The sequence below is a fragment of the Anomaloglossus baeobatrachus genome, chromosome 1 (genome assembly GCF_048569485.1).
Source record: "Anomaloglossus baeobatrachus isolate aAnoBae1 chromosome 1, aAnoBae1.hap1, whole genome shotgun sequence".
Classification (NCBI taxonomy): domain Eukaryota; kingdom Metazoa; phylum Chordata; class Amphibia; order Anura; family Aromobatidae; genus Anomaloglossus; species Anomaloglossus baeobatrachus.
Window position 1 is genome coordinate 308,419,089 of NC_134353.1, and position 71,742 is coordinate 308,490,830.

The following is a 71,742-nucleotide window of genomic DNA, read 5'->3' on the forward strand; positions in this document are numbered from 1 at the left end:
TCAAGAATTGTTGTGGTGGTTGTGTCTGTGAGGTGGTGTGGCCTGGAGTTTTGGGGACTCAGCTTTGCAGCATGGGTGTTGTGAAGCATCAGGTCACCTGCCCTGCTAATGCAATAGTGGTTGGCGCACAGCTCCGAACCTTTAAAGCTTAATAAAGTAGGAGACCCAATGAGAGGTTTGCTGTAACATCACAGTCTCTTTCTGACTGGGCACTCCGCCCTAAGACCTGGCTGTTCATAATCATAACCATTATAGCAGGAGCCTAGCTGCCCATACATGGAGGTTTGCAGTCCAAATGGTGGCATTTTTTCCCAGCTATGGATGTTTTTAACCTAGATAGTGGCATTTAAGTTAGGTTCCCGGATTACAGAGATATACCTTGCTGTTTGGTTTCCGGGCTTACATGCATTGGCCAATACATAAACTAAATATCTCTCTTTTGCAGTAATGCAGTGCCATATTTTCCCTAGTACATTTATGGCTTTTTCAGTGTGCAACTGTTTGCATTTATAGTTACTATGTTTTTTCAGTTAGCACCTGTTCACATTTGTTGGATGTGCGGGTCAGTTTTTTGATATTTCTAGTGAACTTCATACGGTCTGATCAGAATGTTTAACTAAGAGCTTTATGTCCTGTTGCATACATTTTTGCCGGGTGGCATTAGATCACCCTATGATTTTTGGATGTGCGGTTCATGTCTATAGCTACGGTATATTGCATGGCCTGTCCCCTCTTTCTAGGGTTTGTTTATTACTATCATAAATCTATTAAGAATTTTTGCAAGATTGCCAAACCATTATAGGGGTGGCCGAATATCAAACTAAATTTCCATCTAAATCCCTATCTATTTAGGGCCATAATATAAATTATTTTCTAACATACTTGTATTAAAAATGCCCTACCATTCCCTACACTGGCCTTAGGACTAGGGGGGCCCTAGCTGCACCTGTTCCCAAAGATACATCTAATGGGGACAAATGATGTTTGTGCCGCCTTCCTAACCCTAGCTCATGAATAGCCCTGGTCTGTACCCCCTCTCCCCTGATCCCAGGGACGGCCGGGACAGAAGTGGTTAATCCAAAACAAATAGACAGACAGGGAAAAAACAGAACTCAAACTGACTGCATACACACACACACACAGACACACACACACATAGACACACACGTAAGACTATAAGAGCTAAGGAGGAAATAATCAAGGAAGAAATAACAAACAACGAGGATATTTCCACAAAACAACACAGACACACCCACACACACAGACACACCCACGTAATACTATGAGTGCTGAGGAGGAAATAATCAAGGAAGAAATAACAAACCGAGGATATTTCCACAACACACCAAATAACGCACAGGAGATCACCACAACAGGTTCACCACAGCACAAGGATTGGTATTCACACATGAAGCTATAATTGGTGTGACGCCCTGGACCCCAGGGGTCACAGGTAATTACATCAGCCATATACACACACCCCCATCCCCTGTGAGGTCACACACATGTCACCCGAAAGGGAGACCTGATGCCTCCCTCAGGGCGAGTAGAGCACACCAGGTGGGCGGAGTCAGGTGGAAAGGCACGCCATCCGAGGAGACTACTGTCCTGGGGCAGGAAGTTCAAACAGTGAAGTTTTGAGTTGACAGTGAGAGGTAGTGGAGCAGCTGTCAGGGACCCGTGTAGGAGCCTGGGCCCCTTGTAAACGTCAGGCAGGCAGACGGTGGTGGCCGTCTGCAGGAGTACCGGTAAAGCATTCGGCGGAACTGTACGGACCGGGCCTGGGTTGGAGCCCGCCGGTCCCGAACTGGGGAGTCAACAGTGTACCGGAGCACCAGAAACCGGGTACTCAGACCCCGTCCTAGCTTAGAAGCCACTGAGCATAGGCAAATTGACTGATTGCTGGCTGGACCTCACAGGTTCGTGCACACCCAAAGTCCCGAAAGAAGGCAAAAGCCCACCGAGACCGGGTGAGCGCCACCGCCAAGGGCCAAACACCCGATGGGCCAGCGCCTGCGGGCAACTGAGGGCTCCTCTGGCAGCTCAATGCCGGGGACGGGGCTACCACTGCTCAGGCAGGGGAGCCGAAACACAACATCCAGAGGTGCATGGGAAAAGGGGCCACCATCAACCCCACAGGGGACATCAGCAACCGACCACATCCGAACTATGGTTTACCAATGACTCTCAGTGTGAATCAATCATGAGTGCATCAGTGCCATCCGGGCACGACACTACACCGCGGCACGGCACCCTGCACCCCGACAACATCAGCGCTTCAGTCCCCCTCCAACCAACCGGGGCCCCGGGACATAGCCGCCCCTACCCACGGAGGGGCCAACATCTAGGCTGCGGCCGCAACACCGATCCTGGACGAGCACGCCTTCACTCCAGCCGCAGCGGTGGTGCATCCCCGTCACCAACCGCGCGGCCCTCCCCGGCTGTGTGCCTCGTCCCACACCACCACCACCACCCCGCTACCTCTCCCCGCTAACAGAGCGAGGTGGCCCCCCGGTCTGGAGGCGCTAGTGCCACCGACAACCAGAGCCCGGACCTCGAGCGGCTCGGCCCGAGCAAGCGGAGGAAGTGGCCGGGCCCCTCTCAGGGCGGTACACATCGACTCTTCTGGCGTCACGAACAGGATACGGACAGTCCACTTACCTGTGGAAAGTGCGCCTTAGAAGTTTCCATCAGCGGCATTCTGCCGAAAAAGTTGAAGTCCCGCCATCTTGGCGCGAAAGTTTCCCGCTCGAGTTGTCTTCCCCGAGCAGTGAAGGCGCGAAAGTGAAGCCCCGCCCCCGAAGGAGGAGTGCGAAGAGAAAACCAAGGGGGGAGGCGGGCAAGAAGGCTGCCTGATGTAACCGAGAAGATAAAAAGGCAGGGACTCCAGGACCCTGCATCCGTTCCGTTCCTGGACCCTGACTGTGCAGAATTGCGACTCCTTCCCAGCGTCCCGATACCCCTGAGCCCGCAGAAGGAACTGCCGCGTGGGTGAAGGCCTGGACGGAGGAGATGTGTCGCCGCCTCCAGCACCAGGTAACCTTCCTGGTGGAGCACTGGGCGGCGGAGATGGGGGAGATAGTGGCTGCCGTGCGGGCCCGTGAGAGGCTGACGGTGTTGGCGGGGTGGGGAGGCGACCCACATCCCTATGCCCTTGAGGGGTCGGCCGACGCGGCTGAGGGGCTTGGTCTGCTGCTGCCCGCCATACCGCCTCCTCCATTGCCCGCAGCGGTGGTCGCTGCTCCTCCACCCATATCCCCACCCCCGACACCGGTGGCAGAGTACGCCCCGGGCGCTCATGGGAAGCTGCTTGAGGAGGCTGGCCTGGACTTACATTGGGACCCGGCCGCGCTGTGCCCGTTGCTCGAAGGGACCCGTTACCAGCTGGCACCGGAACCAGAGGTGATGCCGGAGGCCCCGGAAGTGGCCGCACCCAAAAGTACCCAGGCTCCATCAACCCACCCGTCCAAGAAGGCCCAGAAGGCAAGACAAGCCGCTGCAGGGTCGCGGGCCTTGGCTGAGTTTCCGCGGGGAGGCAGCTGCAAGGCAGCAGAGCCGGCCGCGACACAGCGGCGCTCCCCTCTGAGAGTGTCGATCGTGGTCGACACTGGGGAGCGTCGGCTGGGCCAGATCCCCACCGATATAGACCCCGGGCATGCAAACCCGCCGTATTGGGAGCGGCAGCCCAGCCAGCTGAGCCGGGAAATTGCAGCCGGAGAAAGGAAGAGGAAGGAGGTCCTAGCCCACACCATTGAGGGAAAGGAGCACCTGAGGAGTGCTGGATATTTGGTGCGGGGCCTGACCTACCAGGGCCAGGTACAGCGATTCAACATCAGCACTTCAGTCCCCCTCCAACCAACCGGGGCCCCGGGACATCGCCGCCCCTACTCACGAAGGGGCTAACATCTAGGCTGCGGCCGCAACACCGATCCCGGACGAGCCTGCCTTCACTCCAGCCGCAGCGGTGGTGCATCCCCGTCACCCCGACCCGTGGGTGGCGTCACGACCCGTTAGATGACCGTGTGGCCCTCCCCGGCTGCGCGCCTTGTCCAACACCACCACCACCATCCCGCTACCTCTCCCCGCTAACAGAGCGACGTGGCCCCCGGTCCAGAGGCGCTCGTGCCAACCCGAACCCGGACCTCGAGTGGCTCGGCCTGAGCAAGCGGAGGAAGCGACCGGGCCCCTCTCAGGGTGGTACATTGGCATGGAAGGAACAGGCTCCACCACCTCACCAGAGGCAGCTATAATAGGTCTCTAGTAACCTGTGACCCTAGCAGCAATACATGGGCCAGCTGAAATTAACTCCTGCTAGACTGATCACTAGTAAGCACACAACTGGTGACACCCGAGTCTGACTGTAAAACTCAAAAGCACCAGATGACGTGTCAGACTCTGCAGTGTGAACAGGGTAAAAAATCGCCATCACACCTGGTGAGTTTAGAGCTGAACACCATGTGACAAAGAGTGGTGTTAATAATTGCAACTTTTGGCCATTTTGAGGCAAAATTGTTCCTTTGGGGGGGTATTGCAACTTTTTTCCATTTTGACTAGAATTTGTTCCTTTGGGGGGGTATTGCAACTTTTGGCCATTTTGAGGCAAAATTGTTCCTTTGGGGGGTATTGCAACTTTTGGCCATTTTGAGGCAAAATGGTTCCTTTGGGGGGGTATTGCAACTTTTTTTCCATTTTGACTAGAATTTGTTCCTTTGGGGGGGTATTGCAACTTTTGGGCATTTTGACTCGAATTTGTTCCTTTGGGGGGGGTATTGCAACTTTTCGCCATTTTGAGGCAAAATTGTTCCTTTGGGGGGGTATTGCAACTTTTGGCCATTTTGAGGCAAAATGGTTCCTTTGGGGGGTATTGCAACTTTTGGCCATTTTGAGGCAAATTTGTTCCTTTGGGGGGGTATTGCAACTTTTGGCCATTTTAAGGCAAAATGGTTCCTTTGGGGGGGTATTGCAACTTTTTTCCATTTTGACTCGAATTTGTTCCTTTGGGGGGGTATTGCAACTTTTGGGCATTTTGACTCGAATTTGTTCCTTTGGGGGGGTATTGCAACTTTTGGCCATTTTGAGGCAAAATGGTTCCTTTGGGGGGTATTGCAACTTTTTTCCATTTTGACTCGAATTTGTTTCTTTCGGGGGGTATTGCAACTTTTGGCTATTTTGAGGCAAAATGGTTCCTTTGGGGGGGTATTGCAACTTTTTTCCATTTAGACTAGAATTTGTTCCTTTGGGGGGGTATTGCAACTTTTGGGCATTTTGAGGCAAAATGGTTCCTTTGGGGGGGTATTGCAACTTTTGGCCATTTTGACTAGAATTTGTTCCTTTGGGGGGGTATTGCAACTTTTGGCCATTTTGAGGCAAAATTGTTCCTTTTGGGGGGGTATTGCAACTTTTGGCCATTTTGAGGCAAAATGGTTCCTTTGGGGGGTATTGCAACTTTTGGCCATTTTGACTCGAATTTGTTCCTTTGGGGGGTATTGCAACTTTTTTCCATTTTGACTCGAATTTGTTCCTTTGGGGGGGTATTGCAACTTTTGGCCATTTTGAGGCAAAATGGTTCCTTTGGGGGGGTATTGCAACTGTTGGCCATTTTGAGGCAAAATGGTTCCTTTGGGGGGGTATTGCAACTTTTTTCCATTTTGACTAGAATTTGTTCCTTTGGGGGTATTGCAACTTTTGGCCATTTTGAGGCAAAATTGTTCCTTTTGGGGGTTATTGCAACTTTTGGCCATTTGGAGGCAAAATGGTTCCTTTGGGGGGGTATTGCAACTTTTGGCCATTTTGACTCGAATTTGTTCCTTTGGGGGGTATTGCAACTTTTTTCCATTTTGACTCGAATTTGTTCCTTTGGGGGGGTATTGCAACTTTTGGCCATTTTGAGGCAAAATGCTTCCTTTGGGGGGGTATTGCAACTTTTTTCCATTTTGACTAGAATTTGTTCCTTTGGGGGGGTATTGCAACTTTTTTCCATTTTGACTCGAATTTGTTCCTTTGGGGGGGTATTGCAACTTTTGGCCATTTTGAGGCAAATTTGTTCCTTTGGGGGGGTATTGCAACTTTTGGCCATTTTGAGGCAAAATGCTTCCTTTGGGGGGGTATTGCAACTTTTTTCCATTTTGACTAGAATTTGTTCCTTTGGGGGGGTATTGCAACTTTTTTCCATTTTGACTCGAATTTGTTCCTTTGGGGGGGTATTGCAACTTTTGGCCATTTTGAGGCAAAATGGTTCCTTTGGGGGGATATTGCAACTTTTTTCCATTTTGACTCGAATTTGTTCCTTTGGGGGGGTATTGCAACTTTTGGGCATTTTGACTCGAATTTGTTCCTTTGGGGGGGTATTGCAAATTTTGGCCATTTTGAGGCAAAATGGTTCCTTTGGGGGGGTATTGCAACTTTTTTCCATTTTGACTCGAATTTGTTCCTTTGGGGGGGTATTGCACCTTTTGGCTATTTTGAGGCAAAATGGTTCCTTTGGGGGGGTATTGCAACTTTTTTCCATTTTGACTAGAATTTGTTCCTTTGGGGGGGTATTGCAACTTTTGGGCATTTTGACTCGAATTTGTTCCTTTGGGGGGGTATTGCAAATTTTGGCCATTTTGAGGCAAAATGGTTCCTTTGGGGGGGTATTGCAACTTTTTTCCATTTTGACTCGAATTTGTTCCTTTGGGGGGGTATTGCACCTTTTGGCTATTTTGAGGCAAAATGGTTCCTTTGGGGGGGTATTGCAACTTTTTTCCATTTTGACTAGAATTTGTTCCTTTGGGGGGGTATTGCAACTTTTGGGCATTTTGACTCGAATTTGTTCCTTTGGGGGGGTATTGCAAATTTTGGCCATTTTGAGGCAAAATGGTTCCTTTGGGGGGGTATTGCAACTTTTTTCCATTTTGACTCGAATTTGTTCCTTTGGGGGGGTATTGCACCTTTTGGCTATTTTGAGGCAAAATGGTTCCTTTGGGGGGGTATTGCAACTTTTTTCCATTTTGACTAGAATTTGTTCCTTTGGGGGGGTATTGCAACTTTTGGGCATTTTGACTCGAATTTGTTCCTTTGGGGGGGTATTGAAAATTTTGGCCATTTTGAGGCAAAATGGTTCCTTTGGGGGGGTATTGCAACTTTTTTCCATTTTGACTCGAATTTGTTCCTTTGGGGGGGTATTGCAACTTTTTTCCATTTTGACTCGAATTTGTTCCTTTGGGGGGGTATTGCAACTTTTGGCTATTTTGAGGCAAAATGGTTCCTTTGCGGGGGTATTGCAACTTTTTTCCATTTTGACTAGAATTTGTTCCTTTGGGGGGGTATTGCAACTTTTGGCCATTTTGAGGCAAAATTGTTCCTTTGGGGGGGTATTGCAACTTTTGGCCATTTTGAGGCAAAATGGTTCCTTTGGGGGGTATTGCAACTTTTGGCCATTTTGAGTCAAAATGGTTCCTTTGGGGGTGTATTGCAACTTTTTTCCATTTTGACTAGAATTTGTTCCTTTGGGGGGTATTGCAACTTTTGGCCATTTTGAGGCAAAATTGTTCCTTTGGGGGGGTATTGCAACTTTTGGCCATTTTGAGGCAAAATGTTTCTTTTGGGGGGGTATTGCAACTTTTTTCCATTTTGACTAGAATTTGTTCCTTTGGGGGGGTATTGCAACTTTTGGGCATTTTGACTCGAATTTGTTCCTTTGGGGGGGTATTGCAAATTTTGGCCATTTTGAGGCAAAATGGTTCCTTTGGGGGGGTATTCCAACTTTTTTCCATTTTGACTAGAATTTGTTCCTTTGGGGGGTATTGCAACTTTTGGGAATTTTGACTCGAATTTGTTCCTTTGGGGGGGTATTGCAAATTTTGGCCATTTTGAGGCAAAATGGTTCCTTTGGGGGGGTATTGCAACTTTTTTCCATTTTGACTCGAATTTGTTCCTTTGGGGGGGTATTGCACCTTTTGGCTATTTTGAGGCAAAATGGTTCCTTTGGGGGGGTATTGCAACTTTTTTCCATTTTGACTAGAATTTGTTCCTTTTGGGGGGTATTGCAACTTTTGGGCATTTTGACTCGAATTTGTTCCTTTGGGGGGGTATTGCAAATTTTGGCCATTTTGAGGCAAAATGGTTCCTTTGGGGGGGTATTGCAACTTTTTTCCATTTTGACTCGAATTTGTTCCTTTGGGGGGGTATTGCACCTTTTGGCTATTTTGAGGCAAAATGGTTCCTTTGGGGGGGTATTGCAACTTTTTTCCATTTTGACTAGAATTTGTTCCTTTGGGGGGGTATTGCAACTTTTGGGCATTTTGACTCGAATTTGTTCCTTTGGGGGGGTATTGAAAATTTTGGCCATTTTGAGGCAAAATGGTTCCTTTGGGGGGGTATTGCAACTTTTTTCCATTTTGACTCGAATTTGTTCCTTTGGGGGGGTATTGCAACTTTTTTCCATTTTGACTCGAATTTGTTCCTTTGGGGGGGTATTGCAACTTTTGGCTATTTTGAGGCAAAATGGTTCCTTTGCGGGGGTATTGCAACTTTTTTCCATTTTGACTAGAATTTGTTCCTTTGGGGGGGTATTGCAACTTTTGGCCATTTTGAGGCAAAATTGTTCCTTTGGGGGGGTATTGCAACTTTTGGCCATTTTGAGGCAAAATGGTTCCTTTGGGGGGTATTGCAACTTTTGGCCATTTTGAGTCAAAATGGTTCCTTTGGGGGTGTATTGCAACTTTTTTCCATTTTGACTAGAATTTGTTCCTTTGGGGGGTATTGCAACTTTTGGCCATTTTGAGGCAAAATTGTTCCTTTGGGGGGGTATTGCAACTTTTGGCCATTTTGAGGCAAAATGTTTCTTTTGGGGGGGTATTGCAACTTTTTTCCATTTTGACTAGAATTTGTTCCTTTGGGGGGGTATTGCAACTTTTGGGCATTTTGACTCGAATTTGTTCCTTTGGGGGGGTATTGCAAATTTTGGCCATTTTGAGGCAAAATGGTTCCTTTGGGGGGGTATTCCAACTTTTTTCCATTTTGACTAGAATTTGTTCCTTTGGGGGGTATTGCAACTTTTGGGAATTTTGACTCGAATTTGTTCCTTTGGGGGGGTATTGCAAATTTTGGCCATTTTGAGGCAAAATGGTTCCTTTGGGGGGGTATTGCAACTTTTTTCCATTTTGACTAGATGTAATACTTATTCTATGTTCTGAGGATTTCGATAGCGTAGGGCAATGACAATCAGAGACGAGTTCCGGGTACAAGATGTTTTATAGTATGTCACCACGGTAGATACAGAACAAACACAACAACACAATAACACATACAATACTTTCCGGAATAGACGCGCAGGGGATTCCCGGGGCCACGCACCGGACTCCCCCAGGGAGACCACCAGAGCGAACCCCTATACAGGGACTGTCCGGCAATCTACCCCGGAAGGCCTAAATGCGCAGCAGCCGGGATAAGGAGCAAGCGGTAAAGTCAATGAGTGTCCGTACGGAAATGTTTGTCCAGAATGGTTACGAACCAAAAGAGAACCAGGCGGAGTGCTGACCGAAGATGGTAAACGGAATCCGGGCACAGCCTTGAAGAGCCGGGTACAGTCCAGAGTCAATCGGTAGGTAGTCTTTTAGGGGAATCCAGAGGCAATCAGGAATAAGCAGCAAACACAGCAGGAGCACACAGCAGGCAGTATACTCAGGCACTGGACTGGGCTGGGAGGCGGCCTTTTAAGCAGCTGGACAGGAAGTAGGGCAACAGAACGGTAACCTCCATGTTAACCGAGGGCAAGGGCAGTCAAAAGAGAACTGGAAAACCTGGAAACCTGACATTACTCCCCCCCCCCACAGACGGCCTCAGGACGGATCAGGGCCAGGTTTGTCCGGGTACCGTCGATGAAACTGAGCAATCTTCCGGGGTGCCCGAATGTTACCCACCGGTTCCCAGGAATCGTCCTCGGGGGCGTACCCCTGCCAACGTACCAGATACTGAAGCCGACGACGATGGAGCCGGGAGTCAATAATGTCCTCAACCACGAACTGCTCCTCGCCGTCGACCATCACAGGCGGAGGAGGAGGCACAATACGACCATGAAACGTATTAGGGGAAACGGGTTTGAGGAGAGACACATGAAAGACCGGGTGTACCTTTAGATGGTGCGGTAACCGTAGCCGACAGGCCACAGGGCTCACGATCCCGGTGATTTTAAACGGACCGATGAATTTTTGTCCTAGTTTTTGCGAAGGAACACCCAATCTCAGGTTTTTGGTGGATAACCATACAGAGTCCCCTACCTTATACATGGGTGCCGGTTTCCGGTGAGTGTCCGCCGACCTCTTGTAACGCTCCTGGGCCGTAGCCACGGTGTCCTTTAGAACCTCCAGATTTCGTCGTATTTCTGTCACTCTGTCCTCCACCGCTGGTACCGAAACCGCAACCGGTGACCTAGGCAAAATAGTCGGATGGTAACCCAGGTTAGCGAAAAAGGGCGTTACCTTAGTGGAGCTGCTCTGTGTGTTGTTGTAGGAGAACTCCGCCAACGGAAGCATCTTCAACCAATCGTCTTGGAGATGGCTGACATAACAGCGAAGGTATTGTTCCAGGGTTTGATTCGTCCGTTCGGTTTGTCCATTTGTCTGAGGATGGTATGCAGAAGACAAACAGACATCAATCTGGAGTGCCGTACAAAACCCCTTCCAGAATCTAGACGTGAACTGCACGCCCCGATCGGAGATGATCTCATCCGGTACCCCATGCAATCGGAATACGTTCTGGACAACCAAATCCACTGTCTCTGCGGCTGAGGGAAGACCGGTACACGGAATGAAGTGAGCAGCTTTAGTCAATCGATCCACCACCACTAAAATGGTATTATGCCCGCCTGAGACTGGCAACTCCACAATAAAATCCATGGAGATAGACCCCCAAGGGCGAGATGGCACGGGTAACGGTTGGAGGAGTCCCGTAGGAGCCACACGAGGGACCTTGCACCGGGCACAAACCACACATGAGTGGACATAGTCCTTCACGTCCTTTAAACAGGTAGGCCACCAGAAAAACCGGCTCAGAAATTCCTGCGTCTTCTGTACCCCCCTATGACCGGCCAACACGGAGTCATGAACCAACTTGAGAACCCGAAGTCTTACGGCCTCCGGGACATAAATGCGTCGTTCTCTTAACCACACACCATTCCGAAGAACAAGAGTTACATCATTCGGGGGGGCAGCAAGAAATACATCACCATCATAGGCCAGCTTGATGTCCTTCCACAAGTCCTGGTCCTGGATTACTCCAACGAAATTGGCATCTGATAACACGGTCTGCGACGGGGTTCCAGGCACGGAGTCCACGGCAGGGATTCTGGACAAGGCATCGGCTTTCCCATTACGTGAACCTGGACGGTATGTAACAACAAAATTGAATTGGTTAAGAAATAGGCTCCAACGGGCTTGCCGTGGAGACAGGCACCTGGCAGACTTAAGAAATTCCAGATTACGATGATCTGTGAGTACTATCACTTGCTGCGCGGCTCCCTGTAAGTGGTGTCTCCATTCCTTGAAGGCGGCAATAATCGCCAATAATTCCTTATCCGCAATGTCGTAGTTCCTTTCCGCAGGGGACAACCTGCGGGAGAAGAAGGCACACGGATGCAGGAGACTCTTGTCCCCGGTCCTTTGAGAAAGAATGGCCCCTAATGCGTAGTCGGAAGCGTCGACCTCCACGATGAAGGGAAGTGCGGGATTCGGATGCACTAGTATGGGTGCTGAGGTAAAACATCCCTTGAGACGATGGAACGCTTCCTGAGCCTGGGCGGACCATACAAACTTCTGTCCTTTCTTAGTCAACAGGGTGATGGGACGAACAATCTCTGAAAAGTTACGGATAAAGCGTCGGTAAAAGTTGGCAAAACCGACAAAGCGTTGTACCTCTTTGATGTTTCCCGGTTCCGGCCAGTCGAGAATGGCTTGTATCTTGCTAGATTCCATGTTCAGTCCCTGAGGAGAGATGACATAACCTAAGAATTGTATTTGTGAGCAGTGGAACTCACATTTCTCCAGTTTAATGTACAGGTGGTTGTCCCTCAGCCGGGTAAGTACGGTCTTGACGTGCTCCTGGTGTTCCTGGAGAGAATCAGAAAAGATTAGAATATCATCCAGATAGATCACCATGAATTGGTCCATGATATCCCTGAAAATATCATTAACTAGATGTTGAAATGCCGCAGGAGCGTTACAAAGTCCAAAAGGCATCACTAAATACTCAAAATGTCCGTACCGACATCGGAACGCGGTCTTCCACTCGTCTCCGGGACGTATACGAAGCAGATTATATGCCCCACGGAGGTCCAATTTGGTGAATATCTTTGCCTGTTGGACTCTCTCCAATAGCTCCGGAATCAACGGTAACGGATACCGGTTCCGGATGGTTATTTTATTCAGTTCCCGGTAGTCAATACAGGGTCTCAGAGTCCCCTCCTTCTTTTTCACAAAAAAGATGGGTGCCCCTGCGGGCGAGGTAGACGGGCGAATAAATCCCTTGGCCAGGCTTTCATCAATATACTCCTTTAGGGCTTCTAGCTCAGGTGCCGCCAACGGGTAAACATGACCAAACGGGATTTCTGCCCCTGGGAGTAAGTCTATGGGGCAATCATACGGTCTATGCGGAGGAAGCCGATCGGCCTTTCTTTTGTCGCATATGTCAGCGAAGTCACGATAAACCGAGGGTAAAACGGGTACCTGTACCGTGCCTTCTGCATGTGGTGTTACCGGAACCGGAACAGTTGGACAAATGGCCGGATCACTCTGCGGTGGGAAGGATATCTCCTTAGTTTCCCAATTGATGACCGGATTTGTAGACCGTAGCCACGGAATACCTAAAATAATCGGAAAATGTGGAGAAGTGATCATCATGAAAATAAGAGTCTCCTGCTGACCTGGTTTCATCACGCATTCTAGCGGTACTGTTTCCCGATCCACTGGTCCAGATGTTAACGGAGATCCGTCTACCGTCTCCATGGTAACCGGTGAGGATCTTTGCTGAGTCCGGATACCGTGTTTACTAGCAAAAGAAAAGTCCATGAAATTTCCCCCTGCCCCAGAGTCTATCATTGCAGAGGTAGGAATTAGCTGTCCCTCCCACCGGATCTGAATGGGGAGTGAACAATGGGTATATTTCCCTTCTGAGTCCTTCGGTGAGGTAGACATTACAGTCAAGGGAAATACCGCATCCAAGTGTCCACTTGCCTCAGAGATATCAGACTCTGCGTCCGTGTTATCACACTCTGCCATGGCTGCCAATACCTTATTTGGGCGATTCGGACGTTTCGGGCAGTCGATTAAGAAATGGTCCGATTGACCGCAGTAGAAACACAAACGCTCACGGAGCCGGTGTTCACGACGTTCGTTGGTCTCTCGCTTTTGTAGAGAGTCCACTTGCATAGGAACGTCCTCAGCCTCCCGTGGCGTCCTGAAAGCAGGTTCTCTGGAAGGAAACGTATTATTATTTATACGGTTTATAGCTGCCCATTTTTCCTGTCTACGTTCCGTCAAACGGGTATCTATGCGCACACAGTGCTGGAGAAACAGGTCAAAATCCCCTGGGGATTCGGAACGGGCTAACTCGTCCTTGATGGTACCGGACAAACCCTTTCTGAAAACGGACAATAATGCATTGTTTCCCCAGTCGGTGTCTACCACTAACCTCCTGAACTCAGTGGCGTATTCAATGACAGAGCGCTTTCCCTGACGTAAGGAAAGGAGAGCAGATTCAGCGGTAGCACGGCGATTCGGATCATCAAACATCTGCGCCATTGCGTTCAGAAAGTCATCTAGGTGATTTAAACGGATGTCCCGGTTCTCTATCATAGGATTAGCCCAAGCCAGTGCTCGTGAGGTTAATAACATGATGATACATAACACCTTTGACCGGTCAGAACGGTAATAATCAGCATGTACATCGAAAAACAGTATACATTGGTTAATAAATCCACGGAACTGACTACGATCACCATTGAAACGGAATGGGGGTAACCTAGGCATACCGGCAGCTGGTACGGACGTAGTGGGGACGGCTTCCTGAGCCTCCACTCTGACTTGCAAATCCTGTATAGCCGGACCCAGTACCTGGTGATCATGGCCCAGCTGCGCTTCCACATCTCTAAGCTTAGTCTGCACCACCTCCATCTCCTGCTGCAGGGAGTTAATCATGGAGAACAGCTGATCTACTCCTCGTGTCTCAGTCATTGCCCCAGCGAAATCCTCTAAAGGCCTGAGTATAATGTAATACTTATTCTATGTTCTGAGGATTTCGATAGCGTAGGGCAATGACAATCAGAGACGAGTTCCGGGTACAAGATGTTTTATAGTATGTCACCACGGTAGATACAGAACAAACACAACAACACAATAACACATACAATACTTTCCGGAATAGACGCGCAGGGGATTCCCGGGGCCACGCACCGGACTCCCCCAGGGAGACCACCAGAGCGAACCCCTATACAGGGACTGTCCGGCAATCTACCCCGGAAGGCCTAAATGCGCAGCAGCCGGGATAAGGAGCAAGCGGTAAAGTCAATGAGTGTCCGTACGGAAATGTTTGTCCAGAATGGTTACGAACCAAAAGAGAACCAGGCGGAGTGCTGACCGAAGATGGTAAACGGAATCCGGGCACAGCCTTGAAGAGCCGGGTACAGTCCAGAGTCAATCGGTAGGTAGTCTTTTAGGGGAATCCAGAGGCAATCAGGAATAAGCAGCAAACACAGCAGGAGCACACAGCAGGCAGTATACTCAGGCACTGGACTGGGCTGGGAGGCGGCCTTTTAAGCAGCTGGACAGGAAGTAGGGCAACAGAACGGTAACCTCCATGTTAACCGAGGGCAAGGGCAGTCAAAAGAGAACTGGAAAACCTGGAAACCTGACACTAGAATTTGTTATTTGTTATCTTGCTTTAATGCAAGTTGGGGGTGCAGCCCTCCTGATACTGAGGCTGAACAATTACCTGCTTCTCACTTTTTGCTGTGTATTTAATCTGGGACCCAGCTGACCACTTTACCATTCATATTGAAGTTTTGACATGACACAAGTCAGGTACAGAATATGTTTTTAACTTTAGTAGGTTAGGGACTGTCTCAGATGGGTACACCATGACGAGGTGAGACAGCTTCTTACCTTTTTGCAAAAATGTATATACTAAGTACCCTGTTATTAAGCACTTGCAATTTATTTATTTATAGTCAGGGTATTTTTCCTACAATTTTTCTCCTTGGTTTTTTTCTAGTCTTGAGGCTGCAATTCACATGCTTGTAATGTTGCATGTTTATTGAACATTTGTTACAGCTCAGTTTTTTGGTCTTTTTTGTCTGTTATCTTGCTTTAACCCCTTAAGGACGAAGCCAGTTTTGTACTTAATGCCCAGGCCATTTTTTGCAATTTTGACCAGTGTCACTTTATAAGGTTATAACTCTGGAATGCTTCAATGGATCCTGGTGATTCTGAGATCGTTTTTTCGTGACATATTGGGCTTCATGTTAGAGGTAAATTTAGGATGATATTTTTTTATTTTATTTGTGAAAAAATCTGAAAGTTGACAAAAAAATTAAAAATTTTGCAAGTTTCAAACTTTTAATTTTTATGCCCATAAACCGGAGAGTTATGTCACACAAAATAGTTAATAAATAACATTTCCCACATGTCTACTTTAGATCAGCGCAATTTTTGAAACAAAATTTTTTGGGGTTAGGAAGTTAGAAGGGTTCAAAGTTCATCAGCAATTTCCCATTTTTTCAACAAAATTTACAAAACCATTTTTTTAGGGACCACATCCCATTTGATGTGACTTTGAGAGGCCTGGGTGACAGAAAATACCCAAAAGTGACACCATTCTAAAACCTGCACCCCTCAAGGTACTCAAAACCACATTCAAGAAGTTTATTAACCCTTCAGGTGCTTCACAGGAACTAAAGTAATGTGGAATGAAAAAAAAATAAAAATTAACATTTTACCTAAAAATGTTACTTTAGCACTAATTTTCTTACTTTTTCAAGAGGTAACACCAAATTTGGACCTCACACTTTGTTACCCACTTTCTTATGAGTGCGCCGATACCCCACATGTGGTCAGAAACCTTTGTTTGGGTAAATGGGAGTGCTCGAAATGAAAGGAGCAATATTTGAATTTTGGAAAGCAAAGTTGGCTGAAACAGATTGCGGGCACCATGTTGCTTTTACAGATCCCCTAAGGTACCTAAACAGCAGGAACCCCCCTCAAGTGACCCTATTTTGGAAACTAGACCCCTTAAGGCTTCTATCGAGGGGTATACTGAGCATTTTGGACCCACAGGTACTTCACAGATTTTGATAACGTTACTTTGTCATATTGAAAATTGTAATTTTTTTCTCAAAAATGTTGCTTTAGCATCAATTCTCTCACTTTTTCAAGAGGTAATTCCAAAAATTTGACCCAAATGTTTGTTACCCACTTTTTTATGAGCGCGGTGATACCTCACATGTGGTCTGAAACCTTTGTTTGGACAAATGGGAGGGCTTGGAACGAAAGGAGCAATATTTGAATTTTGGAAAGGAAATTTGGCTGAAAAAGATTGCGGGCACCATGTTGCATTTGGAGGACCCCTAAGGTACGTAAACAGCAAAAAACCACCACAAGTGACCCCATATTGGAAACTAGGCCTCTCAAGGAATTTATTTAGATGTTTGGTGAGTACCCTGAACCCCCAGGTGCTTCACAGAAGTTTATAACGTTGAGCCATGAAAATAAAAAAATAAAATTTTACCACAAAATTGTTACTTCAACCAGGTAGCTTTTTTTTTTCTCAAGGGTAACAGGAAAAAAATCACCATGAAATGTATTCTGCACTTTCTCCTGAGTTTGGTGATATCTTATATGTGGTGGAAATCAACTGTTTGGGCACACAGCAGGTCTTGGAATGGAAGGAGTGCAATTTGACTGAACATTTGGCTGGAATAATTAGTGGACGCTATGTCGCATTTGGAAAGCCCCTAAAGTGCCTAAACAGTGGAGGCCCCCCACAAGTGACCCCATTCTGGAATCAAGAAACCTCAAGGCTTTTATCTAGGTGTATATTGAGCATTTTGAATCCACGAATACTTCACAGAATTTGATAAGCTTAGGTTGCCATATTGAAAATTTTCATTTTTTTCACAAAAATGTTTCTTTAGCATCACATTTCTCACTTTTTCAAGAGGCAACAACAAAATGTGGACCCCACAGGTTGTTATCCAATTTCTTGTGAGCGCAGGGATACCCCATATGTGGCCAAAAACCTCTGTTTGGATATATGGGAGGGCTTATAATGGAAGGAGCACCATTTGAATTTTGGAAAAGTTGAAATAAATTGCGCGCACCATGTCACATTAGCAGGGCCTCTTGGTTACCTATACATTAGAAACCCCCCACAAGTGACTCCATTGTGGAAACTGGACCCCTCAAGGATTTTATTCAGGAGTATAGTAAGCATTTTGAATCCACAGGTACTTCACAAAAATGTTGCTGTAGCAACAAATTTCTCACTTTTAGGCTATGTGGCCATGATCCAGCAACACGGAGTCCAGTACACAGTGTCAGCCTTCCTACAGAGATGTGAGTGTTGTCCACGGGAGAACGCAGCTGCCCATGCCCACGATTTGGGTTCAGGCTGCTGTGGACTTTAGTTCTATGCTACCTGCAGAGCACACTCATCTCCGCAGCATAAATTGACATGCTGAGGCTCGGGAAGCTGCGCCACAGGTCGGTTTATGCTGCGGAGAAAAGAAGCACAGTGGGCACGGGATTTCTAAAAATCCTTCCACTGTGCTTCTACTGCACAACGCAGTGTTATGGACGCAGGGAAAACACTCTGCGCCCAAAACGCTGCAAACCCTGATTGTGGGCACATAGCCTAAAATGCTACAATGGATGAATGGATAGATGTCAAACATATATAACGTCCCACCCCCCTGCATATTCTAAGCTGGCGCCCTTTAGTGCCTTTCATGTGGCACTAAAGGGTGCCTAGCCTTGTATTTAGCCCAAAAAGAAAAAAAAATAATTAAAATAAATGACGTGGGGTCCCCCCTATTTTTGATAGCCAGCTAGGGTAAAGCAGACAACTGTAGCCTGCAAACCACAGCTGACAGCTTCACCTTGGCTGATGATCAATTTGGAGGGCTCCCCAAGCTGTTTTTTTTTTTAATTATTTATAAATAAATAATTAAAAAAAAAAACAAACGTAGGGTCCCCCCAAATTAGATCACCAGTCAAGGTGAAGCTGACAGCTGGGGTCTGGTATTCTCAGGGTGGGAAGAGCCATGGTTATTGGACTCTTCCCAGCCTAAAAATAGCAGGCCGCAGCCGCCCCAGAAGTGGCGCATCCATCAGATGCGCCAATCCTGGCGCTTCGCCCCAACTCATCCCGCGCCCTGGTGCGGTGGCTAACGGGGTAATAAATGGGGTTGATACCAGATGTGTAATGTCACCTGGCATCAAGCCCAGCAATTAGTTATGTCACAGCGTCTATTTGATACCAGACATAACTAATTGACAGTAATAAAAAAAAATTGACAACAAAAAAAAAATTTATTTGAAAAAACACTCCCCAAAAACATTCCCTCTTTGGCCAATTTATTGAAAAAAAAAAAAAAAAATCAAGTCCCTGCTGTAATCCATTTGGACGTCCCGCGGCGATTCTGGACCTTCTAGAATATGGGGGGCACGTTCAGGGAACGTATCCCCCATTTTCTAGGAGGGCAGACCCTAAATTTGAGGAGAGTGGGTGCAAAGAATTTGCACCCACCCTCCCCGGGTCACAGCTACAGACTCTGTGCAAGCAACAGCAGCAGCCAGCGTCTGAGTCACAGACACAGGAAGCTGTCAGCCGCGCTCTGCACGTGTGACCGGCGTGCACTGTGAAGGAGCCGGAGAAGGGGGCCGCGGGGGATCAGAGCTAACAGGTACGGGGGACACCGGGGAACACTGGGATGGGGATAGGGGGTGACTTGGCAGGGCCTGGGGAGCAGGTTTCTGTCGTATGTGTCATAGCACATGTCACAGAAACCATAGGAAAGGGGGAAATGCGGCCGGCGCGCTGCTGTGCGCGCCGGTATGTGCAGCGCCATGTTAGATTTTCGGGAGGAAGGGGGGGTGGGGGGACACTTTAGCGACACCGGGGGACCGGAGAGGACCGGGGGATGAGATTTATCTCCCATCTGACATGTTTGTTTATGCCAGATGGGAGATAAATGATTTTTTACCGGCGCGGTCATTTACTGTAACCTGATCATCGGTATACGGTGTATACCGGTCATCAGGTGAGCGGGGACCGGAAAAACTGGCCAGAATCATGATCTCCAGGGTCTCAGCTACCCCCGGCAGCTGAGACCCCGGAAATTTTCTGACTCTGGGGGGAGCTAGACCCTTTTTTCCGACCGCCGTTAAAAAGTGGCGGTTTGGAAGAAGTACCCTAATTTGTCGCCGTTAAAAGGCGTATCGGCGGTCGTTAAGGGGTTAATGCAAGTTGGGGGTGCAGCCCTCCTGATACTGAGGCTGAACAATTACCTGCTTCTCACTTTTTGCTGTGTATTTAATCTGGGACCCAGCTGACCACTTTACCATTCATATTGAAGTTTTGACATGACACAAGTCAGGTACAGAATATGTTTTTAACTTTAGTAAGTTAGGGACTTGAACTTGTTCCTTTGGGGGGGTATTGCAACTTTTGGCTATTTTGAGGCAAAATGGTTCCTTTGGGGGGGGTATTGCAACTTTTGGGCATTTTGAGGCAAAATGGTTCCTTTGGGGGGGTATTGCAACTTTTTTCCATTTTGACTCGAATTTGTTCCTTTGGGGGGGTATTGCAACTTTTTTTCCATTTTGACTCGAATTTGTTCCTTTGGGGGGGTATTGCAACTTTTGGCCATTTTGAGGCAAATTTGTTCCTTTGGGGGGGTATTGCAACTTTTGGCCATTTTGAGGCAAAATGGTTCCTTTGGGGGGGTATTGCAACTTTTTTCCATTTTGACTAGAATTTGTTCCTTTGGGGGGGTATTGCAACTTTTGGGCATTTTGACTCGAATTTGTTCCTTTGGGGGGGTATTGCAAATTTTGGCCATTTTGAGGCAAAATGGTTCCTTTGGGGGGGTATTGCAACTTTTTTCCATTTTGATTCGAATTTGTTCCTTTGGGGGGGCATTGCAACTTTTGGCTATTTTGAGGCAAAATGGTTCCTTTGGGGGGGTATTGCAACTTTTTTCCATTTTGACTAGAATTTGTTCCTTTGGGGGGGTATTGCAACTTTTGGGCATTTTGGGGCAAAATGGTTCCTTTGGGGGGGTATTGCAACTTTTGGCCATTTTGACTCGAATTTGTTCCTTTGGGGGGGTATTGCAACTTTTTTTCCATTTTGACTCAAATTTGTTCTTTTGGGGGGTATTGCAACTTTTGGCCATTTTGAGGCAAATTTGTTCCTTTGGGGGGGTATTGCAACTTTTGGCCATTTTGAGGCAAAATGGTTCCTTTGGGGGGTATTGCAACTTTTGGCCATTTTGAGGCAAAATGGTTCCTTTGGGGGGTATTGCAACTTTTGGCCATTTTGAGGCAAAATGGTTCCTTTGGGGGGGTATTGCAACTTTTTTCCATTTTGACTAGAATTTGTTCCTTTGGGGGGGTATTGCAACTTTTGGGCATTTTGACTCAAATTTGTTCCTTTGGGGGGGTATTGCAACTTTTGGCTATTTTGAGGCAAAATGGTTCCTTTGGGGGGGTATTGCAACTTTTTTCCATTTTGACTAGAATTTGTTCCTTTTTGGGGGTATTGCATCTTTTGGCCATTTTGAGGCAAAATTTTTCCTTGGGGGGGTATTGCAACTTTTGGCCATTTTGAGGCAAAATGGTTCCTTTGGGGGGTATTGCAACTTTTGGCCATTTTGAGGCAAAATGGTTCGTTTGGGGGGGTATTGCAACTTTTGGCCATTTTGAGGCAAAATGGTTCCTTTGGGGAGGTATTGCAACTTTTTTCCATTTTGACTAGAATTTCTTCCTTTGGGGGGGTATTGCAACTTTTGGCCATTTTGAGGCAAAATTGTTCCTTTGGGGGGGTATTGCAGCTTTTGGCCATTTTGAGGCAAAATGGTTCCTTTGGGGGGGTATTGCAACTTTTGGCCATTTTGACTCGAATTTGTTCCTTTGGGGGGGTATTGCAACGTTTTTCCATTTTGACTCGAATTTGTTCCTTTGGGGGGGGGGTATTGCAACTTTTGGCCATTTTGAGGCAAATTTGTTCCTTTGGGGGGGTATTGCAACTTTTGGCCATTTTGAGGCAAAATGGTTCCTTTGGGGGGGTATTGCAACTTTTTTCCATTTTGACTAGAATTTGTTCCTTTGGGGGGGTATTGCAACTTTTGGGCATTTTGAGGCAAAATGATTCCTTTGGGGGGTATTGCAACTTTTGGCCATTTTGACTCGAATTTGTTCCTTTGGGGGGGTATTGCAACTTTTGGCCATTTTGAGGCAAATTTGTTCCTTTGGGGGGTATTGCAACTTTTGGCCATTTTGAGGCAAAATGGTTCCTTTGGGGGGGTATTGCAACTTTTTTCCATTTTGACTCGAATTTGTTCCTTTGGGGGGGTATTGCAACTTTTGGCTATTTTGAGGCAAAATGGTTCCTTTGGAGGGGTATTGCAACTTTTGGCCATTTTGAGGCAAAATGGTTCCTTTGGGGGGTATTGCAACTTTTGGCCATTTTGAGGCAAAATGGTTCCTTTGGGGGGGTATTGCAACTTTTTTCCATTTTGACTAGAATTTGTTCCTTTGGGGGGTATTGCAACTTTTGGGCATTTTGACTCGAATTTGTTCCTTTGGGGGGGTATTGCAACTTTTGTGCATTTTGACTCGAATTTGTTCCTTTGGGGGGGTATTGCAAATTTTGGCCATTTTGAGGCAAAATGGTTTCTTTGTGGGGGTATTGCAACTTTTTTCCATTTTGACTCGAATTTGTTCCTTTGGGGGGGTATTGCAACTTTTGGCCATTTTGAGGCAAAATGGTTCCTTTGGGGGGGTATTGCAACTTTTTTCCATTTTGACTAGAATTTGTTCCTTTGGGGGGTATTGCAACTTTTGGGCATTTTGACTCGAATTTGTTCCTTTGGGGGGGTATTGCAACTTTTGTGCATTTTGACTCGAATTTGTTCCTTTGGGGGGGTATTGCAAATTTTGGCCATTTTGAGGCAAAATGGTTTCTTTGGGGGGGTATTGCAACTTTTTTCCATTTTGAATCGAATTTGTTCCTTTGGGGGGGTATTGCAATTTTTGGCCATTTTGAGGCAAAATTGTTCCTTTGGGGGGGTATTGCAACTTTTGGCCATTTTGAGGCAAAATGGTTCCTTTGGGGGGTATTGCAACTTTTGGCCATTTTGACTCGAATTTGTTCCTTTGGGGGGGTATTGCAACTTTTTTCCATTTTGACTCGAATTTGTTCCTTTGGGGGGTATTGCAACTTTTGGCCATTTTGACTCGAATTTGTTCCTTTGGGGGGGTATTGCAACTTTTGGCTATTTTGAGGCAAAATGGTTCCTTTGGGGGGGTATTTCAACTTTTTTCCATTTTGAATCGAATTTGTTCCTTTGGGGGGGTATTGCAACTTTTGGCTATTTTGAGGCAAAATGGTTCCTTTGGGGGGGTATTGCCACTTTTTTCCATTTTGACTAGAATTTGTTCCTTTGGGGGGTATTGCAATTTTTGGCCACTTTGAGGCAAAATTGTTCCTTTGGGGGGGTATTGCAACTTTTGGCCATTTTGAGGCAAAATGGTTCCTTTGGGGGGGTATTGCAACTTTTGGCCATTTTGACTCGAATTTGTTCCTTTGGGGGGGTATTGCAACTTTTTTCCATTTTGACTCGAATTTGTTCCTTTGGGGGGGTATTGCAACTTTTGGCTATTTTGAGGCAAAATGGTTCCTTTGGGGGGGTATTGCAACTTTTTTCCATTTTGACTAGAATTTGTTCCTTTGGGGGGGTATTGCAACTTTTGGCCATTTTGAGGCAAAATGGTTACTTTGGGGGGTATTGCAACTTTTGGCCATTTTGAGGCAAAATGGTTCCTTTGGGGGGGTATTGCAACTTTTTTCCATTTTGACTCGAATTTGTTCCTTTGGGGGGGTATTGCAACTTTTGGCTATTTTGAGGCAAAATGGATCCTTTGGGGGGGTATTGCAACTTTTTTCCATTTTGACTAGAATTTGTTCCTTTGCGGGGGTATTGCAACTTTTGGCCATTCTGAGGCAAAATTGTTCCTTTGGGGGGGTATTGCAACTTTTGGCCATTTTGAGGCAAAATGGTTCCTTTGGGGGGTATTGCAACTTTTGGCCATTTTGAGGCAAAATGGTTCCTTTGGGGGGGTATTGCAACTTTTTTCCATTTTGACTAGAATTTGTTCCTTTGGGGGGGTATTGCAACTTTTGGGCATTTTGACTCGAATTTGTTCCTTTGGGGGGGTATTGCAAATTTTGGCCATTTTGAGGCAAAATGGTTCCTTTGGGGGGGTATTGCAACTTTTTTCCATTTTGACTCGAATTTGTTCCTTTGGGGGGGTATTGCAACTTTTGGCTATTTTGAGGCAAAATGGTTCCTTTTGGGGGGTATTGCAACTTTTTTCCATTTTGACTAGAATTTGTTCCTTTGGGGGGGGTATTGCAACTTTTGGGCATTTTGACTCGAATTTGTTCCTTTGGGGGGGTATTGCAACTTTTTTCCATTTTGACTCGAATTTGTTCCTTTGGGGGGGTATTGCAACTTTTGGCCATTTTGAGGCAAATTTGTTCCTTTAGGGGGGTATTGCAACTTTTGGCCATTTTGAGGCAAAATGGTTCCTTTGGAGGGGTATTGCAACTTTTTTCCATTTTGACTAGAATTTGTTCCTTTGGGGGGGTATTGCAACTTTTGGCCATTTTGAGGCAAAATGGTTCCTTTGGGGGGGTATTGCAACTTTTTTCCATTTTGACTCGAATTTGTTCCTTTGGGGGGGTATTGCAACTTTTGGCCATTTTGAGGCAAAATGGTTCCTTTGGAGGGGTATTGCAACTTTTTTCCATTTTGACTAGAATTTGTTCCTTTGGGGGGGTATTGCAACTTTTGGCCATTTTGAGGCAAAATGGTTCCTTTGGGGGGGTATTGCAACTTTTTTCCATTTTGACTCGAATTTGTTCCTTTGGGGGGGTATTGCAACTTTTGGCTATTTTGAGGCAAAATGGTTCCTTTGGGGGGGTATTGCAACTTTTGGCAATTTTGAGGCAAAATAGTTCCTTTGGGGGGGTATTGCAACTTTTTTCCATTTTGACTAGAATTTGTTCCTTTGGGGGGTATTGCAACTTTTGGGCATTTTGACTCGAATTTGTTCCTTTGGGGGGGTATTGCAAATTTTGGCCATTTTGAGGCAAAATGGTTCCTTTGGGGGGGTATTGCAACTTTTTTCCATTTTGAATCGAATTTGTTCCTTTGGGGGGGTATTGCAACTTTTGGCTATTTTGAGGCAAAATGGTTCCTTTGGGGGGGTATTGCCACTTTTTTCCATTTTGACTAGAATTTGTTCCTTTGGGGGGGTATTGCAACTTTTGGCCATTTTGAGGCAAAATGGTTCCTTTGGGGAGGTATTGCAACTTTTTTCCATTTTGACTAGAATTTGTTCCTTTGGGGGGGTATTGCAACTTTTTTCCATTTTGAGGCAAAATGGTTCCTTTGGGGGGGTATTGCAACTTTTGGCCATTTTGACTCGAATATGTTCCTTTGGGGGGGTATTGCAACTTTTTTCCATTTTGACTCGAATTTGTTCCTTTGGGGGGGTATTGCAACTTTTGGGCATTTTGAGGCAAAATGGTTCCTTTGGGGGGGTATTGCAACTTTTGGCCATTTTGACTCGAATTTGTTCCTTTGGGGGGTATTGCAACTTTTGGCCATTTTGACTCGAACTTGTTCCTTTTTGGGGGGTATTGCAACTTTTGGCCATTTTGAGGCAAAATTGTTCCTTTGGGGGGGTATTACAACTTTTGGCCATTTTGAGGCAAAATGGTTCCTTTGGGGGGGTATTGCAACTTTTTTCCATTTTGACTCGAATTTGTTCCTTTGGGGGGGTATTGCAACTTTTGGCTATTTTGAGGCAAAATGGATCCTTTGGGGGGGTATTGCAACTTTTTTCCATTTTGACTAGAATTTGTTCCTTTGCGGGGGTATTGCAACTTTTGGCCATTTTGAGGCAAAATGGTTCCTTTGGGGAGGTATTGCAACTTTTTTCCATTTTGACTAGAATTTGTTCCTTTGGGGGGGTATGCAACTTTTTTCCATTTTGAGGCAAAATGGTTCCTTTGGGGGGTATTGCAACTTTTGGCCATTTTGACTCGAATATGTTCCTTTGGGGGGGTATTGCAACTTTTTTCCATTTTGACTCGAATTTGTTCCTTTGGGGGGGTATTGCAACTTTTGGGCATTTTGAGGCAAAATGGTTCCTTTGGGGGGGTATTGCAACTTTTGGCCATTTTGACTCGAATTTGTTCCTTTGGGGGGTATTGCAACTTTTGGCCATTTTGACTCGAACTTGTTCCTTTTTGGGGGGTATTGCAACTTTTGGCCATTTTGAGGCAAAATTGTTCCTTTGGGGGGGTATTACAACTTTTGGCCATTTTGAGGCAAAATGGTTCCTTTGGGGGGGTATTGCAACTTTTTTCCATTTTGACTCGAATTTATTCCTTTGGGGGGGTATTGCAACTTTTGGCTATTTTGAGGCAAAATGGTTCCTTTGGGGGGGTATTGCAACTTTTTTCCATTTTGACTAGAATTTGTTCCTTTGGGGGGGTATTGCAACTTTTGGCCATTTTGAGGCAAAATGGTTACTTTGGGGGGTATTGCAACTTTTGGCCATTTTGAGGCAAAATGGTTCCTTTGGGGGGGTATTGCAACTTTTTTCCATTTTGACTCGAATTTGTTCCTTTGGGGGGGTATTGCAAATTTTGGCCATTTTGAGGCAAAATGGTTCCTTTGGGGGGGTATTGCAACTTTTTTCCATTTTGAATCGAATTTGTTCCTTTGGGGGGGTATTGCAACTTTTGGCTATTTTGAGGCAAAATGGTTCCTTTGGGGGGGTATTGCCACTTTTTTCCATTTTGACTAGAATTTGTTCCTTTGGGGGGGTATTGCAACTTTTGGCCATTTTGAGGCAAAATGGTTCCTTTGGGGAGGTATTGCAACTTTTTTCCATTTTGAGGCAAAATGGTTCCTTTGGGGGGGTATTGCAACTTTTGGCCATTTTGACTCGAATATGTTCCTTTGGGGGGGTATTGCAACTTTTTTCCATTTTGACTCGAATTTGTTCCTTTGGGGGGTATTGCAACTTTTGGGCATTTTGAGGCAAAATGGTTCCTTTGGGGGGGTATTGCAACTTTTGGCCATTTTGACTCGAATTTGTTCCTTTGGGGGGTATTGCAACTTTTGGCCATTTTGACTCGAACTTGTTCCTTTTTGGGGGGTATTGCAACTTTTGGCCATTTTGAGGCAAAATTGTTCCTTTGGGGGGGTATTACAACTTTTGGCCATTTTGAGGCAAAATGGTTCCTTTGGGGGGGTATTGCAACTTTTTTCCATTTTGACTCGAATTTGTTCCTTTGGGGGGGTATTGCAACTTTTGGCTATTTTGAGGCAAAATGGTTCCTTTGGGGGGGTATTGCAACTTTTTTCCATTTTGACTAGAATTTGTTCCTTTGGGGGGTATTGCAACTTTTGGCCATTTTGAGGCAAAATGGTTACTTTGGGGGGTATTGCAACTTTTGGCCATTTTGAGGCAAAATGGTTCCTTTGGGGGGGTATTGCAACTTTTTTCCATTTTGACTCGAATTTGTTCCTTTGGGGGGGTATTGCAACTTTTGGCTATTTTGAGGCAAAATGGATCCTTTGGGGGGGTATTGCAACTTTTTTCCATTTTGACTAGAATTTGTTCCTTTGCGGGGGTATTGCAACTTTTGGCCATTTTGAGGCAAAATGGTTCCTTTGGGGAGGTATTGCAACTTTTTTCCATTTTGACTAGAATTTGTTCCTTTGGGGGGGTATGCAACTTTTTTCCATTTTGAGGCAAAATGGTTCCTTTGGGGGGGTATTGCAACTTTTGGCCATTTTGACTCGAATATGTTCCTTTGGGGGGGTATTGCAACTTTTTTCCATTTTGACTCGAATTTGTTCCTTTGGGGGGGTATTGCAACTTTTGGGCATTTTGAGGCAAAATGGTTCCTTTGGGGGGGTATTGCAACTTTTGGCCATTTTGACTCGAATTTGTTCCTTTGGGGGGTATTGCAACTTTTGGCCATTTTGACTCGAACTTGTTCCTTTTTGGGGGGTATTGCAACTTTTGGCCATTTTGAGGCAAAATTGTTCCTTTGGGGGGGTATTACAACTTTTGGCCATTTTGAGGCAAAATGGTTCCTTTGGGGGGGTATTGCAACTTTTTTCCATTTTGACTCGAATTTGTTCCTTTGGGGGGGTATTGCAACTTTTGGCTATTTTGAGGCAAAATGGTTCCTTTGGGGGGGTATTGCAACTTTTTTCCATTTTGACTAGAATTTGTTCCTTTGGGGGGGTATTGCAACTTTTGGCCATTTTGAGGCAAAATGGTTACTTTGGGGGGTATTGCAACTTTTGGCCATTTTGAGGCAAAATGGTTCCTTTGGGGGGGTATTGCAACTTTTGGCCATTTTGAGGCAAAATGGTTCCTTTGGGGGGTATTGCAACTTTTTTCCATTTTGACTAGAATTTGTTCCTTTGGGGGGGTATTGCAACTTTTGGGCATTTTGACTCGAATTTGTTCCTTTGGGGGGGTATTGCAAATTTTGGCCATTTTGAGGCAAAATGGTTCCATTGGGGGGTATTGCAACTTTTTTCCATTTTGACTCGAATTTGTTCCTTTGGGGGGGTATTGCAACTTTTGGCTATTTTGAGGCAAAATGGTTCCTTTGGGGGGGTATTGCAACTTTTTTCCATTTTGACTAGAATTTGTTCCTTTGGGGGGTATTGCAACTTTTGGGCATTTTGACTCGAATTTGTTCCTTTGGGGGGGTATTGCAAATTTTGGGCATTTTGAGGCAAAATGGTTCCTTTGGGGGGGTATTGCAACTTTTGGTCATTTTGACTCGAATTTGTTCCTTTGGGGGGTATTGCAACTTTTGGCCATTTTGACTCGAACTTGTTCCTTTTTGGGGGGTATTGCAACTTTTGTCCATTTTGAGGCAAAATTGTTCCTTTGGGGGGGTATTACAACTTTTGGCCATTTTGAGGCAAAATGGTTCCTTTGGGGGGGTATTGCAACTTTTTTCCATTTTGAATCGAATTTGTTCCTTTGGGGGGTATTGAAACTTTTGGCTATTTTGAGGCAAAATGGTTCCTTTGGGGGGGTATTGCCACTTTTTTCCATTTTGACTAGAATTTGTTCCTTTGGGGGAGTATTGCACCTTTTGGCCATTTTGAGGCAAAATGGTTCCTTTGGGGAGGTATTGCAACTTTTTTCCATTTTGACTAGAATTTGTTCCTTTGGGGGGGTATTGCAACTTTTGGCCATTTTGAGGCAAAATGGTTCCTTTGGGGGGGTATTGCAACTTTTGGCCATTTTGACTCGAATATGTTCCTTTGGGGGGGTATTGCAACTTTTTTCCATTTTGACTCGAATTTGTTCCTTTGGGGGGGTATTGCAACTTTTGGGCATTTTGAGGCAAAATGGTTCCTTTGGGGGGGTATTGCAATTTTTGGTCATTTTGACTCGAATTTGTTCCTTTGGGGGGTATTGCAACTTTTGGCCATTTTGACTCGAACTTGTTCCTTTTTGGGGGGTATTGCAACTTTTGTCCATTTTGAGGCAAAATTGTTCCTTTGGGGGGGTATTACAACTTTTGGCCATTTTGAGGCAAAATGGTTCCTTTGGGGGGGTATTGCAACTTTTTTCCATTTTGACTCGAATTTGTTCCTTTGGGGGGGTATTGCAACTTTTGGCTATTTTGAGGCAAAATGGTTCCTTTGGGGGGGTATTGCAACTTTTTTCCATTTTGACTAGAATTTGTTCCTTTGGGGGGGTATTGCAACTTTTGGCCATTTTGAGGCAAAATGGTTACCTTGGGGGGTATTGCAACTTTTGGCCATTTTGAGGCAAAATGGTTCCTTTGGGGGGGTATTGCAACTTTTTTCCATTTTGACTCGAATTTGTTCCTTTGGGGGGGTATTGCAACTTTTGGCTATTTTGAGGCAAAATGGATCCTTTGGGGGGGTATTGCAACTTTTTTCCATTTTGACTAGAATTTGTTCCTTTGCGGGGGTATTGCAACTTTTGGCCATTTTGAGGCAAAATTGTTCCTTTGGGGGGGTATTGCAACTTTTGGCCATTTTGAGGCAAAATGGTTCCTTTGGGGGGTATTGCAACTTTTGGCCATTTTGAGGCAAAATGGTTCCTTTGGGGGGATATTGCAACTTTTTTCCATTTTGACTAGAATTTGTTCCTTTGGGGGGGTATTGCAACTTTTGGGCATTTTGACTCGAATTTGTTCCTTTGGGGGGGTATTGCAACTTTTTTCCATTTTGACTCGAATTTGTTTCTTTGGGGGGGTATTGCAACTTTTGGCTATTTTGAGGCAAAATGGTTCCTTTGGGGGGGTATTGCAACTTTTTTCCATTTTGACTAGAATTTGTTCCTTTGGGGGGGTATTGCAACTTTTGGGCATTTTGACTCGAATTTGTTCCTTTGGGGGGGTATTGCAAATTTTGGCCATTTTGAGGCAAAATGGTTCCTTTGGGGGGGTATTGCAACTTTTTTCCATTTTGACTCGAATTTGTTCCTTTGGGGGGTATTGCAACTTTTGGCCATTTTGAGGCAAAATGGTTCCTTTGGGGGGGTATTGCAACTTTTGGCCATTTTGAGGCAAAATGGTTCCTTTGGGGGGTATTGCAACTTTTGGCCATTTTGAGGCAAAATGGTTCCTTTGGGGGGATATTGCAACTTTTTTCCATTTTGACTAGAATTTGTTCCTTTGGGGGGGTATTGCAACTTTTGGGCATTTTGACTCGAATTTGTTCCTTTGGGGGGGTATTGCAAATTTTGGCCATTTTGAGGCAAAATGGTTCCATTGGGGGGGTATTGCAACTTTTTTCCATTTTGACTCGAATTTGTTCCTTTGGGGGGGTATTGCAACTTTTGGCTATTTTGAGGCAAAATGGTTCCTTTGGGGGGGTATTGCAACTTTTTTCCATTTTGACTAGAATTTGTTCCTTTGGGGGGTATTGCAACTTTTGGGCATTTTGACTCGAATTTGTTCCTTTGGGGGGTATTGCAAATTTTGGCCATTTTGAGGCAAAATGGTTCCTTTGGGGGGGTATTGCAACTTTTTTCCATTTTGAATCGAATTTGTTCCTTTGGGGGGGTATTGCAAATTTTGGCCATTTTGAGGCAAAATGGTTCCTTTGGGGGGGTATTGCCACTTTTTTCCATTTTGACTAGAATTTGTTCCTTTGGGGGGGTATTGCAACTTTTGGCCATTTTGAGGCAAAATGGTTCCTTTGGGGAGGTATTGCAACTTTTTTCCATTTTGACTAGAATTTGTTCCTTTGGGGGGGTATTGCAACTTTTGGCCATTTTGAGGCAAAATGGTTCCTTTGGGGGGGTATTGCAACTTTTGGCCATTTTGACTCGAATATGTTCCTTTGGGGGGGTATTGCAACTTTTGGCTATTTTGAGGCAAAATGGTTCCTTTGGGGGGGTATTGCAACTTTTTTCTATTTTGACTAGAATTTGTTCCTTTGGGGGGTATTGCAACTTTTGGGCATTTTGACTCGAATTTGTTCCTTTGGGGGGGTATTGCAACTTTTTTCCATTTTGACTAGAATTTGTTCCTTTGGGGGGGTATTGCAAATTTTGGCCATTTTGAGGCAAAATGGTTCCATTGGGGGGGTATTGCAACTTTTTTCCATTTTGACTCGAATTTGTTCCTTTGGGGGGGTATTGCAACTTTTGGCTATTTTGAGGCAAAATGGTTCCTTTGGGGGGGTATTGCAACTTTTTTCCATTTTGACTAGAATTTGTTCCTTTGGGGGGTATTGCAACTTTTGGGCATTTTGACTCGAATTTGTTCCTTTGGGGGGGTATTGCAAATTTTGGCCATTTTGAGGCAAAATGGTTCCTTTGGGGGGGTATTGCAACTTTTTTCCATTTTGAATCGAATTTGTTCCTTTGGGGGGTATTGCAAATTTTGGCCATTTTGAGGCAAAATGGTTCCTTTGGGGGGTATTGCCACTTTTTTCCATTTTGACTAGAATTTGTTCCTTTGGGGGGGTATTGCAACTTTTGGCCATTTTGAGGCAAAATGGTTCCTTTGGGGAGGTATTGCAACTTTTTTCCATTTTGACTCGAATTTGTTCCTTTGGGGGGGTATTGCAACTTTTGGGCATTTTGAGGCAAAATGGTTCCTTTGGGGGGGTATTGCAACTTTTGGCCATTTTGACTTGAATTTGTTCCTTTGGGGGGTATTGCAACTTTTGGCCATTTTGACTCGAACGTGTTCCTTTTTGGGGGGTATTGCAACTTTTGGCCATTTTGAGGCAAAATTGTTCCTTTGGGGGGGTATTACAACTTTTGGCCATTTTGAGGCAAAATGGTTCCTTTGGGGGGGTATTGCAACTTTTTTCCATTTTGACTCGAATTTGTTCTTTTGGGGGGGTATTGCAACTTTTGGCTATTTTGAGGCAAAATGGTTACTTTGGGGGGTATTGCAACTTTTGGCCATTTTGAGGCAAAATGGTTCCTTTGGGGGGGTATTGCAACTTTTTTCCATTTTGACTAGAATTTGTTCCTTTGCGGGGGTATTGCAACTTTTGGCCATTTTGAGGCAAAATTGTTCCTTTGGGGGGGTATTGCAACTTTTGGCCATTTTGAGGCAAAATGGTTCCTTTGGGGGGTATTGCAACTTTTGGCCATTTTGAGGCAAAATGGTTCCTTTGGGGGGATATTGCAACTTTTTTCCATTTTGACTAGAATTTGTTCCTTTGGGGGGGTATTGCAACTTTTGGGCATTTTGACTCGAATTTGTTCCTTTGGGGGGGTATTGCAAATTTTGGCCATTTTGAGGCAAAATGGTTCCATTGGGGGGGTATTGCAACTTTTTTCCATTTTGACTCGAATTTGTTCCTTTGGGGGGGTATTGCAACTTTTGGCTATTTTGAGGCAAAATGGTTCCTTTGGGGGGGTATTGCAACTTTTTTCCATTTTGACTAGAATTTGTTCCTTTGGGGGGTATTGCAACTTTTGGGCATTTTGACTCGAATTTGTTCCTTTGGGGGGGTATTGCAAATTTTGGCCATTTTGAGGCAAAATGGTTCCTTTGGGGGGGTATTGCAACTTTTTTCCATTTTGAATCGAATTTGTTCCTTTGGGGGGGTATTGCAACTTTTGGCTATTTTGAGGCAAAATCGTTCTTTTGGGGGGGTATTGCCACTTTTTTCCATTTTGACTAGAATTTGTTCCTTTGGGGGGGTATTGCAACTTTTGGCCATTTTGAGGCAAAATGGTTCCTTTGGGGAGGTATTGCAACTTTTTTCCATTTTGACTAGAATTTGTTCCTTGGGGGGGTATTGCAACTTTTGGGCATTTTGAGGCAAAATGGTTCCTTTGGGGGGGTATTGCAACTTTTGGTCATTTTGACTCGAATTTGTTCCTTTGGGGGGTATTGCAACTTTTGGCCATTTTGACTCGAACTTGTTCCTTTTTGGGGGGTATTGCAACTTTTGTCCATTTTGAGGCAAAATTGTTCCTTTGGGGGGGTATTACAACTTTTGGCCATTTTGAGGCAAAATGGTTCCTTTGGGGGGGTATTGCAACTTTTTTCCATTTTGACTCGAATTTGTTCCTTTGGGGGGGTATTGCAACTTTTGGCTATTTTGAGGCAAAATGGTTCCTTTGGGGGGGTATTGCAACTTTTTTCCATTTTGACTAGAATTTGTTCCTTTGGGGGGGTATTGCAACTTTTGGCCATTTTGACTCGAACTTGTTCCTTTTTGGGGGGTATTGCAACTTTTGTCCATTTTGAGGCAAAATTGTTCCTTTGGGGGGGTATTACAACTTTTGGCCATTTTGAGGCAAAATGGTTCCTTTGGGGAGGTATTGCAACTTTTTTCCATTTTGACTAGAATTTGTTCCTTGGGGGGGTATTGCAACTTTTGGCCATTTTGAGGCAAAATGGTTCCTTTGGGGGGGTATTGCAACTTTTGGCCATTTTGACTCGAATATGTTCCTTTGGGGGGGTATTGCAACTTTTTTCCATTTTGACTCGAATTTGTTCCTTTGGGGGGGTATTGCAACTTTTGGGCATTTTGAGGCAAAATGGTTCCTTTGGGGGGGTATTGCAACTTTTGGTCATTTTGACTCGAATTTGTTCCTTTGGGGGGTATTGCAACTTTTGGCCATTTTGAGGCAAAATGGTTCCTTTGGGGGGGTATTGCAACTTTTTTCCATTTTGACTAGAATTTGTTCCTTTGGGGGGGTATTGCAACTTTTGGCCATTTTGAGGCAAAATGGTTACCTTGGGGGGTATTGCAACTTTTGGCCCTTTTGAGGCAAAATGGTTCCTTTGGGGGGGTATTGCAACTTTTTTCCATTTTGACTCGAATTTGTTCCTTTGGGGGGGTATTGCAACTTTTGGCTATTTTGAGGCAAAATGGATCCTTTGGGGGGGTATTGCAACTTTTTTCCATTTTGACTAGAATTTGTTCCTTTGCGGGGGTATTGCAACTTTTGGCCATTTTGAGGCAAAATTGTTCCTTTGGGGGGGTATTGCAACTTTTGGCCATTTTGAGGCAAAATGGTTCCTTTGGGGGGTATTGCAACTTTTGGCCATTTTGAGGCAAAATGGTTCCTTTGGGGGGATATTGCAACTTTTTTCCATTTTGACTAGAATTTGTTCCTTTGGGGGGGTATTGCAACTTTTGGGCATTTTGACTCGAATTTGTTCCTTTGGGGGGGTATTGCAAATTTTGGCCATTTTGAGGCAAAATGGTTCCTTTTGGGGGGGTATTGCAACTTTTTTCCATTTTGACTCGAATTTGTTCCTTTGGGGGGGTATTGCAACTTTTTTCCATTTTGACTAGAATTTGTTCCTTTGGGGGGGTATTGCAACTTTTGGGCATTTTGACTCGAATTTGTTCCTTTGGGGGGGTATTGCAACTTTTGGCTATTTTGAGGCAAAATGGTTCCTTTGGGGGGGTATTGCAACTTTTTTCCATTTTGACTAGAATTTGTTCCTTTGGGGGGGTATTGCAACTTTTGGGCATTTTGACTCGAATTTGTTCCTTTGGGGGGGTATTGCAAATTTTGGCCATTTTGAGGCAAAATGGTTCCTTTGGGGGGGTATTGCAACTTTTTTCCATTTTGACTCGAATTTGTTCCTTTGGGGGGTATTGCAACTTTTGGCCATTTTGAGGCAAAATGGTTCCTTTGGGGGGGTATTGCAACTTTTTTCCATTTTGACTCGAATTTGTTCCTTTGGGGGGGTATTGCAACTTTTTTCCATTTTGACTAGAATTTGTTCCTTTGGGGGGGTATTGCAACTTTTGGGCATTTTGACTCGAATTTGTTCCTTTGGGGGGGTATTGCAAATTTTGGCCATTTTGAGGCAAAATGGTTCCTTTGGGGGGGTATTGCAACTTTTTTCCATTTTGACTCAAATTTGTTTCTTTGGGGGGGTATTGCAACTTTTGGCTATTTTGAGGCAAAATGGTTCCTTTGGGGGGGTATTGCAACTTTTTTCCATTTTGACTAGAATTTGTTCCTTTGGGGGGGTATTGCAACTTTTGGGCATTTTGACTCGAATTTGTTCCTTTGGGGGGGTATTGCAAATTTTGGCCATTTTGAGGCAAAATGGTTCCTTTGGGGGGGTATTGCAACTTTTTTCCATTTTGACTCGAATTTGTTCCTTTGGGGGGTATTGCAACTTTTGGCCATTTTGAGGCAAAATGGTTCCTTTGGGGGGGTATTGCAACTTTTTTCCATTTTGACTCGAATTTGTTCCTTTGGGGGGGTATTGCAACTTTTGGCTATTTTGAGGCAAAATGGTTCCTTTGGGGGGTATTGTAACTTTTTTCCATTTTGACTAGAATTTGTTCCTTTGGGGGGGTATTGCAACTTTTGGGCATTTTGAGGCAAAATGGTAACTTTGGGGGGGTATTGCAACTTTTGAGCATTTTGACTCGAATTTGTTCCTTTGGGGGGTATTGCAAATTTTGGCCATTTTGAGGCAAAATGGTTCCTTTGGGGGGGTATTGCAACTTTTTTCCATTTTGACAAGAATTTGTTCTTTTGGGGGGTATTGCAACTTTTGGGCATTTTGACTCGAATTTGTTCCTTTGGGGGGGTATTGCAAATTTTGGCCATTTTGAGGCAAAATGGTTCCTTTGGGGGGGTATTGCAACTTTTTTCCATTTTGACTCGAATTTGTTCCTTTGGGGGGGTATTGCAACTTTTGTGCATTTTGACTCGAATTTGTTCCTTTGGGGGGGTATTGCAAATTTTGCCATTTTGAGGCAAAATGGTTTCTTTGGGGGGGTATTGCAACTTTTTTCCATTTTGAATCGAATTTGTTCCTTTGGGGGGGTATTGCAACTTTTGGCTATTTTGAGGCAAAATGGTTCCTTTGGGGGGGTATTGCCACTTTTTTCCATTTTGACTAGAATTTGTTCCTTTGGGGGGGTATTGCAACTTTTGGCCATTTTGAGGCAAAATGGTTCCTTTGGGGAGGTATTGCAACTTTTTTCCATTTTGACTAGAATTTGTTCCTTTGGGGGTATTGCAACTTTTGGCCATTTTGACTCGAATTTGTTCCTTTTTGGGGGGTATTGCAACTTTTTTCCATTTTGACTCGAATTAGTTCCTTTGGGGGGTATTGCAACTTTTGGCTATTTTGAGGCAAAATGGTTCCTTTGGGGGGGTATTGCAACTTTTTTCCATTTTGACTAGAATTTGTTCCTTTGGGGGGGTATTGCAACTTTTGGGCATTTTGACTCGAATTTGTTCCTTTGGGGGGGTATTGCAAATTTTGGCCATTTTGAGGCAAAATGGTACTTTTGGGGGGGTATTGCAACTTTTTTCCATTTTGACTCGAATTTGTTCCTTTGGGGGGTATTGCACCTTTTGGCCATTTTGAGGCAAAATGGTTCCTTTGGGGGGGTATTGCAACTTTTTTCCATTTTGACTCGAATTTGTTCCTTTGGGGGGGTATTGCAACTTTTGGCCATTTTGAGGCAAATTTGTTTCTTTGGGGGGGTATTGCAACTTTTGGCCATTTTGAGGCAAAATGGTTCCTTTGGGGGGGTATTGCAACTTTTTTCCATTTTGACTCGAATTTGTTCCTTTGGGGGGGTATTGCAACTTTTGGCTATTTTGAGGCAAAATGGTTCCTTTGTGGGGGTATTGCAACTTTTTTCCATTTTGACTAGAATTTGTTCCTTTGGGGGGTATTGCAACTTTTGGCCATTTTGACTCGAATTTGTTCCTTTTTGGGGGGTATTGCAACTTTTTTCCATTTTGACTCGAATTTGTTCCTTTGGGGGGGTATTGCAACTTTTGGCTATTTTGAGGCAAAATGGTTCCTTTGGGGGGGTATTGCAACTTTTTTCCATTTTGACTAGAATTTGTTCCTTTGGGGGGGTATTGCAACTTTTTGCATTTTGACTCGAATTTGTTCCTTTGGGGGGGTATTGCAAATTTTGGCCATTTTGAGGCAAAATGGTTCCTTTGCGGGGGTATTGCAACTTTTTTCCATTTTGACTCGAATTTGTTCCTTTAGGGGGTATTGCAACTTTTGGCCATTTTAAGGCAAAATGGTTCCTTTGGGGGGGTATTGCAACTTTTTTCCATTTTGACTCGAATTTGTTCCTTTGGGGGGGGTATTGCAACTTTTGGCTATTTTGAGGCAAAATGGTTCCTTTGGGGGGGTATTGCAACTTTTGGCCATTTTGACTCGAATTTGTTCCTTTGGGGGGGTATTGCAACTTTTGGCCATTTTGAGGCAAAATTGTTCCTTTGGGGGGGTATTGCAACTTTTGGCCATTTTGAGGCAAAATGGTTCCTTTGGGGGGTATTGCAACTTTTTTCCATTTTGACAAGAATTTGTTCTTTTGGGGGGTATTGCAACTTTTGGGCATTTTGACTCGAATTTGTTCCTTTGGGGGGGTATTGCAAATTTTGGCCATTTTGAGGCAAAATGGTTCCTTTGGGGGGGTATTGCAACTTTTTTCCATTTTGACTCGAATTTGTTCCTTTGGGGGGGTATTGCAACTTTTGTGCATTTTGACTCGAATTTGTTCCTTTGGGGGGGTATTGCAAATTTTGGCCATTTTGAGGCAAAATGGTTTCTTTGGGGGGGTATTGCAACTTTTTTCCATTTTGAATCGAATTTGTTCCTTTGGGGGGGTATTGCAACTTTTGGCTATTTTGAGGCAAAATGGTTCCTTTGGGGGGGTATTGCCACTTTTTTCCATTTTGACTAGAATTTGTTCCTTTGGGGGGTATTGCAACTTTTGGCCATTTTGAGGCAAAATGGTTCCTTTGGGGAGGTATTGCAACTTTTTTCCATTTTGACTAGAATTTGTTCCTTTGGGGGGTATTGCAACTTTTGGCCATTTTGACTCGAATTTGTTCCTTTTTGGGGGGTATTGCAACTTTTTTCCATTTTGACTCGAATTTGTTCCTTTGGGGGGTATTGCAACTTTTGGCTATTTTGAGGCAAAATGGTTCCTTTGGGGGGGTATTGCAACTTTTTTCCATTTTGACTAGAATTTTTTCCGTTGGGGGGGTATTGCAACTTTTGGGCATTTTGAGTCGAATTTGTTCCTTTGGGGGGGTATTGCAAATTTTGGCCATTTTGAGGCAAAATGGTTCCTTTGGGGGGGTATTGCAACTTTTTTCCATTTTGACTCGAATTTGTTCCTTTGGGGGGTATTGCAACTTTTGGCCATTTTGAGGCAAAATGGTTCCTTTGGGGGGGTATTGCAACTTTTTTCCATTTTGACTAGAATTTGTTCCTTTGGGGGGGTATTGCAACTTTTGGCCATTTTGAGGCAAATTTGTTTCTTTGGGGGGGTATTGCAACTTTTGGCCATTTTGAGGCAAAATAATTCCTTTGGGGGGGTATTGCAACTTTTTTCCATTTTGACTCGAATTTGTTCCTTTGGGGGGGTATTGCAACTTTTGGCTATTTTGAGGCAAAATGGTTCCTTTGTGGGGGTATTGCAACTTTTTTCCATTTTGACTAGAATTTGTTCCTTTGGGGGGTATTGCAACTTTTGGCCATTTTGACTCGAATTTGTTCCTTTTTGGGGGGTATTGCAACTTTTTTTCCATTTTGACTCGAATTTGTTCCTTTGGGGGGGTATTGCAACTTTTGGCTATTTTGAGGCAAAATGGTTCCTTTGGGGGGGTATTGACACTTTTTTCCATTTTGACTAGAATTTGTTCCTTTGGGGGGGTATTGCAACTTTTTGCATTTTGACTCGAATTTGTTCCTTTGGGGGGGTATTGCAACTTTTTTCCATTTTGACTCGAATTTGTTCCTTTGGGGGGGTATTGCAACTTTTGGCCATTTTGAGGCAAATTTGTTTCTTTGGGGGGGTATTGCAACTTTTGGCCATTTTGATGCAAAATGGTTCCTTTGGGGGGGTATTGCAACTTTTTTCCATTTTGACTCGAATTTGTTTTTTTGGGGGGGTATTGCAACTTTTGGCTATTTTGAGGCAAAATGGTTCCTTTGTGGGGGTATTGCAACTTTTTTCCATTTTGACTAGAATTTGTTCCTTTGGGGGGTATTGCAACTTTTGGCCATTTTGACTCGAATTTGTTCCTTTTTGGGGGTATTGCAACTTTTGGCCATTTTGAGGCAAAATTGTTCCTTTGGGGGGTATTACAACTTTTGGCCATTTTGAGGCAAAATGGTTCCTTTGGGGGGGTAGTGCAACTTTTTTCCATTTTGACTCGAATTTGTTCCTTTGGGGGGGTATTGCAACTTTTGGCTATTTTGAGGCAAAATGGTTCCTTTGGGGGGGTATTGCAACTTTTTTCCATTTTGACTAGAATTTTTTCCTTTGGGGGGGTATTGCAACTTTTGGCAATTTTGAGGCAAAATGGTTCCTTTGGGGGGTATTGCAACTTTTGGCCATTTTGAGGCAAAATGGTTCCTTTGGGGGGGTATTGCAACTTTTTTCCATTTTGACTAGAATTTGTTCCTTTGGGGGGGTATTGCAACTTTTGGGCATTTTGACTCCAATTTGTTCCTTTGGGGGGGTATTGCAACTTTTGGCTATTTTGAGGCAAAATGGATCCTTTGGGGGGGTATTGCAACTTTTTTCCATTTTGACTAGAATTTGTTCCTTTGCGGGGGTATTGCAACTTTTGGCCATTTTGAGGCAAAATTGTTCCTTTGGGGGGGTATTGCAACTTTTGGCCATTTTGAGGCAAAATGGTTCCTTTGGGGGGTATTGCAACTTTTGGCCATTTTGAGGCAAAATGGTTCCTTTGGGGGGTATTGCAACTTTTGGCCATTTTGAGGCAAAATGGTTCCTTTGGGGGGGTATTGCAACCTTTTTCCATTTTGACTAGAATTTGTTCCTTTGGTGGGGTATTGCAACTTTTGGGCATTTTGACTCGAATTTGTTCCTTTGGGGGGGTATTGCAAATTTTGGCCATTTTGAGGCAAAATGGTTCCTTTGGGGGGGTATTGCAACTTTTTTCCATTTTGACTCGAATTTGTTCCTTTGGGGGGATATTGCAACTTTTGGCTATTTTGAGGCAAAATGGTTCCTTTGGGGGGGTATTGCAACTTTTTTCCATTTTGACTAGAATTTGTTCCTTTGGGGGGGTATTGCAACTTTTGGGCATTTTGACTCGAATTTGTTCCTCTGGGGGGGTATTGCAAATTTTGGCCATTTTGAGGCAAAATGGTTCCTTTGGGGGGGTATTGCAACTTTTTTCCATTTTGACTCGAATTTGTTCCTTTGGGGGGGTATTGCAACTTTTGGCTATTTTGAGGCAAAATGGTTCCTTTGGGGGGGTATTGCAACTTTTTTCCATTTTGACTAGAATTTGTTCCTTTGGGGGGGTATTGCAACTTTTGGGCATTTTGACTCGAATTTGTTCCTTTGGGGGGGTATTGCAAATTTTGGCCATTTTGAGGCAAAATGGTTCCATTGGGGGGGTATTGCAACTTTTTTCCATTTTGACTCGAATTTGTTCCTTTGGGGGGGTATTGCAACTTTTGGCTATTTTGAGGCAAAATGGTTTCTTTGGGGGGGTATTGCAACTTTTTTCCATTTTGACTAGAATTTGTTCCTTTGGGGGGGTATTGCAACTTTTGGCCATTTTGAGGCAAAATTGTACCTTTGGGGGGGTATTGCAACTTTTGGCCATTTTGAGGCAAAATGGTTCCTTTGGGGGGGTATTGGAACTTTTGGCCATTTTGACTCGAATTTGTTCCTTTTGGGGGGTATTGCAACTTTTTTCCATTTTGACTCGAATTTGTTCCTTTGGGGGGGTATTGCAACTTTTGGCCATTTTGAGGCAAATTTGTTCCTTTGGGGGGGTATTGCAACTTTTGGCCATTTTGAGGCAAAATGGTTCCTTTTGGGGGGTATTGCAACTTTTTTCCATTTTGACTCGAATTTGTTCCTTTGGGGGGGCATTGCAACTTTTGGCTATTTTGAGGCAAAATGGTTCCTTTGGGGGGGTATTGCAACTTTTTTCCATTTTGACTAGAATTTGTTCCTTTGGGGGGGTATTGCAACTTTTGGGCATTTTGAGGCAAAATGGTTCCTTTGGGGGGGTATTGCAACTTTTGGCCATTTTGACTCGAATTTGTACCTTTGGGGGGGTATTGCAACTTTTTTCCATTTTGACTTGAATTTGTTCCTTTGGGGGGGTATTGCAACTTTTGGCCATTTTGAGGCAAAATGGTTCCTTTGGGGGGGTATTGCAACTTTTTTCCATTTTGACTCGAATTTGTTCCTTTGGGGGGGTATTGCAACTTTTGGCTATTTTGAGGCAAAATGGTTCCTTTGGGGGGGTATTGCAACTTTTTTCCATTTTGACTAGAATTTGTTCCTTTGGGGGGGTATTGCAACTTTTGTGCATTTTGACTCGAATTTGTTCCTTTGGGGGGGTATTGCAAATTTTGGCCATTTTGAGGCAAAATGGTTTCTTTGGGGGGGTATTGCAACTTTTTTCCATTTTGAATCGAATTTGTTCCTTTGGGGGGGTATTGCAACCTTTGGCTATTTTGAGGCAAAATGGTTCCTTTGGGGGGATATTGCCACTTTTTTCCATTTTGACTAGAATTTGTTCCTTTGGGGGGGTATTGCAACTTTTGGCCATTTTGAGGCGAAATGGTTCCTTTCGGGAGGTATTGCAACTTTTTTCCATTTTGACTAGAATTTGTTCCTTTGGGGGGGTATTGCAACTTTTGGCCATTTTGAGGCAAAATTGTTCCTTTGGGGGGGTATTGCAACTTTTGGCCATTTTGAGGCAAAATGGTTCCTTTGGGGGGGTATTGCAACTTTTGGCCATTTTGACTCGAATTTGTTCCTTTGGGGGGGTATTGCAACTTTTTTCCATTTTGACTCGAATTTGTTCCTTTGGGGGGGTATTGCAACTTTTGGCCATTTTGAGGCAAATTTGTTTCTTTGGGGGGGTATTGCAACTTTTGGCCATTTTGAGGCAAAATGGTTCCTTTGGGGGGGTATTGCAACTTTTTTCCATTTTGACTCGAATTTGTTTTTTTGGGGGGGTATTGCAACTTTTGGCTATTTTGAGGCAAAATGGTTCCTTTGTGGGGGTATTGCAACTTTTTTCCATTTTGACTAGAATTTGTTCCTTTGGGGGGTATTGCAACTTTTGGCCATTTTGACTCGAATTTGTTCCTTTTTGGGGGGTATTGCAACTTTTTTCCATTTTGACTCGAATTTGTTCCTTTGGGGGGGTATTGCAACTTTTGGCTATTTTGAGGCAAAATGGTTCCTTTGGGGGGTATTGCAACTTTTTTCCATTTTGACTAGAATTTGTTCCTTTGGGGGGGTATTGCAACTTTTGGCCATTTTGAGGCAAAATGGTTCCTTTGGGGGGTATTGCAACTTTTGGCCATTTTGGGGCAAAATGGTTCCTTTGGGGGGGTATTGCAACTTTTTTCTATTTTGACTAGAATTTGTTCCTTTGGGGGGTATTGCAAATTTTGGCCATTTTGAGGCAAAATGGTTCCTTTGGGGGGGTATTGCAACTTTTTTCCATTTTGACTCGAATTTGTTCCTTTGGGGGGGTATTGCAACTTTTGGCTATTTTGAGGCAAAATGGATCCTTTGGGGGGGTATTGCAACTTTTTTCCATTTTGACTAGAATTTGTTCCTTTGCGGGGGTATTGCAACTTTTGGCCATTTTGAGGCAAAATTGTTCCTTTGGGGGGGTATTGCAACTTTTGGCCATTTTGAGGCAAAATGGTTCCTTTGGGGGGTATTGCAACTTTTGGCCATTTTGAGGCAAAATGGTTCCTTTGGGGGGTATTGCAACTTTTGGCCATTTTGAGGCAAAATGGTTCCTTTGGGGGGGTATTGCAACCTTTTTCCATTTTGACTAGAATTTGTTCCTTTGGGGGGGTATTGCAACTTTTGGGCATTTTGACTCGAATTTGTTCCTTTGGGGGGGTATTGCAAATTTTGGCCATTTTGAGGCAAAATGGTTCATTTGGGTGGGTATTGCAACTTTTTTCCATTTTGACTCGAATTTGTTCCTTTGGGGGGATATTGCAACTTTTGGCTATTTTGAGGCAAAATGGTTCCTTTGGGGGGGTATTGCAACTTTTTTCCATTTTGACTAGAATTTGTTCCTTTGGTGGGGTATTGCAACTTTTGGGCATTTTGACTCGAATTTGTTCCTTTGGGGGGGTATTGCAAATTTTGGCCATTTTGAGGCAAAATGGTTCCTTTGGGGGGGTATTGCAACTTTTTTCCATTTTGACTCGAATTTGTTCCTTTGGGGGGGTATTGCAACTTTTGGCTATTTTGAGGCAAAATGGTTCCTTTGGGGGGGTATTGCAACTTTTTTCCATTTTGACTAGAATTTGTTCCTTTGGGGGGGTATTGCAACTTTTGGGCATTTTGACTCGAATTTGTTCCTTTGGGGGGGTATTGCAAATTTTGGCCATTTTGAGGCAAAATGGTTCCTTTGGGGGGGTATTGCAACTTTTTTCCATTTTGACTCGAATTTGTTCCTTTGGGGGGGTATTGCAACTTTTGACTATTTTGAGGCAAAATGGTTTCTTTGGGGGGGTATTGCAACTTTTTTCCATTTTGACTCGAATTTGTTCCTTTGGGGGGGTATTGCAACTTTTGGCCATTTTGAGGCAAAATTGTTCCTTTGGGGGGGTATTGCAGCTTTTGGGCATTTTGAGGCAAAATGGTTCCTTTGGGGGGGTATTGCAACTTTTGGCCATTTTGACTCGAATTTGTTCCTTTGGGGGGGTATTGCAACTTTTTTCCATTTTGACTTGAATTTGTTCCTTTGGGGGGGTATTGCAACTTTTGGCCATTTTGAGGCAAAATGGTTCCTTTGGGGGGGTATTGCAACTTTTTTCCATTTTGACTCGAATTTGTTCCTTTGGGGGGGTATTGCAACTTTTGGCTATTTTGAGGCAAAATGGTTCCTTTGGGGGGGTATTGCAACTTTTTTCCATTTTGACTAGAATTTGTTCCTTTGGGGGGGGTATTGCAACTTTTGTGCATTTTGACTCGAATTTGTTCCTTTGGGGGGGTATTGCAAATTTTGGCCATTTTGAGGCAAAATGGTTTCTTTGGGGGGGTATTGCAACTTTTTTCCATTTTGAATCGAATTTGTTCCTTTGGGGGGGTATTGCAACCTTTGGCTATTTTGAGGCAAAATGGTTCCTTTGGGGGGGTATTGCCACTTTTTTCCATTTTGACTAGAATTTGTTCCTTTGGGGGGGTATTGCAACTTTTGGCCATTTTGAGGCAAAATGGTTCCTTTCGGGAGGTATTGCAACTTTTTTCCATTTTGACTAGAATTTGTTCCTTTGGGGGGGTATTGCAACTTTTGGCCATTTTGAGGCAAAATTGTTCCTTTGGGGGGGTATTGCAACTTTTGGCCATTTTGAGGCAAAATGGTTCCTTTGGGGGGGTATTGCAACTTTTGGCCATTTTGACTCGAATTTGTTCCTTTGGGGGGGTATTGCAACTTTTTTCCATTTTGACTCGAATTTGTTCCTTTGGGGGGGTATTGCAACTTTTGGCCATTTTGAGGCAAATTTGTTTCTTTGGGGGGGTATTGCAACTTTTGGCCATTTTGAGGCAAAATGGTTCCTTTGGGGGGGTATTGCAACTTTTTTCCATTTTGACTCGAATTTGTTTTTTTGGGGGGGTATTGCAACTTTTTGCTATTTTGAGGCAAAATGGTTCCTTTGTGGGGATATTGCAACTTTTTTCCATTTTGACTAGAATTTGTTCCTTTGGGGGGTATTGCAACTTTTGGCCATTTTGACTCGAATGTGTTCCTTTTTGGGGGGTATTGCAACTTTTGGCCATTTTGAGGCAAAATTGTTCCTTTGGGGGGGTATTACAACTTTTGGCCATTTTGAGGCAAAATGGTTCCTTTGGGGGGGTATTGCAACTTTTTTCCATTTTGACTCGAATTTGTTCCTTTGGGGGGGTATTGCAACTTTTGGCTATTTTGAGGCAAAATGGTTCCTTTGGGGGGGTATTGCAACTTTTTTCCATTTTGACTAGAATTTGTTCCTTTGGGGGGGTATTGCAACTTTTGGCCATTTTGAGGCAAAATGGTTCCTTTGGGGGGTATTGCAACTTTTGGCCATTTTGAGGCAAAATGGTTCCTTTGGGGGGGTATTGCAACTTTTTTCCATTTTGACTAGAATTTGTTCCTTTGGGGGGGTATTGCAACTTTTGGGCATTTTGACTCGAATTTGTTCCTTTGGGGGGTATTGCAAATTTTGGCCATTTTGAGGCAAAATGGTTCCTTTGGGGGGGTATTGCAACTTTTTTCCATTTTGACTCGAATTTGTTCCTTGGGGGGGTATTGCAACTTTTGGCTATTTTGAAGCAAAATGGATCCTTTGGGGGGGTATTGCAACTTTTTTCCATTTTGACTAGAATTTGTTCCTTTGCGGGGGTATTGCAACTTTTGGCCATTTTGAGGCAAAATTGTTCCTTTGGGGGGGTATTGCAACTTTTGGCCATTTTGAGGCAAAATGGTTCCTTTGGGGGGTATTGCAACTTTTGGCCATTTTGAGGCAAAATGGTTCCTTTGGGGGGTATTGCAACTTTTGGCCATTTTGAGGCAAAATGGTTCCTTTGGGGGGGTATTGCAACCTTTTTCCATTTTGACTAGAATTTGTTCCTTTGGGGGGTATTGCAACTTTTGGGCATTTTGACTCGAATTTGTTCCTTTGGGGGGTATTGCAAATTTTGGCCATTTTGAGGCAAAATGGTTCCTTTGGGGGGGTATTGCAACTTTTTTCCATTTTGACTCGAATTTGTTCCTTTGGGGGGATATTGCAACTTTTGGCTATTTTGAGGCAAAATGGTTCCTTTGGGGGGGTATTGCAACTTTTTTCCATTTTGACTAGAATTTGTTCCTTTGGGGGGGTATTGCAACTTTTGGCCATTTTGAGGCAAAATGGTTCCTTTGGGGGGTATTGCAACTATTGGCCATTTTGAGGCAAAATGGTTCCTTTGGGGGGGTATTGCAACTTTTTTCCATTTTGACTAGAATTTGTTCCTTTGGGGGGGTATTGCAACTTTTGGGCATTTTGACTCGAATTTGTTCCTTTGGGGGGTATTGCAAATTTTGGCCATTTTGAGGCAAAATGGTTCCTTTGGGGGGGTATTGCAACTTTTTTCCATTTTGACTCGAATTTGTTCCTTTGGGGGGGTATTGCAACTTTTGGCTATTTTGAGGCAAAATGGATCCTTTGGGGGGGTATTGCAACTTTTTTCCATTTTGACTAGAATTTGTTCCTTTGCGGGGGTATTGCAACTTTTGGCCATTTTGAGGCAAAATTGTTCCTTTGGGGGGGTATTGCAACTTTTGGCCATTTTGAGGCAAAATGGTTCCTTTGGGGGGTATTGCAACTTTTGGCCATTTTGAGGCAAAATGATTCCTTTGGGGGGTATTGCAACTTTTGGCCATTTTGAGGCAAAATGGTTCCTTTGGGGGGGTATTGCAACCTTTTTCCATTTTGACTAGAATTTGTTCCTTTGGGGGGGTATTGCAACTTTTTTGCATTTTGACTCGAATTTGTTCCTTTGGGGGGGTATTGCAAATTTTGGCCATTTTGAGGCAAAATGGTTCCTTTGGGGGGGTATTGCAACTTTTTTCCATTTTGACTCGAATTTGTTCCTTTGGGGGGATATTGCAACTTTTGGCTATTTTGAGGCAAAATGGTTCCTTTGGGGGGGTATTGCAACTTTTTTCCATTTTGACTAGAATTTGTTCCTTTGGGGGGGTATTGCAACTTTTGGGCATTTTGACTCGAATTTGTTCCTTTGGGGGGGTATTGCAAATTTTGGCCATTTTGAGGCAAAATGGTTCCTTTGGGGGGGTATTGCAACTTTTTTCCATTTTGACTCGAATTTGTTCCTTTGGGGGGGTATTGCAACTTTTGGCTATTTTGAGGCAAAATGGTTCCTTTGGGGGGGTATTGCAACTTTTTTCCATTTTGACTAGAATTTGTTCCTTTGGGGGGGTATTGCAACTTTTGGCCATTTTGAGGCAAAATTGTTCCTTTGGGGGGGTATTGCAACTTTTGGCCATTTTGAGGCAAAATGGTTCCTTTGGGGGGGTATTGGAACTTTTGGCCATTTTGACTCGAATTTGTTCCTTTTGGGGGGTATTGCAACTTTTTTCCATTTTGACTCGAATTTGTTCCTTTGGGGGGTATTGCAACTTTTGGCCATTTTGAGGCAAATTTGTTCCTTTGGGGGGGTATTGCAACTTTTGGCCATTTTGAGGCAAAATGGTTCCTTTTGGGGGGTATTGCAACTTTTTTCCATTTTGACTCGAATTTGTTCCTTTGGGGGGGCATTGCAACTTTTGGCTATTTTGAGGCAAAATGGTTCCTTTGGGGGGGTATTGCAACTTTTTTCCTCTTTGACTAGAATTTGTTCCTTTGGGGGGGTATTGCAACTTTTGGGCATTTTGAGGCAAAATGGTTCCTTTGGGGGGGTATTGCAACTTTTGGCCATTTTGACTCGAATTTGTTCCTTTGGGGGGGTATTGCAACTTTTTTCCATTTTGACTTGAATTTGTTCCTTTGGGGGGGTATTGCAACTTTTGGCCATTTTGAGGCAAAATGGTTCCTTTGGGGGGGTATTGCAACTTTTTTCCATTTTGACTCGAATTTGTTCCTTTGGGGGGGTATTGCAACTTTTGGCTATTTTGAGGCAAAATGGTTCCTTTGGGGGGGTATTGCAACTTTTTTCCATTTTGACTAGAATTTGTTCCTTTGGGGGGGGTATTGCAACTTTTGGGCATTTTGACTCGAATTTGTTCCTTTGGGGGGGTATTGCAAATTTTGGCCATTTTGAGGCAAAATGGTTCCTTTGGGGGGGTATTGCAACTTTTTTCCATTTTGACTCGAATTTGTTCCTTTGGGGGGGTATTGCAACTTTTGGCTATTTTGAGGCAAAATGGTTTCTTTGGGGGGGTATTGCAACTTTTTTCCATTTTGACTAGAATTTGTTCCTTTGGGGGGGTATTGCAACTTTTGGCCATTTTGAGGCAAAATGGTTCCTTTGGGGGGGTATTGCAACTTTTGGCAATTTTGAGGCAAAATGGTTCCTTTGGGGGGGTATTGCAACTTTTTTCCATTTTGACTCGAATTTGTTCCTTTGGGGGGGTATTGCAACTTTTGGCTATTTTGAGGCAAAATGGTTCCTTTGGGGGGGTATTGCAACTTTTGGCCATTTTGACTCGAATTTGTTCCTTTGGGGGGGTATTGCAACTTTTGGCCATTTTGAGGCAAAATTGTTCCTTTGGGGGGTATTGCAACTTTTGGCCATTTTGAGGCAAAATGGTTCTTTTGGGGAGGTATTGCAACTTTTTTCCATTTTGACTAGAATTTGTTCCTTTGGGGGGGTATTGCAACTTTTGGCCATTTTGAGGCAAAATTGTTCCTTTGGGGGGGTATTGCAACTTTTGGCCATTTTGAGGCAAAATGGTTCCTTTGGGGGGGTATTGCAACTTTTGGCCATTTTGACTCGAATTTGTTCCTTTGGGGGGGTATTGCAACTTTTTTCCATTTTGACTCGAATTTGTTCCTTTGTGGGGGTATTGCAACTTTTGGCCATTTTGAGGCAAATTTGTTCCTTTGGGGGGGTATTGCAACTTTTGGCCATTTTGATTCGAATTTGTTCCTTTGGGAGGGTATTGCAACTTTTGGCTATTTTAAGGCAAAATGGTTCCTTTGGGGGGGTATTGCAACTTTTTTCCATTTTGACTAGAATTTGTTCCTTTGGGGGGGTATTGCAACTTTTGGCCATTTTGAGGCAAAATGGTTCCTTTGCGGGGTATTGCAACTTTTGGCCATTTTGAGGCAAAATGCTTCCTTTGGGGGGGTTTTGCAACTTTTTTCCATTTTGACTAAAATTTGTTCCTTTGGGGGGGTATTGCAACTTTTGGGCATTTGGACTCGAATTTGTTCCTTTGGGGGGGTATTGCAACTTTTGGCTATTTTAAGGCAAAATGGTTCCTTTGGGGAGGTATTGCAACTTTTTTCCATTTTGACTAGAATTTGTTCCTTTGGGGGGGTATTGCAACTTTTGGGCATTTTGACTCGAATTTGTTCCTTTGGGGGGGGTATTGCAAATTTTGGCCATTTTGAGGCAAAATGGTTCCTTTGGAGGGTATTGCAACTTTTTTCCATTTTGACTAGAATTTGTTCCTTTGGGGGGGTATTGCAACTTTTGGCCATTTTGAGGCAAAATTGTTCCTTTGGGGGGGTATTGCAACTTTTGGCCATTTTGAGGCAAAATGGTTCCTTTGGGGGGTATTGCAACTTTTGGCCATTTTGAGGCAAAATGGTTCCTTTGGGGGGTATTGCAACTTTTGGCCATTTTGAGGCAAAATGGTTCCTTTGGGGGGGTATTGCAACTTTTTTCCATTTTGACTAGAATTTGTTCCTTTGGGGGGGTATAGCAACTTTTGGCTATTTTGAGGCAAAATGGTTCCTTTGGGGGGTATTGCAACTTTTGGCCATTTTGAGGCAAAATGGTTCCTTTGGGGGGTATTGTAACTTTTGGCCATTTTGAGGCAAAATGGTTCCTTTGGGGGGGTATTGCAACCTTTTTCCATTTTGACTAGAATTTGTTCCTTTGGGGGGGTATTGCAACTTTTGGGCATTTTGACTCGAATTTGTTCCTTTGGGGGGGTATTGCAAATTTTGGCCATTTTGAGGCAAAATGGTTCCTTTGGGGGGGTATTGCAACTTTTTTCCATTTTGACTCGAATTTGTTCCTTTGGGGGGATATTGCAACTTTTGGCTATTTTGAGGCAAAATGGTTCCTTTGGGGGGGTATTGCAACTTTTTTCCATTTTGACTAGAATTTGTTCCTTTGGGGGGGTATTGCAACTTTTGGCCATTTTGAGGCAAAATGGTTCCTTTGGGGGGTATTGCAACTATTGGCCATTTTGAGGCAAAATGGTTCCTTTGGGGGGGTATTGCAACTTTTTTCCATTTTGACTAGAATTTGTTCCTTTGGGGGGGTATTGCAACTTTTGGGCATTTTGACTCGAATTTGTTCCTTTGGGGGGTATTGCAAATTTTGGCCATTTTGAGGCAAAATGGTTCCTTTGGGGGGGTATTGCAACTTTTTTCCATTTTGACTCGAATTTGTTCCTTTGGGGAGGTATTGCAACTTTTGGCTATTTTGAGGCAAAATGGATCCTTTGGGGGGGTATTGCAACTTTTTTCCATTTTGACTAGAATTTGTTCCTTTGCGGGGGTATTGCAACTTTTGGCCATTTTGAGGCAAAATTGTTCCTTTGGGGGGGTATTGCAACTTTTGGCCATTTTGAGGCAAAATGGTTCCTTTGGGGGGTATTGCAACTTTTGGCCATTTTGAGGCAAAATGGTTCCTTTGGGGGGGTATTGGAACTTTTGGCCATTTTGACTCGAATTTGTTCCTTTTGGGGGGTATTGCAACTTTTTTCCATTTTGACTCGAATTTGTTCCTTTGGGGGGGTATTGCAACTTTTGGCCATTTTGAGGCAAATTTGTTCCTTTGGGGGGGTATTGCAACTTTTGGCCATTTTGAGGCAAAATGGTTCCTTTTGGGGGGTATTGCAACTTTTTTCCATTTTGACTCGAATTTGTTCCTTTGGGGGGGTATTGCAACTTTTGGCCATTTTGAGGCAAAATGGTTCCTTTGAGGGGGTATTGCAACTTTTGGCCATTTTGAGGCAAAATGGTTCCTTTGGGGGGGTATTGCAACTTTTTTCCATTTTGACTCGAATTTGTTCCTTTGGGGGGGTATTGCAACTTTTGGCTATTTTGAGGCAAAATGGTTCCTTTGGGGGGGTATTGCAACTTTTGGCCATTTTGACTCGAATTTGTTCCTTTGGGGGGGTATTGCAACTTTTGGCCATTTTGAGGCAAAATTGTTCCTTTGGGGGGGTATTGCAACTTTTGGCCATTTTGAGGCAAAATGGTTCTTTTGGGGAGGTATTGCAACTTTTTTCCATTTTGACTAGAATTTGTTCCTTTGGGGGGGTATTGCAACTGTTGGCCATTTTGAGGCAAAATTGTTCCTTTGGGGGGGTATTGCAACTTTTGGCCATTTTGAGGAAAAATGGTTCCTTTGGGGGGGTATTGCAACTTTTTTCCATTTTGACTCGAATTTGTTCCTTTGTGGGGGTATTGCAACTTTTGGCCATTTTGAGGCAAATTTGTTCCTTTGGGGGGGTATTGCAACTTTTGGCCATTTTGATTCGAATTTGTTCCTTTGGGGGGGTATTGCAACTTTTGGCTATTTTAAGGCAAAATGGTTCCTTTGGGGGGGTATTGCAACTTTTTTCCATTTTGACTAGAATTTGTTCCTTTGGGGGGGTATTGCAACTTTTGGCCATTTTGAGGCAAAATGGTTCCTTTGGGGGGTATTGCAACTTTTGGCCATTTTGAGGCAAAATGGTTCCTTTGGGGGGGTATTGCAACTTTTTTCCATTTTGACTAGAATTTGTTCCTTTGGGGGGGTATTGCAACTTTTGGGCATTTTGACTCGAATTTGTTCCTTTGGGGGGTATTGCAAATTTTGGCCATTTTGAGGCAAAATGGTTCCTTTGGGGGGGTATTGCAACTTTTTTCCATTTTGACTCGAATTTGTTCCTTTGGGGAGGTATTGCAACTTTTGGCTATTTTGAGGCAAAATGGATCCTTTGGGGGGGTATTGCAACTTTTTTCCATTTTGACTAGAATTTGTTCCTTTGCGGGGGTATTGCAACTTTTGGCCATTTTGAGGCAAAATTGTTCCTTTGGGGGGTATTGCAACTTTTGGCCATTTTGAGGCAAAATGGTTCCTTTGGGGGGTATTGCAACTTTTGGCCATTTTGAGGCAAAATGATTCCTTTGGGGGGTATTGCAACTTTTGGCCATTTTGAGGCAAAATGGTTCCTTTGGGGGGGTATTGCAACCTTTTTCCATTTTGACTAGAATTTGTTCCTTTGGGGGGGTATTGCAACTTTTTTGCATTTTGACTTGAATTTGTTCCTTTGGGGGGGGTATTGCAAATTTTGGCCATTTTGAGGCAAAATGGTTCCTTTGGGGGGGTATTGCAACTTTTTTCCATTTTGACTCGAATTTGTTCCTTTGGGGGGATATTGCAACTTTTGGCTATTTTGAGGCAAAATGGTTCCTTTGGGGGGTATTGCAACTTTTTTCCATTTTGACTAGAATTTGTTCCTTTGGGGGGGTATTGCAACTTTTGGGCATTTTGACTCGAATTTGTTCCTTTGGGGGGGTATTGCAAATTTTGGCCATTTTGAGGCAAAATGGTTCCTTTGGGGGGGTATTGCAACTTTTTTCCATTTTGACTCGAATTTGTTCCTTTGGGGGGGTATTGCAACTTTTGGCTATTTTGAGGCAAAATGGTTTCTTTGGGGGGGTATTGCAACTTTTTTCCATTTTGACTAGAATTTGTTCCTTTGGGGGGGTATTGCAACTTTTGGCCATTTTGAGGCAAAATTGTTCCTTTGGGGGGGTATTGCAACTTTTGGCCATTTTGAGGCAAAATAGTTCCTTTGGGGGGGTATTGGAACTTTTGGCCATTTTGACTCGAATTTGTTCCTTTTGGAGGGTATTGCAACTTTTTTCCATTTTGACTCGAATTTGTTCCTTTGGGGGGGTATTGCAACTTTTGGCCATTTTGAGGCAAATTTGTTCCTTTGGGGGGGTATTGCAACTTTTGGCCATTTTGAGGCAAAATGGTTCCTTTTGGGGGGTATTGCAACTTTTTTCCATTTTGACTCGAATTTGTTCCTTTGCGGGGGCATTGCAACTTTTGGCTATTTTGAGGCAAAATGGTTCCTTTGGGGGGGTATTGCAACTTTTTTCCATTTTGACTAGAATTTGTTCCTTTGGGGGGGTATTGCAACTTTTGGGCATTTTGAGGCAAAATGGTTCCTTTGGGGGGGTATTGCAACTTTTGGCCATTTTGACTCGAATTTGTTCCTTTGGGGGGGTATTGCAACTTTTTTCCATTTTGACTTGAATTTGTTCCTTTGGGGGGGTATTGCAACTTTTGGCCATTTTGAGGCAAAATGGTTCCTTTGGGGGGGTATTGCAACTTTTTTCCATTTTGACTCGAATTTGTTCCTTTGGGGGGCTATTGCAACTTTTGGCTATTTTGAGGCAAAATGGTTCCTTTGGGGGGGTATTGCAACTTTTTTCCATTTTGACTAGAATTTGTTCCTTTGGGGGGGTATTGCAACTTTTGGGCATTTTGACTCGAATTTGTTCCTTTGGGGGGGTATTGCAAATTTTGGCCATTTTGAGGCAAAATGGTTCCTTTGGGGGGGTATTGCAACTTTTGGCCATTTTGAGGCAAAATGGTTCCTTTGGGGGGGTATTGCAACTTTTTTCCATTTTGACTCGAATTTGTTCCTTTGGGGGGGTATTGCAACTTTTGGCTATTTTGAGGCAAAATGGTTCCTTTGGGGGGGTATTGCAACTTTTGGCCATTTTGACTCGAATTTGTTCCTTTGGGGGGGTATTGCAACTTTTGGCCATTTTGAGGCAAAATTGTTCCTTTGGGGGGGTATTGCAACTTTTGGCCATTTTGAGGCAAAATGGTTCTTTTGGGGAGGTATTGCAACTTTTTTCCGTTTTGACTAGAATTTGTTCCTTTGGGGGGGTATTGCAACTGTTGGCCATTTTGAGGCAAAATTGTTCCTTTGGGGGGGTATTGCAACTTTTGGCCATTTTGAGGAAAAATGGTTCCTTTGGGGGGGTATTGCAACTTTTGGCCATTTTGACTCGAATTTGTTCCTTTGGGGGGGTATTGCAACTTTTTTCCATTTTGACTCGAATTTGTTCCTTTGTGGGGGTATTGCAACTTTTGGCCATTTTGAGGCAAATTTGTTCCTTTGGGGGGGTATTGCAACTTTTGGCCATTTTGATTCGAATTTGTTCCTTTGGGGGGGTATTGCAACTTTTGGCTATTTTAAGGCAAAATGGTTCCTTTGGGGGGGTATTGCAACTTTTTTCCATTTTGACTAGAATTTGTTCCTTTGGGGGGGTATTGCAACTTTTGGCCATTTTGAGGCAAAATGGTTCCTTTGGGGGGTATTGCAACTTTTGGCCATTTTGAGGCAAAATGGTTCCTTTGGGGGGGTATTGCAACTTTTTTCCATTTTGACTAGAATTTGTTCCTTTGGGGGGGTATTGCAACTTTTGGGCATTTTGACTTGAATTTGTTCCTTTGGGGGGTATTGCAAATTTTGGCCATTTTGAGGCAAAATGGTTCCTTTGGGGGGGTATTGCAACTTTTTTCCATTTTGACTCGAATTTGTTCCTTTGGGGAGGTATTGCAACTTTTGGCTATTTTGAGGCAAAATGGATCCTTTGGGGGGGTATTGCAACTTTTTTCCATTTTGACTAGAATTTGTTCCTTTGCGGGGGTATTGCAACTTTTGGCCATTTTGAGGCAAAATGGTTACTTTGGGGGGGTATTGCAACTTTTGGCCATTTTGACTCGAATTTGTTCCTTTGGGGGGGTATTGCAACTTTTTTCCATTTTGACTTGAATTTGTTCCTTTGGGGGGGTATTGCAACTTTTGGCCATTTTGAGGCAAAATGGTTCCTTTGGGGGGGTATTGCAACTTTTTTCCATTTTGACTCGAATTTGTTCCTTTGGGGGGGTATTGCAACTTTTGGCTATTTTGAGGCAAAATGGTTCCTTTGGGGGGGTATTGCAACTTTTTTCCATTTTGACTAGAATTTGTTCCTTTGGGGGGGTATTGCAACTTTTGGGCATTTTGACTCGAATTTGTTCCTTTGGGGGGGTATTGCAAATTTTGGCCATTTTGAGGCAAAATGGTTCCTTTGGGGGGGTATTGCAACTTTTTTCCATTTTGACTCGAATTTGTTCCTTTGGGGGGGTATTGCAACTTTTGGCCATTTTGAGGCAAAATGGTTCCTTTGGGGGGGTATTGCAACTTTTGGCCATTTTGAGGCAAAATGGTTCCTTTGGGGGGGTATTGCAACTTTTTACCTTTTTGACTCGAATTTGTTCCTTTGGGGGGGTATTGCAACTTTTGGCTATTTTGAGGCAAAATGGTTCCTTTGGGGGGGTATTGCAACTTTTGGCCATTTTGATTCGAATTTGTTCCTTTGGGGGGGTATTGCAACTTTTGGCCATTTTGAGGCAAAATTGTTCCTTTGGGGGGGTATTGCAACTTTTGGCCATTTTGAGGCAAAATGGTTCTTTTGGGGAGGTATTGCAACTTTTTTCCATTTTGACTAGAATTTGTTCCTTTGGGGGGGTATTGCAACTTTTGGCCATTTTGAGGCAAAATTGTTCCTTTGGGGGGGTATTGCAACTTTTGGCCATTTTGAGGAAAAATGGTTCCTTTGGGGGGGTATTGCAACTTTTGGCCATTTTGACTCGAATTTGTTCCTTTGGGGGGGTATTGCAACTTTTTTCCATTTTGACTCGAATTTGTTCCTTTGTGGGGGTATTGCAACTTTTGGCCATTTTGAGGCAAATTTGTTCCTTTGGGGGGGTATTGCAACTTTTGGCCATTTTGATTCGAATTTGTTCCTTTGGGGGGGTATTGCAACTTTTGGCTATTTTAAGGCAAAATGGTTCCTTTGGGGGGGTATTGCAACTTTTGGCCATTTTGAGGCAAAATGGTTCCTTCGGGGGGTATTGCAACTTTTGGCCATTTTGAGGCAAAATGGTTCCTTTGGGGGGTATTGCAACTTTTGGCCATTTTGAGGCAAAATGCTTCCTTTGGGGGGGTTTTGCAACTTTTTTCCATTTTGACTAAAATTTGTTCCTTTGGGGGGGTATTGCAACTTTTGGGCATTTGGACTCGAATTTGTTCCTTTGGGGGGGTATTGCAACTTTTGGCTATTTTAAGGCAAAATGGTTCCTTTGGGGAGGTATTGCAACTTTTTTCCATTTTGACTAGAATTTGTTCTTTTGGGGGGGTATTGCAACTTTTGGGCATTTTGACTCGAATTTGTTCCTTTGGGGGGGTATTGCAAATTTTGGCCATTTTGAGGCAAAATGGTTCCTTTGGAGGGTATTGCAACTTTTTTCCATTTTGACTAGAATTTGTTCCTTTGGGGGGGTATTGCAACTTTTGGCCATTTTGAGGCAAAATTGTTCCTTTGGGGGGGTATTGCAACTTTTGGCCATTTTGAGGCAAAATGGTTCCTTTGGGGGGTATTGCAACTTTTGGCCATTTTGAGGCAAAATGGTTCCTTTGGGGGGTATTGCAACTTTTGGCCATTTTGAGGCAAAATGGTTCCTTTGGGGGGGTATTGGAACTTTTGGCCATTTTGACTCGAATTTGTTCCTTTTGGGGGGTATTGCAACTTTTTTCCATTTTGACTCGAATTTGTTCCTTTGGGGGGGTATTGCAACTTTTGGCCATTTTGAGGCAAATTTGTTCCTTTGGGGGGGTATTGCAACTTTTGGCCATTTTGAGGCAAAATGGTTCCTTTTGGGGGGTATTGCAACTTTTTTCCATTTTGACTCGAATTTGTTCCTTTGGGGGGGCATTGCAACTTTTGGCTATTTTGAGGCAAAATGGTTCCTTTGGGGGGGTATTGCAACTTTTGGCCATTTTGACTCGAATTTGTTCCTTTGGGGGGGTATTGCAACTTTTTTCCATTTTGACTTGAATTTGTTCCTTTGGGGGGGTATTGCAACTTTTGGCCATTTTGAGGCAAAATGGTTCCTTTGGGGGGGTATTGCAACTTTTTTCCATTTTGACTCGAATTTGTTCCTTTGGGGGGGTATTGCAACTTTTGGCTATTTTGAGGCAAAATGGTTCCTTTGGGGGGGTATTGCAACTTTTTTCCATTTTGACTAGAATTTGTTCCTTTGGGGGGGTATTGCAACTTTTGGGCATTTTGACTCGAATTTGTTCCTTTGGGGGGGTATTGCAAATTTTGGCCATTTTGAGGCAAAATGGTTCCTTTGGGGGGGTATTGCAACTTTTTTCCATTTTGACTCGAATTTGTTCCTTTGGGGGGGTATTGCAACTTTTGGCCATTTTGAGGCAAAATGGTTCCTTTGGGGGGGTATTGCAACTTTTGGCCATTTTGAGGCAAAATGGTTCCTTTGGGGGGGTATTGCAACTTTTTACCTTTTTGACTCGAATTTGTTCCTTTGGGGGGGTATTGCAACTTTTGGCTATTTTGAGGCAAAATGGTTCCTTTGGGGGGGTATTGCAACTTTTGGCCATTTTGATTCGAATTTGTTCCTTTGGGGGGGTATTGCAACTTTTGGCCATTTTGAGGCAAAATTGTTCCTTTGGGGGGGTATTGCAACTTTTGGCCATTTTGAGGCAAAATGGTTCTTTTGGGGAGGTATTGCAACTTTTTTCCATTTTGACTAGAATTTGTTCCTTTGGGGGGGTATTGCAACTTTTGGCCATTTTGAGGCAAAATTGTTCCTTTGGGGGGGTATTGCAACTTTTGGCCATTTTGAGGAAAAATGGTTCCTTTGGGGGGGTATTGCAACTTTTGGCCATTTTGACTCGAATTTGTTCCTTTGTGGGGGTATTGCAACTTTTGGCCATTTTGAGGCAAATTTGTTCCTTTGGGGGGGTATTGCAACTTTTGGCCATTTTGATTCGAATTTGTTCCTTTGGGGGGGTATTGCAACTTTTGGCTATTTTAAGGCAAAATGGTTCCTTTGGGGGGGTATTGCAACTTTTGGCCATTTTGAGGCAAAATGGTTCCTTTGGGGGGTATTGCAACTTTTGGCCATTTTGAGGCAAAATGGTTCCTTTGGGGGGTATTGCAACTTTTGGCCATTTTGAGGCAAAATGCTTCCTTTGGGGGGGTTTTGCAACTTTTTTCCATTTTGACTAAAATTTGTTCCTTTGGGGGGGTATTGCAACTTTTGGGCATTTGGACTCGAATTTGTTCCTTTGGGGGGGTATTGCAACTTTTGGCTATTTTAAGGCAAAATGGTTCCTTTGGGGAGGTATTGCAACTTTTTTCCATTTTGACTAGAATTTGTTCCTTTGGGGGGGTATTGCAACTTTTGGGCATTTTGACTCGAATTTGTTCCTTTGGGGGGGTATTTCAAATTTTGGCCATTTTGAGGCAAAATGGTTCCTTTGGAGGGTATTGCAACTTTTTTCCATTTTGACTAGAATTTGTTCCTTTGGGGGGGTATTGCAACTTTTGGCCATTTTGAGGCAAAATTGTTCCTTTGGGGGGGTATTGCAACTTTTGGCCATTTTGAGGCAAAATGGTTCCTTTGGGGGGTATTGCAACTTTTGGCCATTTTGAGGCAAAATGGTTCCTTTGGGGGGTATTGCAACTTTTGGCCATTTTGAGGCAAAATGGTTCCTTTGGGGGGGTATTGCAACTTTTTTCCATTTTGACTAGAATTTGTTCCTTTGGGGGGGTATTGCAACTTTTGGCTATTTTGAGGCAAAATGGTTCCTTTGGGGGGTATTGCAACTTTTGGCCATTTTGAGGCAAAATGGTTCCTTTGGGGGGGTATTGCAACTTTTTTCCATTTTGACTAGAATTTGTTCCTTTGGGGGGGTATTGCAACTTTTGGCCATTTTGAGGCAAAATGGTTCCTTTGGGGGGTATTGCAACTTTTGGCCATTTTGAGGCAAAATGGTTCCTTTGGGGGGTATTGCAACTTTTGGCCATTTTGAGGCAAAATGGTTCCTTTGGGGGGGTATTGCAACTTTTTTCCATTTTGACTAGAATTTGTTCCTTTGGGGGGGTATTGCAACTTTTGGGCATTTTGACTCGAATTTGTTTCTTTGGGGGGGTATTGCAAATTTTGGCCATTTTGAGGCAAAATGGTTCCTTTGGGGGGGGTATTGCAACTTTTTTCCATTTTGACTAGAATTTGTTCCTTTGGGGGGTATTGCAACTTTTGGCCATTTTGAGGCAAAATTGTTCCTTTGGGGGGGTATTGCAACTTTTGGCCATTTTGAGGCAAAATGGTTCCTTTGGGGGGTATTGCAACTTTTGGCCATTTTGAGGCAAAATGGTTCCTTTGGGGGGATATTGCAACTTTTGGCCATTTTGAGGCAAAATGGTTCTTTTGGGGAGGTATTGCAACTTTTTTCCATTTTGACTAGAATTTGTTCCTTTGGGGGGGTATTGCAACTTTTGGCCATTTTGAGGCAAAATTGTTTCTTTGGGGGGGTATTGCAACTTTTGGCCATTTTGAGGCAAAATGGTTCCTTTGGGGGGGTATTGACACTTTTGGCCATTTTGACTCGAATTTTTTCCTTTGGGGGGGTATTTCAACTTTTTTCCATTTTGACTCGAATTTGTTCCTTTGGGGGGGTATTGCAACTTTTGGCCATTTTGAGGCAAATTTGTTCCTTTGGGGGGTATTGCAACTTTTGGCCATTTTGACTCGAATTTGTTCCTTTGGGGGGGTATTGCAAATTTTGGCCATTTTGAGGCAAAATGGTTCCTTTGGGGGGGTATTGCAACTTTTTTCCATTTTTGACTCGAATTTGTTGCTTTGGGGGGGTATTGCAACTTTTGGCTATTTTGAGGCAAAATGGTTCCTCTGGGGGGGTATTGCAACTTTTTTCTATTTTGACTAGAATTTGTTCCTTTGGGGGGGTATTGCAACTTTTGGCCATTTTGAGGCAAAATTGTTCCTTTGGGGGGGTATTGCAACTTTTGGCCATTTTGAGGCAAAATGGTTCCTTTGGGGGGTATTGCAACTTTTGGCCATTTTGAGGCAAAATGGTTCCTTTGGGGGGGTATTGCAACTTTTGGCCATTTTGAGGCAAAATGGTTCCTTTGGGGAGGTATTGCAACTTTTTTCCATTTTGACTAGAATTTGTTCCTTTGGGGGGGTATTGCAACTTTTGGCTATTTTGAAGCAAAATGGTTCCTTTGGGGGGGTATTGCAACTTTTTTCCATTTTGACTAGAATTTGTTCCTTTGGGGGGGTATTGCAACTTTTGGGCATTTTGAGGCAAAATGGTTCCTTTGGGGGGGTATTGCAACTTTTGGCCATTTTGTCTCGAATTTGTTCCTTTGGAGGGGTATTGCAACTTTTTTCCATTTTGACTCGAATTTGTTCCTTTGGGGGGATAATGCAACTTTTGGCCATTTTGAGGCAAAATTGTTCCTTTGGGGGGGTATTGCAACTTTTGGCCATTTTGAGGCAAAATGGTTCCTTTGGGGGGGTATTGCAACTTTTTTCCATTTTGACTCGAATTTTTTCCTTTGGGGGGGTATTGCAACTTTTGGCTATTTTGAGGCAAAATGGTTCCTTTGGGGGGGTATTGCAACTTTTTTCCATTTTGACTAGAATTTGTTCCTTTGGGGGGGTATTGCAACTTTTGGCCATTTTGAGGCAAAATTGTTCCTTTGGGGGGGTATTGCAACTTTTGGCCATTTTGAGGCAAAATTGTTCCTTTGGGGGGGTATTGCAACTTTTGGCCATTTTGAGGCAAAATGGTTCCTTTGGGGGGGTATTGCAACTTTTGGGCATTTTGACTCGAATTTGTTCCTTTGGGGGGGTATTGCAAATTTTGGCCATTTTGAGGCAAAATGGTTCCTTTGGGGGGGTATTGCAACTTTTTTCCATTTTGACTCGAATTTGTTCCTTTGGGGGGGTATTGCAAATTTTGGCCATTTTGAGGCAAAATGGTTCCTTTGGGGGGGTATTGCAACTTTTTTCCATTTTGACTAGAATTTGTTCCTTTGGGGGGGTATTGCAACTTTTGGCCATTTTGAGGAAAAATTGTTCCTTTGGGGGGGTATTGCAACTTTTGGCCATTTTGAGGCAAAATGGTTCCTTTGGGGGGTATTGCAACTTTTGGCCATTTTGAGGCAAAATGGTTCCTTTGGGGGGGTATTGCAACTTTTGGCCATTTTGAGGCAAAATTGTTCCTTTGGGGGGGTATTGCAACTTTTGGCCATTTTGAGGCAAAATTGTTCCTTTGGGGGGGTATTGCAACTTTTGGCTATTTTGAGGCAAAATGGTTCCTTTGGGGGGGTATTGCAACTTTTGGCCATTTTGACTCGAATTTGTTCCTTTGGGGGGGTATTGCAAATTTTGGCCATTTTGAGGCAAAATGGTTCCTTTGGGGGGGTATTGCAACTTTTTTCCATTTTGACTCGAATTTGTTCCTTTGGGGGGGTATTGCAAATTTTGGCCATTTTGAGGCAAAATGGTTCCTTTGGGGGGGTATTGCAACTTTTTTCCATTTTGACTAGAATTTGTTCCTTTGGGGGGGTATTGCAACTTTTGGCCATTTTGAGGAAAAATTGTTCCTTTGGGGGGGTATTGCAACTTTTGGCCATTTTGAGGCAAAATGGTTCCTTTGGGGGGTATTGCAACTTTTGGCCATTTTGAGGCAAAATGGTTCCTTTGGGGGGGTATTGCAACTTTTGGCCATTTTGAGGCAAAATGGTTCCTTTGGGGAGGTATTGCAACTTTTTTCCATTTTGACTAGAATTTGTTCCTTTGGGGGGGTATTGCAACTTTTGGCCATTTTGAGGCAAAATTGTTCCTTTGGGGGGATATTGCAACTTTTGGCCATTTTGAGGCAAAATGGTTCCTTTGGGGGGGTATTGTAACTTTTGGCCATTTTGACTCGAATTTGTTCCTTTGGGGGGGTATTGCAACTTTTTTCCATTTTGACTCGAATTTGTTCCTTTGGGGGGGGGTATTGCAACTTTTGGCCATTTTGAGGCAAATTTTTCCTTTGGGGGGTATTGCAACTTTTGGCCATTTTGAAGCAAAATGGTTCCTTTTGGGGGGTATTGCAACTTTTTTCCATTTTGACTCGAATTTGTTCCTTTGGGGGGGCATTGCAACTTTTGGGCATTTTGAGGCAAAATGGTTCCTTTGGGGGGGTATTGCAATTTTTGGCCATTTTGACTCAAATTTGTTCCTTTGGGGGGGTATTGCAACTTTTGGCCATTTTGAGGCAAAATTGTTCCTTTGGGGGGGTATTGCAACTTTTGGCCATTTTGAGGCAAAATGGTTCCTTTGGGGGGTATTGCAACTTTTTTCCATTTTGACTCGAATTTGTTCCTTTGGGGGGGTATTGCAACTTTTGGCTATTTTGAGGCAAAATGGTTCCTTTGGGGGGGTATTGCAACTTTTTTCCATTTTGAGGCTAAATTGTTCCTTTGGGGGGGTATTGCAACTTTTTTCCATTTTGACTCGAATTTGTTCCTTTGGGGGGGTATTGCAACTTTTGGCTATTTTGAGGCAAAATGGTTCCTTTGGGGGGGTATTGCAACTTTTGGCTATTTTGAGGCAAAATTGTTCCTTTGGGGGGGTATTGCAACTTTTGGCCATTTTGAGGCAAAATGGTTCCTTTGGGGGGTATTGCAACTTTTGGCCATTTTGAGGCAAAATGGTTCCTTTGGGGGGTATTGCAACTTTTGGCCATTTTGAGGCAAAATGGTTCCTTTGGGGGGGTATTGCTACTTTTTTCCATTTTGACTAGAATTTGTTCCTTGGGGGGGTATTGCAACTTTTGGGCATTTTGACTCGAATTTGTTCCTTTGGGGGGGTATTGTAAATTTTGGCCATTTTGAGGCAAAATGGTTCCTTTGGGGGGGTATTGCAACTTTTTTCCATTTTGACTCGAATTTGTTCCTTTGGGGGGGTATTGCAACTTTTGGCCATTTTGACTCGAATTTGTTCCTTTGGGGGGGTATTGCAACTTTTGGCCATTTTGAGGCAAAATTGTTCCTTTGGGGGGGTATTGCAACTTTTGGCCATTTTGAGGCAAAATGGTTCCTTTGGGGGTATTGCAACTTTTTTCCATTTTGACTCGAATTTGTTCCTTTGGGGGGGTATTGCAACTTTTGGCTATTTTGAGGCAAAATGGTTCCTTGGGGGGGTATTGCAACTTTTGGCCATTTTGAGGCAAAATGGTTCCTTTGGGGGGTATTGCAACTTTTGGCCATTTTGAGGCAAAATGGTTCCTTTGGGGGGTATTGCAACTTTTGGCCATTTTGAGGCAAAATGGTTCCTTTGGGGGGGTATTGCAACTTTTTTCCATTTTGACTAGAATTTGTTCCTTGGGGGGTATTGCAACTTTTGGGCATTTTGACTCGAATTTGTTCCTTTGGGGGGGTATTGCAAATTTTGGCCATTTTGAGGCAAAATGTTTCCTTTGGGGTGGTATTGCAACTATTTTCCATTTTGACTCGAATTTGTTTCTTTGGTGGGGTATTGCAACTTTTGGCTATTTTGAGGCAAAATGGTTCCTTTGGGGGGGTCTTGCAACTTTTTCCATTTTGACTAGAATTTGTTCCTTTGGGGGTATTGCAACTTTAGGCCATTTTGAGGCAAAATTGTTCCTTTGGGGGGGTATTGCAACTTTTGGCCATTTTGAGGCAAAATGGTTCCTTTGGGGGGGTATTGCAACTTTTGGCCATTTTGACTCAAATTTGTTCCTTTGGGGGGGTATTGCAACTTTTTTCCATTTTGACTAGAATTTGTTCCTTTGGGGGGGTATTGCATCTTTTGGGCATTTTGACTCGAATTTGTTCCTTTGGGGGGGTATTGCAAATTTTGGCCATTTTGAGGCAAAATGGTTCCTTTGGGGGGGTATTGCAACTTTTTTCCATTTTGACTCGAATTTGTTCCTTTGGGGGGGTATTGCAACTTTTGGCTATTTTGAGGCAAAATGGTTCCTTTGGGGGGGTATTGCAACTTTTTTCCATTTTGACTAGAATTTGTTCCTTGGGGGGTATTGCAACTTTTGGGCATTTTGACTCGAATTTGTTCCTTTGGGGGGGTATTGCAAATTTTGGCCATTTTGAGGCAAAATGTTTCCTTTGGGGTGGTATTGCAACTATTTTCCATTTTGACTCGAATTTGTTTCTTTGGTGGGGTATTGCAACTTTTGGCTATTTTGAGGCAAAATGGTTCCTTTGGGGGGGTCTTGCAACTTTTTCCATTTTGACTAGAATTTGTTCCTTTGGGGGTATTGCAACTTTAGGCCATTTTGAGGCAAAATTGTTCCTTTGGGGGGGTATTGCAACTTTTGGCCATTTTGAGGCAAAATGGTTCCTTTGGGGGGGTATTGCAACTTTTGGCCATTTTGACTCAAATTTGTTCCTTTGGGGGGGTATTGCAACTTTTTTCCATTTTGACTAGAATTTGTTCCTTTGGGGGGGTATTGCAACTTTTGGGCATTTTGACTCGAATTTGTTCCTTTGGGGGGGTATTGCAAATTTTGGCCATTTTGAGGCAAAATGGTTCCTTTGGGGGGGTATTGCAACTTTTTTCCATTTTGACTCGAATTTGTTCCTTTGGGGGGGTATTGCAACTTTTGGCTATTTTGAGGCAAAATGGTTCCTTTGGGGGGGTATTGCAACTTTTTTCCATTTTGACTAGAATTTGTTCCTTTGGGGGGGTATTGCAACTTTTGGGCATTTTGACTCGAATTTGTTCCTTTGGGGGGGTTTTTCAAATTTTGGCCCTTTTGAGGCAAAATTGTTCCTTTGGGGGGGTATTGCAACTTTTTTCCATTTTGACTAGAATTTGTTCCTTTGGGGGGTATTACAACTTTTGGGCATTTAGAGGCAAAATGGTTCCTTTGGGGGGTATTGCAACTTTTGGCCATTTTGACTCGAATTTGTTCCTTTGGGGGGGTATTGCAACTTTTTTCCATTTTGACTCGAATTTGTTCCTTTGGGGGGGGTTTTGCAACTTTTGGCCATTTTGAGCTAAATTTGTTCCTTTGGGGGGGTATTGCAACTTTTGGCCATTTTGAGGCAAAATGGTTCCTTTGGGGGGGTATTGCGACTTTTTTCCATTTTGACTCGAATTTGTTCCTTTGGGGGGGTATTGCAACTTTTGGCTATTTTGAGGCAAAATGGTTCCTTTGGGGGGGTATTGCAACTTTTTTCCATTTTCACTAGAATTTGTTCCTTTGGGGGGGTATTGCAACTTTTGGGCATTTTGAGGCAAAATGGTTCCTTTGGGGGGGTATTGCAACTTTTGGCCATTTTGACTCGAATTTGTTCCTTTGGGGGGTATTGCAACTTTTGGCCATTTTGAGGCAAAATTGTTCCTTTGGGGGGGTATTGCAACTTTTGGCCATTTTGAGGCAAAATGGTTCCTTTGGGGGGGTATTGCAACTTTTTTCCATTTTGACTCGAATGTGTTCCTTTGGGGGGGTATTGCAACTTTTGGCTATTTTGAGGCAAAATGGTTCCTTTGGGGGGTATTGCAACTTTTTTCCATTTTGACTCGAATTTGTTCCTTTGGGGGGGTATTGCAACTTTTGGCCATTTTGAGGCAAAATGGATCCTTTGGGGGGGTATTGCAACTTTTTTCCATTTTGACTAGAATTTGTTCCTTTGGGGGGGGTATTGCAACTTTTGGCCATTTTGAGGCAAAATTGTTCCTTTGGGGGGGTATTGCAACTTTTGGCCATTTTGAGGCAAAATGGTTCCTTTGGGGGGTATTGCAACTTTTTTCCATTTTGACTCGAATTTGTTCCTTTGGGGGGGTATTGCAACTTTTGGCCATTTTGAGGCAAATTTGTTCCTTTGGGGGGGTATTGCAACTTTTGGCCATTTTGAGGCAAAATGGTTCCTTTTGGGGGTATTGCAACTTTTTTCCATTTTGACTCGAATTTGTTCCTTTGGGGGGCCATTGCAACTTTTGGCTATTTTGAGGCAAAATGGTTCCTTTGGGGGGGTATTGCAACTTTTTTCCATTTTGACTAGAATTAGTTCCTTTGGGGGGTATTGCATCTTTTGGGCATTTTGAGGCAAAATGGTTCCTTTGGGGGGGTATTGCAACTTTTGGCCATTTTGACTCGAATTTGTTCCTTTGGGGGGGTATTGCAACTTTTTTCCATTTTGACTCGAATTTGTTCCTTTGGGGGGGTATTGCAACTTTTGGCCATTTTGAGCTAAATTTGTTCCTTTGGGGGGGTATTGCAACTTTTGGCCATTTTGAGGCAAAATGGTTCCTTTGGGGGGGTATTGCAACTTTTTTCCATTTTGACTCGAATGTGTTCCTTTGGGGGGTATTGCAACTTTTGGCTATTTTGAGGCAAAATGGTTCCTTTGGGGGGGTATTGCAACTTTTTTCCATTTGACTCGAATTTGTTCCTTTGGGGGGGTATTGCAACTTTTGGCTATTTTGAGGCAAAATGGTTCCTTTGGGGGGGTATTGCAACTTTTTTCCATTTTGACTAGAATTTGTTCCTTTGGGGGGGTATTGCAACTTTTGGCCATTTTGAGGCAAAATTGTTCCTTTGGGGGGGTAATGCAACTTTTGGCCATTTTGAGGCAAAATGGTTCCTTTGGGGGGGTATTGCAACTTTTTTCTATTTTGACTCGAATTTGTTCCTTTGGGGGGGCATTGCAACTTTTGGCTATTTTGAGGCAAAATGGTTCCTTTGGGGGGGTATTGCAACTTTTTTCCATTTTGACTAGAATTTGTTCCTTTGGGGGGGTATTGCAACTTTTGGGCATTTTGAGGCAAAATGGTTCCTTTGGGGGGGTATTGCAACTTTTGGCCATTTTGACTCGAATTTGTTCCTTTGGGGGGGTATTGCAACTTTTTTCCATTTTGACTCGAATTTGTTCCTTTGGGGGGGGGTATTGCAACTTTTGGCCATTTTGAGCTAAATTTGTTCCTTGGGGGGGTATTGCAACTTTTGGCCATTTTGAGGCAAAATGGTTCCTTTGGGGGGGTATTGCAACTTTTTGCCATTTTGACTCGAATTTGCTCCTTTGGGGGGGTATTGCAACTTTTGGCCATTTTGTGGCAAAATTGTTCCTTTGGGGGGGTATTGCAACTTTTGGCTATTTTGAGGCAAAATGGTTCCTTTGGGGGGGTATTGCAACTTTTTGCCATTTTGACTAGAATTTGTTCCTTTGGGGGGGTATTGCAACTTTTGGCCATTTTGAGGCAAAATTGTTCCTTTGGGGGGTATTGCAACTTTTGGCCATTTTGAGGCAAAATGGTTCCTTTGGGAGGTATTGCAACTTTTGGCCATTTTGAGGCAAAATGGTTCCTTTGGGGGGTATTGCAACTTTTGGCCATTTTGAGGCAAAATGGTTCCTTTGGGGGGTATTGCAACTTTTTTCCATTTTGACTAGAATTTGTTCCTTTGGGGGGGTATTGCAACTTTTGGGCATTTTGAGGCAAAATGGTTCCTTTGGGGGGGTATTGCAACTTTTGGCCATTTTGACTCGAATTTGTTTCTTTGGGGGGGTATTGCAACTTTTTTCCATTTTGACTCGAATTTGTTCCTTTGGGGGGGTATTGCAACTTTTGGCCATTTTGAGCTAAATTTGTTCCTTTGGGGGGGTATTGCAACTTTTTTCCATTTTGACTCGAATTTGTTCCTTTGGGGGGGTATTGCAACTTTTGGCCATTTTGAGGCAAAATGGTTCCTTTGGGGGGTATTGCAACTTTTGGCCATTTTGAGGCAAAATGGTTCCTTTGGGGGGGTATTGCAACTTTTTTCCATTTTGACTAGAATTTGTTCCTTTGGGGGGGTATTGCAACTTTTGGGCATTTTGACTCGAATTTGTTCCTTTGGGGGGGTATTGCAAATTTTGGCCATTTTGAGGCAAAATGGTTCCTTTGGGGGGGTATTGCAACTTTTTTCCATTTTGACTCGAATTTGTTCCTTTGGGGGGGTATTGCAACTTTTGGCTATTTTGAGGCAAAATGGTTCCTTTGGGGGGGTATTGCAACTTTTTTCCATTTTGACCAGAATTTGTTCCTTTGGGGGGGTATTGCAACTTTTGGCCATTTTGAGGCAAAATTGTTCCTTTGGGGGGGTATTGCAACTTTTGGCCATTTTGAGGCAAAATGGTTCCTTTGGGGGGTATTGCAACTTTTGGCCATTTTGAGGCAAATTTGTTCCTTTGGGGGGGTATTGCAACTTTTGGCCATTTTGAGGCAAAATGGTTCCTTTGGGGGGGTATTGCAACTTTTTTCTATTTTGACTCGAATTTGTTCCTTTGGGGGGGCATTGCAACTTTTGGCTATTTTGAGGCAAAATGGTTCCTTTGGGGGGGTATTGCAACTTTTTTCCATTTTGACTAGAATTTGTTCCTTTGGGGGGGTATTGCAACTTTTGGGCATTTTGAGGCAAAATGGTTCCTTTGGGGGGGTATTGCAACTTTTGGCCATTTTGACTCGAATTTGTTCCTTTGGGGGGATATTGCAACTTTTTTCCATTTTGACTCGAATTTGTTCCTTTGGGGGGGGTATTGCAACTTTTGGCCATTTTGAGCTAAATTTGTTCCTTGGGGGGGTATTGCAACTTTTGGCCATTTTGAGGCAAAATGGTTCCTTTGGGGGGGTATTGCAACTTTTTGCCATTTTGACTCGAATTTGTTCCTTTTGGGGGGGTATTGCAACTTTTGGCCATTTTGTGGCAAAATTGTTCCTTTGGGGGGGTATTGCAACTTTTGGCCATTTTGAGGCAAAATGGTTCCTTTGGGGGGGTATTGCAACTTTTTGCCATTTTGACTCGAATTTGTTCCTTTGGGGGGGTATTGCAACTTTTGGCCATTTTGTGGCAAAATTGTTCCTTTGGGGGGGTATTGCAACTTTTGGCTATTTTGAGGCAAAATGGTTCCTTTGGGGGGGTATTGCAACTTTTTTCCATTTTGACTAGAATTTGTTCCTTTGGGGGGTATTGCAACTTTTGGCCATTTTGAGGCAAAATTGTTCCTTTGGGGGGGTATTGCAACTTTTGGCCATTTTGAGCTAAATTTGTTCCTTGGGGGGGTATTGCAACTTTTGGCCATTTTGAGGCAAAATGGTTCCTTTGGGGGGGTATTGCAACTTTTTGCCATTTTGACTCGAATTTGTTCCTTTTGGGGGGGTATTGCAACTTTTGGCCATTTTGTGGCAAAATTGTTCCTTTGGGGGGGTATTGCAACTTTTGGCCATTTTGAGGCAAAATGGTTCCTTTGGGGGGGTATTGCAACTTTTTGCCATTTTGACTCGAATTTGTTCCTTTGGGGGGGTATTGCAACTTTTGGCCATTTTGTGGCAAAATTGTTCCTTTGGGGGGGTATTGCAACTTTTGGCTATTTTGAGGCAAAATGGTTCCTTTGGGGGGGTATTGCAACTTTTTTCCATTTTGACTAGAATTTGTTCCTTTGGGGGGTATTGCAACTTTTGGCCATTTTGAGGCAAAATTGTTCCTTTGGGGGGGTATTGCAACTTTTGGCCATTTTGAGGCAAAATGGTTCCTTTGGGAGGTATTGCAACTTTTTTCCATTTTGACTAGAATTTGTTCCTTTGGGGGGGTATTGCAACTTTTGGGCATTTTGAGGCAAAATGGTTCCTTTGGGGGGGTATTGCAACTTTTGGCCATTTTGACTCGAATTTGTTTCTTTGGGGGGGTATTGCAACTTTTTTCCATTTTGACTCGAATTTGTTCCTTTGGGGGGGTATTGCAACTTTTGGCCATTTTGAGGCAAATTTGTTCCTTTGGGGGGGTATTGCAACTTTTGGCCATTTTGAGGCAAAATGTTTCCTTTGGGGGGTATTGCAACTTTTTTCCATTTTGACTCGAATTTGTTCCTTTGGGGGGGCATTGCAACTTTTGGCTATTCTGAGGCAAAATGGTTTCTTTGGGGGGGTATTGCAACTTTTGGCCATTTTGACTCGAATTTGTTCCTTTGGGGGGGTATTGCAACTTTTTTTCCATTTTGACTCGAATTTGTTCCTTTGGGGGGGTATTGCAACTTTTGGGCATTTTGAGGCAAAATGGTTCCTTTGGGGGGGTATTGCAACTTTTGGCCATTTTGACTCGAATTTGTTCCTTTGGGGGGGTATTGCAACTTTTTTTCCATTTTGACTCGAATTTGTTCCTTTGGTGGGGTATTGCAACTTTTGGCTATTTTGAGGCAAAATGGTTCCTTTGGGGGGGTATTGCAACTTTTTTCCATTTTCACTAGAATTTGTTCCTTTGGGGGGGTATTGCAACTTTTGGGCATTTTGAGGCAAAATGGTTCCTTTGGGGGGTATTGCAACTTTTGGCCATTTTGAGGCAAAATGGTTCCTTTGGGGGTATTGCAACTTTTGGCCATTTTGAGGCAAAATGGTTCCTTTGGGGGAATATTGCAACTTTTTTCCATTTTGACTAGAATTTGTTCCTTTGGGGGGGTATTGCAACTTTTGGGCATTTTGACTCGAATTTGTTCCTTTGGGGGGTATTGCAAATTTTGGCCATTTTGAAGCAAAATGGTTCCTTTGGGGGGGTATTGCAACTTTTTTCCATTTTGACTCGAATTTGTTCCTTTGGGGGGGTATTGCAACTTTTGGCTATTTTGAGGCAAAATGGTTCCTTTGGGGGGGTATTGCAACTTTTTTCCATTTTGACTAGAATTTGTTCCTTTGGGGGGTATTGCAACTTTTGGCCATTTTGAGGCAAAATTGTTCCTTTGGGGGGGTATTGCAACTTTTGGCCATTTTGAGGCAAAATGGTTCCTTTGGGGGGTATTGCAACTTTTGGCCATTTTGAGGCAAAATGGTTCCTTTGGGGGGGTGTTGCAACTTTTGGCCATTTTGAGGCAAAATGGTTCCTTTGGGGCGGTATTGCAACTTTTTTCCATTTTGACTCGAATTTGTTCCTTTGGGGGGGTATTGCAACTTTTGGCCATTTTGAGGCAAATTTGTTCCTTTGGGGGGGTATTGCAACTTTTGGCCATTTTGAGGCAAAATGGTTCCTTTGGGGCGGTATTGCAACTTTTTTCCATTTTGACTAGAATTTGTTCCTTTGGGGGGGTATTGCAACTTTTGGCCATTTTGAGGCAAAATTGTTCCTTTGGGGGGGTATTGCAACTTTTGGCCATTTTGAGGCAAAATGGTTCCTTTGGGGGGTATTGCAACTTTTGGCCATTTTGACTCGAATTTGTTCCTTTGGGGGGGTATTGCAACTTTTTTCCATTTTGACTCGAATTTGTTCCTTTGGGGGGGTATTGCAACTTTTGGCCATTTTGAGGCAAATTTTTTCCTTTGGGGGGTATTGCAACTTTTGGCCATTTTGAGGCAAAATGGTTCCTTTTGGGGGGTATTGCAACTTTTTTCCATTTTGACTCGAATTTGTTCCTTTGGGGGGGCATTGCAACTTTTGGCTATTTTGAGGCAAAATGGTTCCTTTGGGGGGGTATTGCAACTTTTTTCCATTTTGACTCGAATTTGTTCCTTTGGGGGGTATTGCAACTTTTGGCTATTTTGAGGCAAAATGGTTCCTTTGGGGGGGTATTGCAACTTTTTTCCATTTGACTCGAATTTGTTCCTTTGGGGGGGTATTGCATCTTTTGGCTATTTTGAGGCAAAATGGTTCCTTTGGGGGGGTATTGCAACTTTTTTCCATTTTGACTAGAATTTGTTCCTTTGGGGGGGTATTGCAACTTTTGGCCATTTTGAGGCAAAATTGTTCCTTTGGGGGGGTAATGCAACTTTTGGCCATTTTGAGGCAAAATGGTTCCTTTGGGGGGGTATTGCAACTTTTTTCTATTTTGACTCGAATTTGTTCCTTTGGGGGGGCATTGCAACTTTTGGCTATTTTGAGGCAAAATGGTTCCTTTGGGGGGGTATTGCAACTTTTTTCCATTTTGACTAGAATTTGTTCCTTTGGGGGGGTATTGCAACTTTTGGGCATTTTGAGGCAAAATGGTTCCTTTGGGGGGGTATTGCAACTTTTGGCCATTTTGACTCGAATTTGTTCCTTTGGGGGGGTATTGCAACTTTTTTCCATTTTGACTCGAATTTGTTCCTTTGGGGGGGTATTGCAACTTTTGGCCATTTTGAGCTAAATTTGTTCCTTCGGGGGGTATTGCAACTTTTGGCCATTTTGAGGCAAAATGGTTCCTTTGGGGGGGTATTGCAACTTTTGGCCATTTTGACTCGAATTTGTTCCTTTGGGGGGTATTGCAACTTTTTTCCATTTTGACTCGAATTTGTTCCTTTGGGGGGGTATTGCAACTTTTGGCCATTTTGAGCTAAAT